At 41.7% G+C, this 72089-nt stretch overlaps 1 pseudogene; it reads left to right on the forward strand.

Annotated features, from left to right (window-relative positions):
* The first annotated feature begins 2447 nt into the window (after positions 1–2447).
* On the forward strand, positions 2448–39300 carry LOC147464241 (uncharacterized; annotated as a pseudogene).
* The last annotated feature ends 32789 nt before the right edge of the window (positions 39301–72089 follow it).

Below are 72089 nucleotides of genomic sequence, written 5' to 3' on the forward strand. Positions count from 1 at the left end.
ATACAATAGATGTAGAGAAGTGATGTACTATCCTACACCTAACTGCTTGCGAAAATGCGCAAAGCTCTATGAGGGAAGTCCTTTTGTAAGTAGATCAGCAGGATTTTGTGTGGTGTGAACTTTGACAAGCTGAAGTTGCTTATTGTTAACCATCACGGATCACGGACACCCCATCACCTACGACGGACGTGTATTATGTATTTGGTAGAGTCAGGTATTGGGCTTGTCGGACCAATAGGAAAAGGGTAAGAGTGATCGCCGATGAGAGGCGCACTCTAACTGGGACATTCAAGGGATTAGTTGGCTAAGCATGGACGCCCAAGTGTGAATGGGGTGAGCTCATATAAAAGCCAACTAAACCTAAAATTCACTCATTCTCTCATTTGTGCAATAGAAGAGTGCTCTTGCTCCATCTCCATCTCCATCTCCATCTCCATCTTCTTCTTCTTCACCTCCTTGTGTGTGTGTGTATGTATGTGTGAGAGAGAGGGAGAGTGTGTGTGCGATCGAGCATTACGAAGGCACGACGACGGCGAAACGGTTGAGCGCGGCAAGACTGCAGCTTCTTTTTCATCGCGGCGAGGAATCCACCATGAAGGCGAGCGTAGAGCGTTGAGTGACACACCCTTTGCTCTCTTGAGCTTGCTAGATTAGTCTTGTTGTGTGCTTGGAGCCATTTGTGGCTCGCACACGGTGTATCGGCAAGTCCCTTGCTTCGACAGTGCGGCAAGGAGCGCACATTTTTGGCGCCGCTGCCGGGGGATCGCCCTGCACTAAGCCCAAGAGGCACTTTGTGCTTCTCCTATGAGTTGTTTGTAGTAGGAAAGAAGAGGAAGAGGAAGAGGAATGAGTTGTTTTTCTGCAAGTTGTTAATTTCTATGTTTTCTGCAAGTTCTGTGATTTCTGCATAATGTTGTGTTTTCTGTTTGCACACAATCTTTGCACAATTAGTAGTCGTTAGCTTGTTTGCAGTGAATGAATAAATAGGAAGGCAGTTAGCAATTTCTGCTTGCACACAGTCTGCACACAGTTTTCTGTCAAGGTTTGCCTACACACAGTCTTTGCACAGTAAGGTAGTGAGAGAGGAAGTAGGTGGACAGTTAGCTCACTGTCAGTAAGCAGTTAACAGATTAGTCAGTGGTTAGCATCACTGTTAGTAAGTAGATAAGGTAGTGAGCTATTGACTGGGAGTTAGGTAGGTAACAGTGTGTGTGGCCAAGAAAGGGTCACCTAAACCAAAAATATTTAAGCGTGAGTGATTGGGGGGCTACACTAAAACTTTGATCGGGATTGTTTCCCCAAGCCCAAGCCCAAGCCCAAGCCTCAGTCCTCAGTCTTATGATATATACTAGACTCACTCTTATATATATACCCTATCCCCTCAAGAGGGAATGAGAGCATGTGGGGCAAGTCCCCCACTCTCCTCCCTTCTCTTCCTACTTGCACCCTTAGACTTTCTAATTTGGGCCTAGTTCCCTACTAGAAATTGACGCTTTTAGGGATTCCGAGGGCATAAAGTGACCAAACGGAGGGCTGTAAAGCACGGCATGTCCCTCTGACCGAGACGCTTGTTTTGAGCTATCATACGTTGTATTCTATAGCTGGGTCAGAAAAAAAGGACCAAAAAATCAATAAATAAATAAATAAGAAAAGACTTGGGTTGCAAAACACCCAAAATTACTAGGTGAGCAACCTTCACGGGCCCTCACTGACACTTCTAGGGGATCCAAGTCATATGAACCTACGCTTTGGACGAGTGTTAGAGCACGAGCATATTGGTAGTGCCTCCATTTACGCGGGCACCCATTATTCCTCCACCTTAGGTTCTGGACCTTCAGTCGGGACTCAAGGTAGCGCGACCCAAGATCCTCATATCGCGTCTAGTGATTCTTCCTCTGACTAGGAAGTCATGGAGGGGTATCCTACACCAAACCCTGATAGTTCAAGTCAAGACATGCATGCCATGGGCCCACGGCCCGGGTCCAGCGTGTTTAGCCGCTTAAAAGAGACCCTTAGTAGAGCTACTCGCTCCGAACATGCGATTAATGAAATAAATGAAGGGAGTGGGGAAGTAAATTCGTCATTCATGCCTAAAATGGACCCTATGCTTCTTGAGAGTGTGCATGTGAATGTTCCATCCAGTGCACCTCCTGATCCTTTAGGACTATCTCCCTTTGAGGTTTTACTACCCGATGGTAGGAGTCTTGCCGAAGTAAAAGAGATCGAACGCTATATGCAAGCAACAAAGGAGAGGGAAATTGAGAACCTACGAAGGCTAAAACAAAGTCGAGCCCTGAAAGCAAAGGCTCCTATGACAACAATCATGCCAGCCGAGCAACCGAGTGCTCCCAAGGTAGCAGTCACGGAGGGGCAAGCTATGGGGAGCAATAATGCTTCCACTTCAAGGGAAACCTCCAGCACGCCAGGCCTAGATGGGATATGCCTAAATGGAAATTGGGAGTATGACCTACAAGCAGAAGCTTTAACTGATCGATACACAGGACACACCTATCATGTGGGTTGGTTAGATGTTCTACAATCCACATCGGGTGCTACTAGCATAGATGAGCAACAACAGAAAGTCTGTGATGTCCTCCATAGGATTGTCGAGTTAGAAAGACAGAACACAGGGATCAACATGCCTTCAACATGCCTAATAAGATTCTTGGATACGGGAAAGGCCAACCAACCAACCCTGTCACAAATGGAGACTCCCTCAGTGAGCCCCATTGATCCTCCATATGTTGTTTCGCCAGGAGCCTCAGTACAATCGGAGCCCACAAGTGGCAGCTTTACCTTCCCAGATCTAGCTCATCTTTCTCTTAATGTTACTACGGCTACCATGCATATCCCAATGGTGAGCATGACAAGAAGTACACCATGGAGTTCATTTGTTAACACTGCGCCGATGCCTAGTAGCACAGTTCCCCCAACTATACCTACATGTATGTATCAATCATGTGCACCTGTCGCACCTCAGCCTCATGTAGCTCCTACACCTCCAATTATTCCAAGAGCTTACAATCCACAATGGAATTATCCAAGCTCGTATACAAGTGGAGCCATGCCATTTAATAATAACATGCCATATCAGGCACCCCCTATGCCTAGGGCCACGCCTGTAAACTTTGGACCATCGTCTGGTGCGCCACCATACGAAATTTGGGACCCAAGAGCCGCGCGTATGCCAAGGCCAAGGCCAAGGCCAACTCCCATCTCACATGTGGTTCCAGGAGCACATACACCCATTATACCTGCTCAAATAGGAGATTTGGCAGCATTTGCTCAAACTATCGGTCGCTCTATTGCGGAAAACATGCGTAGTGCACCTGATAGAGAGCCTAGGAGCAAGGCAGTTCAAGTAGCTAAGCTCACACAGAAATTCAGTGGAGACGGAGATGCTAGAAAGCATATGGAAGTCTTTGAACATGTGTGCGATTCCTTGGAAGAGCACAATGAGCTACATAAGTGTAAGGCTTTGAGTTTGACCCTAAGCGGAAAGGCTGGAGATTGGTATAGAACCTTAAGAGTAGAAGAGAAAACGATCTACTCTACTCTTAGGAGACTGTTCTTAAAAGAATACATACGAGAGGGAGTACTTTGGGGTGTAGCCTCTCAGCTCCAGAAAGCCCAACGAGAAGAAGGTGAATCCGTGAGAGACTTCATTAGTCGCCTAAAGAATTTGAATTCTTGATGCAATCCAAACGAGCGATTCAACAACAACCAATTGCTCGATAGATTCATTAGGGGACGACGACATGAAAGTATCTATAATGGCCTAGTCATTAGAGGTATCACTACTTGGGAAGCAGTCACCATGAATGCAATCCAATTGGAGGATAATTTAATGATTGCAGGAGAAAGAGTGTCTGCGGAGCTGAAGTCAAGTAGCTCGCAAGCATCAGGGCATGAGCAAATGAAGATAAAGCCAATCGTGAAAGAGCAAACGATATCTGAGATGACTTTGGCAGATCTCACCAAGGCCATCCAAGAAAGCCTTAGGGGTAATCATGCTCCACAAAACACTCATATGTATCCAAGAAGGGAGCAACAATGGCGCTCAATTTGCTTGGACCCACATACTACGAGTGAATGCCCTACTTTCAGAGTAAAGTTTAACGGGACTTGTAACGCGTGTGGTAGGTATGGCCATCAAGCGAAGGATTGCCTAATGCTTAAACGCATCATGGAAAATAGACTGCCTATACCTTGGGCAGACTCACCTCGAGTTCCTGCATTGATGCCTACCCCACCCATGGAGCAACAGTTGCCATTACAGCACATGGTCCCTAGAACCCAAAATGTGGTCCAAACCACACCATTGCCACCTCCGGTGCTAGGACCACAGCCCCCTCATGCAAGAGTTACACCTATGAACCAAATAGGTTGCGAGTCATCTAGTACTTATGTAGATTGCGAAGAGGACATAGACTCTAGTATCACCTATGGAGTCGACATGCTTGAGGAGTGTCCCATGTACTATATGGAAGACCATTGGGGACAAATCAAACTGGTATATCAAGCTAGTGCGCTAGCAGCAAGAGGCCAAAACATTAATAGTGTTGCCAGGAGACCACTTCTTCAGTGCTACGAATGTGGTGGACCACATCGAGTAGCTGAGTGCCCCATTAGAATGCAAAAGAATGCTGCACTAATGCAAACAAGTCAAGGGAGTGCATTGGCAATGCCAATACTCATTTGTAATCGTTGTGGCATAGATCATTTGATCGCACAGTGTCCTAACAATCCAAACGCACCGAAAATCACACCATTGAACTTAATAGAGATTGTTGATGGGACACCACCAACTATAAACATAGCACCAGTGAATGCACTCACACGGTCGATGCTCCAAAAGCAAAATTACATCCTCGAAGAGAGAGATGCTGCATCCATTGGCCGAGCGAGAAAGAAGAAAACACGAAGAAAGAAATCCCTTAATGCTTCTAGCTCAAAACCTAGTTCAAAGACTAACATAGGGACAGGAGAGGATCCCGTGTATATGAATGACCCTGAGGATGACTCAGATTTGATAGAGACCACGGAGACCAAAACTATTACTACAAAGGAAAAAGCCAGTGAGGAGGATCACGAGAGGGAATTACGACGAACACCAAAAGAGTATTCAAAGTTAAACCACCCAGTTGCGAACCCCCAAGATAAGCCACGAGAGACGAAAAATGAGGATTGCAAGAGAAAGATTGGAACCTATCCAAACCCAACAGTGGAATTTGAACGAGTCCAACAACTGAGGGGTTTGGTGGAAGAAACTCAACGAACATTAGAACCTGAACCCAAACATATCCAGATGTCGGACACAGTGTTTCCCAACATGTTCAACCTCACAAGAACTACAGGCCGTTAGCTATACCTAGTATCATTCGGGAAGAGAGTGAGGGTAGGACATCTGAAAGTGGACACACACCTTTCCTACTAGGGAGAATGTTTGGTGAGGGAATGCCCGACCCCCTTGAGGAAGTGGAGATTCCATCTTCACCATTCTCTAGTCAGGGCCCTACGTCCCACAAGATGCCATTAAATGTTGCCAAATTGATGGATTTCATGTCTTCAGAAGTTAGAACCACCATCATGTCCAAACTATATAAAGACCCTGAGGTAGGCTCAGCTCTTCGAGCCTTCCTCAATGGAGAATTACAGGCCGGATTACCATAGTTTGCACATATGAACAAACCTGATTCGGTAATGAATGATGAGGAACATTTAGCACCACCATCTGACCTAGCGGGACATGAATCTGTAATTGAAGTACCCGTTAACAAGTTGGGGCAATACTTTGAAGGTGATGAATCTAATGCTACTCTGCCAATCACTACTAAAGGATTAACTGTAAAGGGAGTCCTTGACGGTGGTGCGGGAGTCAGCATGGTGACAAAGAGTTGTTGGGAGTCTATGGGGAGACCTCGCCTTGAAGCCACAAGCGTAGTCATAAAAATGGCTAATGGATCTATTGTTACACCTACTGGAATGCTTGAGGATCTCAGGATCAAGGTCTTGGGACACAAGGTAAGGCAAACTTTCATTGTTATGGATTTTTCCAAGCATCCTATGTCATTTGAGATGATCTTAGGGCGTCCATTCATGAGGGAAGCAAAAATGGTGCATGACTCGTCCAAACACCACGTCTACTTACAGTTCCAAGACTCTGTCATTCGAGTTGATCTTTTAAGTGGTCGAACGCATCCTCTAGGAAATAAATTCATCATTGATAATCGATCAGACACAACAATTCACTCAGCTCCATTACAATATTGTTACACGTGTAACGAAGACACGGATATTGGGGAGAACTCTCCTTATATGGATATCCTACCCGGAATGGCTGAGTCAGACAATGTCGATTGGGTACACCTAGCGGCAACTATAGATACATGGGGAGCTAGAGGAACAACCTGGGTAACACCAGATGGGGAAGAGATACCACACATTGCACCAGTAAACATGTTAGGTGTAGCGCATGTAACATCCGATGATAAGAAAGACGCACGCCTACCTGAGAGTGAAATCGATGATTCCTCAAAGGCTTCAGGCCAATACACATTAGAAACAGAATCTCAGGGAGAAATGGATTCAGAACCTGAGGAAACATCGAGTGAGCCAAGTATAGAAACTGAACACTCAAGGTCTAGTACGACCATCTATGGTAATTTATATGAGAGTGAAGAAGATACAAGCGAAGACCTATCAAGCGAGTCGAGTTCAAACATTTACCAAAATCAAAACCTTAACAAGAAACAAGGTCATATAAGAGACGACGATATCGAGCAAATGTAAGAGCTAGGATAAACAAGGAAGGATCTACTGCAGAATGGCTTAGCTATCTAGGGGCATGTGATGCTTATCGAAAGCTAGTAGACAATTAGGGTGAACATCTCCAGAGTGTCATGTGGTGCAGCCCGCGACCCATTGACCTCGCTCAATTGGAGGTTACAGAGCCGAAATTGAGTCGAACTATAAGAAGACGTCAAAACCGAGAGTTAGCACAACAACAAAAGGAGGCAGAACTAAAAGAAAGGTCTCCGTCAGGACAAGAGCCTGCTGACTTACATACGGCTCCTGAACATTTTAAATCTTATACCACGGGGGAGCGAAAGGTTGTGTATGCCAAAGCCCAACGAATACCTACCAATGGAAGCAGTGGAGTCTATGATGGTCCAGCGGTAGTTAAAGAGATAGAATTAGCAGAACCAGGTGAGGAGTCTAAACCAGTCTTTATTGCTCAAGACCTTACCGAAACTGAAGAGGCTGTACTTAAGGAGCTCCTCAAGGAATACAAGGATATCTTTGCTTGGACATATCATGACATGAAGGGAGTTCCACCTTCTGTGGTGCAACATACAATTCCCATGATCAACAATGCTAAACCCGTCCAGCAACGACCCTATCCAATGAATCCTAAGTACGCCAAAATTGTACAAGAGGAGATTGAAAAACTTATCCAATGTGGATTCATATACCCTATTGAGCACTCAGAATGGGTTTCTCCAATAGTCATTGTGCCAAAAAAGAATGGGAAACTAAGAGTGTGCGTGGACCTCAAGAAAGTTAATGCAGTCACTAGGAGAGATCATTATCCCTTGCCATATTCAGAACATGTGCTTGAAAGAGTTGCGGGCAAGGAAGCTTATAGATTTTTAGATGGTTACTCTGGTTACAATCAAATCACAATTGCATTAGAGGACCAAGCTAAAACTGCTTTTATCACAAAGTTTGGAGTGTTTGCATTTCGTGTTATGGCTTTTGGCTTAACGAATGCCCCTGCTACATTCCAACGATTAATAAACACTGCGTTTAAAGAATTTATAAGGGAGTTTTGTGAAGCTTTCCTAGAAGACCTTTGTGTTTATTCTTCTTGGGAGAAGCATTTGTTATATCTATGAAAAATATTTGAAAGGTGCAGATTTTATCGCATCTCATTGAACCCTTTCAAATGCCAATTTTGGGTTAAGCATGGAGTCATTCTAGGGCATATAGTGTCCAAGAACGGGATATCCACAGATGAGAGTAAGATTAAAGTCATTGCCGATTTGCCACCACCTACGAACTATAAAGGAGTTCAAAGATTTATGGGCCATGTTGGTTATTATCGAAGATTTATTTTAAACTTTGCCGAGATAGCGCGTCCATTGTACAAGCTTCTTACCGAGATTCACTGGACGGAAGAATGTCATCAATCATATGAGTTATTAAAGAAGGCCCTAACAAGTGCTCCAATCCTGCGAACACCTGATTGGAATGTACCTTTTCATGTGCATATTGATGCATCAAATTTTGATATTGGGTGAGTTCTAACTCAACCAGGAGAACATAAATTGGACTACCCTATTAGCTTTGCAAGTCGCCAATTAAATGATGCCGAGATGAACTACACTACTACAGAGTGCGAAGGTCTAGCTATGATTTACGCAGTAAAGAAATTTCGCTATTACCTTCTTGCTACCAAGTTTGTGTTTTATGTTGATCATCAAGCATTGCTATATATGGTAAACAAGCCGTGTTCCACAGGTCGAATTACGCAATGGTTGTTAATTCTTCTTGAGTTTGACTTCACCGTTGTTGTGAGGCCTGGGAGGAAACATGTCATGGCGGATCATTTATCTCGTATCCCTAATGGCGAAGCTCCTACGGGGGTTGATGATGAATTGCCTGATACTCCTTTGTTCATTGTTGAGAGAATGCCTGAATGGAGTGAAAAGATTGTTAACTTCTTAGTTAATGGTTTTCCACCCAAAGAACTGCGAAAAGATATAACTCGAAAATTAATCAAGGAATGCGAACCCTATTGCTTACTGGCTGGAACTCTCTATAAGAGAGGAAAAGATGATGTTCTTAGACGCTGTGCCCGCGAGGATGAGTATTTATATATTCTACAAGAGGCACACATGGACGTAGCTGGTGGTCACTTTTCAGGAAAGTTGACTGCCCGAAAGATCTTACAGTCAGGCTATTGGTGGCCCACTCTGTTTAAGGATGCATCACTTTTTGCAAAGGGATGTGATGAATGCCAACGCTTCAACAAGCCACAAAGAAGGGATAGGATGCCTCTACATCCCATCAAGGTAACCCAACCATTTGAAAAGTGGGGCTTAGACATTGTAGGACTGATTAGTCCGGCTGCACGTAACACGCAATCACGATATATCATTGTCGCTACCGACTATGTAAGCAAATGGGCTGAAGCAAAAGCAACACGAAAGGCAGATACAAAAACAACAGCTAAGTTCCTCTTTGAGAACATTATCACACGTTTTGGATGCCCCTTTGAACTTGTGAGTGACAATGGAACTCATTTTATAAATGAAGTAATAAAAGAACTCACATCAAACTTCATGATATCTCACCACAAGTCTACACCCTATTATCCCCAAGCAAATGGCCAAGCTGAGAGTACCAACAAAACTCTCATCTCCATTTTGACAAAGACAGTCAAGGCTCATCGCACTGATTGGGACCTAAAGCTTACATCAGCTTTATGGGCTTATCGTACTGCGTATAAAGTTGCTATTAATTGCACACCGTTTAAGATGGTGTATGGCCAAGAAGCAGTTATGCCATGGGAGTTTGTCATTCCTAGTCTTCGAGTAGCTTCTCAAGAAGGTTGGGATGGTAACCCCTTAGTGGAGCGATTATATATCCTGGAAAGGCTAGATGAAGAAAGGCAATTTGTTGTGGGAGACTCTAGATGGAGTTGAAACCATTGGATTCCTTAATGGGAGTAAATTCAAAAGATATTATGATCCTCTAAGCCAGGAAGAGTTGCAAGTCATCCATCAAAAGAAGGCTGCCAAGGAACAAGCAGAGCTTAAAAAAATCCAAGCAAGAGTTGAGGCTTGAGAACGACAACAACATCTTAGACGCCAACGAGAGGCTAATCTGGGAATCACGCAAGCATTTTTCAAGGACACAGATGACAACTCAGTAGAATCTGAGCCACCCCTACGATACCCAATTGAGCTAAATAGCCCCTATGGGAAAGTACTATACAATGCCTTATTAGATACGGGAGCTAAACACAATTTGTTATCCTATGGAGTTTGGTGTCAATTAGGGAAACCGACAATATCCCCGAGTACGATGCAAGTCAAGGGCATTAATAAAAAGAAAACTGCTATTCTTGGACTCCTTCAGACCCCTGTTGTCTATGACAATGGAAGCATAGTACAGAGGTTTCTAGTCATGCCCGCACGAGCTATGGAAGGCAACGTAAACCTCGGACGCACGTGGATGTTGGAAACCAAATGCACTATTGATTGGGATACTGGTAGTGTCACGATGCGACCACCGACTCTTACCCCTATCATTCAAGCAAAGTCACCTACGTTGCAAACTCTAGCAAAGTTGAAGGATAGCCAACATTCACAAGCCAAGGTGGTTAACTCGTCTTTGCCGGCTACCCATGAATCTAGCACCTCAACACTTGTAGTTGCAGCAAGCAGTAATATTGCAAGTACTCAACCTGCACGACCTAAGAGTACATATCAATGGGTCCCCAAGGCCTTACTTCCAACTACCTCAACCCTCCCATCCATTCCAAGAAAACATTTCCTGGGAAAACCAAGAGCGCGCCCTAGGAGAGTCAAGACCAAATCACGATGGTTCCAAAACAACTATTAGAAGCGCAAGGCTACTATGATGGAAATGAGCAAATTTGGGTACCTAAACGTAAAATGTTTCCTTCCCTATCGACAACAAACCCATATGAGTCAAACAGTGTAACGCTAAAGCCAATGGCAGACCGTGGGAAGGGAAAGATCACAGAATGCTACACACCTAGTCTAGAGCTAGTTTGGGCTCCAAAGCAAAACCAATTTATTCCACCTAGCTCAAGAAGGGGGGAGTTCCATGAAGCTTCTAGCTCCTCATGTAATACATCCATAGAGGTAAACGCTTCTACACACCCTCCATCTATAGTAGTGGACCTCCATGTAGCTACAAAAGAATCCACACCTCCCAGTGTTCAAGAATCACTTGATGAACCACTTCAAGTTCTATCCTGGGAGAGTACCTTACTACCCTTGCAACTTGACGAGGCACCTAGGGTAATAGAAAACTACTTGCAAAAATCCTCACCTATTACCAACTGGAACAATTGGTTTCAAAGGGTGACGACATCATTTCAAACGGTATGATCTACCCAAGGAAGGGGGGAGTGTTTGTGGACATCCATCATTCACTTGCTTCCCTCTCAACCTTTCTCCCTGACCTCCTAATCTCCGATCTTAGGGAATGTATATATAAAGACTTATACTCACAAAAACAAGATAAAAAGTAAAAGAGCAAGATCCATAACACAAATCATAAAAACAAATTATGCACAAGAACACGACCCTTGTAATATTTGCACTCTAACCATCATCTATTTGCGTGTACAGATATGGCTAGTACGCTAGAGTCATCCACTCCTGCCTTGGGTGAGAGGTACCCTCGTTACTTTTCACAAATATTTCACATGGTCTTTCCAGTGCTTGCATGTGAATGGGATTTGATAGGTACGCTAGCATGTGAGAGGAATTTTGAGGAGTTAGAATGGCTGATACGTCTTTTGACCACATCTGATCCATACTTAGTAGAGAGCATTTCTCCCATTGCACAAGCCTACCCTTTTGACCAAGATGACTATAGGGATCTAGTGACCTTCTTAGTAAACATGGGCACCTATGATGAAGAAGAAAATTTACACGACTACACGGATGGCACATATGGTCTGATGGATGATGACTTTGTTTATCTCGACGACGAAGATAGGGGTTTAGCCTTAGGGTTTCCCCCCAACCTCTACAATATCCTATTCCCTTGACTCTGTAGGGGGAGTGCAAATAATTAGGTTAGGGTTCCTTATGTTTTTTGTTGTGTTCAATAAGTGTTGGTACCTTTTTCCACTAATGTGCCTCCTGGAGGTATTCCTTTTGTTTCCTAGTGTGTACAGGAGCGGGTTGCTATTGGTAGGATTTGGACCTTCATGGAATCTTTATCTCGACTCACTCTTCAAATCAAGGGCGACCATCGACACAAACAGGTGTTTCTTGTCCATTAGCATTGCCCCTTATATAGAAAGCTCTTCGAGACCTTTGGAACTAGCTCCATCAGGGAGATTTGACTAGTTGCACAGAGTCCTGCTTGAAATCCTTTTACAACTTCCAAAACTACTAGATTGCAAAGGAATGTGTGTGTGCGATCTAGCATTACGAAGGCAGGACGGCTGCGAAGCGGTTGAGCGGGGCACGACTGCAGCTTCTTCTTCATCGCGGCGAGGAATCCACCACGAAGGCGAGCGTAGAGCGGTGAGTGACACACCCTTTGCTCTCTTGAGCTTGCTAGATTAGTCTTGTTGTGTGCTTGGAGCCATTTGTGGCTCGCACACGGTGTATCGGCAAGTCCCTTGCTTCGACAGTGCGGCAAGGAGCGCACACTTATCCTCGAGCATTTCCTTGATGAAATGATACTTCACATCCACATGCTTTGTCTTTGAGTGATAAATTGGATTGCGAGCCAATTGTATAGCACTTTGACTATCACAATATAACACAGGCATCTCTTCTTTGATTCCCAAATATGTTACTAGTCAATTAAGCCAAATTGATTCTTTGCATGCCTCTGATGCTGCAACATATTCAGCCTCTGCAGTAGACTGAGTAACACAATCTTGAAATCTAGAACGCCATGATACTGCTCCACCAGCCAATGTAAAGACATACCCTGGTGTAGACCTTCGGTTGTCTAAGTCACCTGCATAATCCGAGTCATTAAAACCCTTTACACCTAGCTCCTGATTCCCATAGCATATACGCATACTCTTTGTAGCTTGTAGGTATCTCAATATTCCTTTCACTGCCTCCCAATGTTTCTTGCTTGGGTTTGACATGTATCGACTTACTACTCCCACTGCAAATGCAATGTCTGGGTGAGTGGCAATCATTGCATACATCAAACTACCCACTGCAGGCGCATATGGAATCTTATCCATTTCAGCTTGTTCTTCCTCAGACACAAGACAATCTTGTTTGCTAAGTTTTACATATGGTGGCAATGGAACACTCAATGCCTTTCCCATCTCCATATTGAAATGTTGCATAACCTTGTCAATACACTCTGTTTGAGATAACCAAATCAACTTCTTTGATCTGTCTCTCTCAATGCGCATGCCAAGTATATGACTTGCCTCATCCATGTCTTTCATGTCAAACGATTTTTCCATCTTTGACTTCAAAGCTGAAATTTCTTCCAAGTGCTTGCCAGCAATTAACATGTCATCCACATACAAAATAAGGATCAGACAACTGCCATCCTTAGCCTTCTTTGTATATAGACAATGATCGAACTCACTACGTTTGTAGCCTTGAGAAAGCATAAACTTGTGGAACTTATGGTACCATGCCCTCGGTGATTGTTTTAAGCCATAAAGACTCTTTAACAACTGGCATACCAAATCTTCCTTGCCTTTCTCAACAAACCCTTTTGGCTGCTGCATGTAAATTTCCACATCTAAGTCACTATGCAAGAACGCTGTCTTGACATCCATTTGGTGCAACACCAAATCTAATATGGCAACCAATGCAAGAAAGCATCTCAATGTAGTCATCTTGACCACCGGAGAGAAGACTTCATCAATGTCAATGCCTTGTTCTTGCTTAAAGCCCTTGGCAACAAGCCTTGCTTTGTACTTTGGCTGACTATCATGAGCGGTGATCTTATACCTGTAAACCCATTTACAAGGTAGAGCCTTTTTGCCCAGTGGTAATTTAACAAGCTTCCATGTCTGGTTTTTATGCAGAGCTGTCATCTCTGTCTGCATGGCCAGTTGCCAATTCCCGGAGTCCTCCATTTGCAATGCTTCCTTGTAACATGAAGACTCATTGCAATCAGTCAGCATGACATAGTTCATAGATGGAACAAACCGATCAGGAGGTCACGTGATACATCCAGATCTTCACAAAATAGGTGGCTCAGGCTCAGCCACAACTTGTGGTTCCAATCTATCCTATCCTTGCTTCTCTTGAGCCCTGACATTTTGTCTTGCACGTGCAGGTCCATCTTCTTGGAAGACAACTCTTCTAATCTCCTCAACCCTCTCTGGTTTAGAATGATATTTGGATTCATTAAAGTGAACATCATTGCTGCGGATAACCTTTCTAGATTCGGGATCCCAAAGTATGTACCCCATCTCACCAGAATTACCATAGCCTAGAAAGATGCACTTTCTACTCTTTGGCTCAAGTTTGTTCCTAAATTCCTTTGGAACGTGAGTATATGCCTCACAGCCAAAGACTCTGAGATGCTTGTATGAGGACATTTTGCCTGACCATACCATCTCTGGCACTGAATCCTTCTGCAAAACCTTGCTAGGAGATCTATTTATAAGATGAACAGCTGTTGATACAGCTTCAGCCCAAAACCCATTTGGTAGCTGTGCATTAGACAACATACTTCTGACCTTCTCTTGTATGGTCTTATTCATACTCTCAGCAACACCATTTTGAGGAGGATTGTAAGGAGCAGTAAGTTCACATTTTATACCTTTTGACTCACAAAAGTCCTGAAAGGCCTTTGAAACATACTCTCCACCATTGTCAGTGCGTAAGGATTTAAGCGTCTTGCCACTCTGATTCTCCACAAGTGTCACAAACATTTTGAAAACACTAAACGCTTCATCCTTGTGCTTGAGAAAGTAAACCCATACTTTCCTCGAGTAATCATCTATAAATGTCATAAAGTAAGAAGCTCGCCCTAGAGATAGGTTAGGCATAGGTCCACACAAATCACTATGAACAAGTGCCAACTGTGTATCTCTTCTACTGCTTCTATGCTTATGTGGCTGTTGTGTTTGCTTACCATACAGACAATGTTCACAAAATTCAAAATCATTAAATGAAAAGCCATGCAAATAACCAGAACGAGACAAGATTTCCATTCCCTTCTTGGACATATGTCCTAACCGGCTATGCCACAAAGAAACGTTCGGCTGCTCGGTTACATTGATTACATTTTTAGAGACATTTGATACATAAATCATGTAAAGTCCTCCAGACTTTACTCCATGTGCTACTGTCATAGAACCCTTGGATATCTTCCACATGTTCAGTCCAAAAGTGGTGACGTAGCCAGCATCATCAAGTAAACCTGTGCTGATCAAGCTCTTTGTAATTGTGGGAACATGTCTCACATTTTTCAGCGTGAAAGAAGAGCCATTCTGAAACTTCAATTGAACATCTCCAACACCTAAGATCTCACATGTTTGCCCATTGCCTAGCCGAACATGATCTTTAGGGGTCACATAAGAGGTAAACCACTCCTTGTTTGGAGACACATGAAGTGATGCCCTGAGTATATAATCCAGTCACTCAGTGCATTTCCATCAGATGCTGTAAGAAGAGCTGAGTCCGTTGTATTCTTCAAGAAGTAGATGTCTCCTGACACTAGACTGTCATCCTCTGCAACAGTGTTTGTCACATTTATTTCTTGAATCTTCACTGAGGACTTGTTCTTCTCATCATGGTCTTCAACTTTCTCTTTGCCTTTTTCTGCTTTCCATTCTCTGCAGTCTCTTTTCATGTGACCCTTCTTGCCACAATGGTAGCATTCTATGTCACTTTTGCCTTTAGCACTGCAGGACTTGCTATGAGACTGATTCCTCTTTCCACCTTTGTACTTTTCTTTGGTCGTTCCCCTAACAACTAAGGCTGTTCCTTTGCCTTTGTCCATTGTCTTTCTGTTGGTTTCTTCAGTAAGCAGACTGCCTTCTACACCTGCTATGGTCAAACCATCTGGAGGTGCAGAATTACTCAAAGCTGTGCGAAAAGAGTCCCAACTTTCCGGCAATGTGATCAACAGGAACATAGCTCTAACAGGTTCATCAAACTTGACACCTTGAGCTAACAAATGATTGTAGATGGTGTTGAATTCATTCAGATGATTGGACATAGGTGTCCCTTCTTTCATCTTCAAGTCAACAAGCTTCTTAAGCCAGTATACCTGTGAAGCTGCACTCTGCTTCTCATAAAGATCACTCAACTTTGTCCATGCTTCATAAGCCGACATCTCGTCTGCTACATTGAAGTAAACGCTTTTTGCCAAAGTCAGCACAATGGTAGAAAGTGCCAATTCATCCATTTCGCTCCATTTATCTTCGTCCATATCTTCTGGTTTTATCCCTTTGAGATTTATAGGTTTTATCTACTTCTTTTGTACCAACACGTGCCAAATCTGCTTCTTCCACAATGGGAAATTGGTTCCATCCAGCTTTTTGATATTGTAAAGAGCAGTGTCCTGTGATCCAGCCATAGCTACGCTTCACAGTAGTTTACTTTCCTGGGAAAAATTCGGCATAGTTTCCCCTGTAAACTGATCTCTGAACCAATATCAACCTGTCAAATGAACCAAGAAAGCTTCAGATTCTGCATAAATTTCGGCAGAGTCTCCTTTGTAAAATGGCTATGGTGTACTCAAAAAACAGACCAAAAACAGCTCAAAAAACCAATGTCTCTCTAACACTGTAAGCTGTGGGTAAACCTGTCCTCCACCTGTACTGTCTCTCACTGTCCTGTCACTGTCCTGTAAGTATAGACTGTGACAATACCTCAATGGCAGTAAAGCAAAGATGCAATCCCAACTGTCTAACTCACAGTCAATACATCCTAGCTGCCTATCTAAGGGTGCTCGAGGGATCACTCCAAGACCTGTATCACCGAAAGGATCTCAACATTCGAGAATCCCCCAGCTCAATAAAACCTCACTCGACCCTCAACAAAGGCTGCAGTAAATCTGACAATACATAGACTTCCCACAAAGTCATACATCCATAAATTTCCCATTATATGCTGTAACCGCTGCGACGGTTGTTTGCTGCGTGACTCACAGCCAGCAAACCCTCAACAGACATACATCATCTCTGACAATACATCCCATGTGGAAGTACCTACAATGTCAGTATGTAATTTGGAATATCAAGCAGCAAACACAAGCTACCTGATGAACTAGTAGATGTCGCCTACAGTCTGTGAGTAGATGCGCCCGTGTCGTATGTGACACACCTCCAAGAACTGTGAGCCGTTCTTCGATGTGTAGACAGCCACAAATGAGCACTCTGGGAGTGTCGATATCCTCAGCACGTGCAGTCGTAGGCCAAGACCCCAAATTTGCAGAGTCGGATCTGCACTCGCCGAGACCACGTAGTCAAAAATGGCATGCGCAGACTTTGTCGAAGCCGAACGGTGGCCGAGATGACCTCAGAATGAAATTCTGAGAACACCAAGGCCTTTGGGCTGTCCCACTTGATTTGGGGACGTGTCTTCGCCTGTCGAATCTCACTCCAATCTGAGCAGGTGACTTTGGTTACCTGCAAATGCTGCCCCGAGCCTCGATTTGAGCTCTGATACCAGTTGAAGGAGTACGAGCGGAAGTGCGACGCGAGAGAGAGTGCAAGAAGAAGAGCATGACGATATGGTGAACTCGCTCTACTGTAATGTGTAGAGCATAGTGAGTTCTTATTAGGTGTTTACAAAAGAATATGTGTACATACCTAGCGGCCCGCCCACTTACCTGGGTGACCACATTGGGCTTTATACCACAACAGCGTCATCTCCTCCCATAGCTTCGCGGGTACCCTCTGTGAGAGTATTCAGCCACGAGCCATCATTGGGAGGATTGGGCGCATCGCGCTCAAAGTCAAAAGTCATGTTGATATCCGAATCCATGGCGATTGTGCAATGGTAGGAAAAAGAAGGAGAATACCTTGATTCCAAAGAGAGCTCGTAACCGTAGAATGCACCTCCAATGTCAATGATTAGCCGTGCTAATTAGACCCTGCAATCACAATATATGGTCGTCAAACGTCGCAAATCGGGAGATCAAGCTTGTCGTAAAATCAACGTGTTCAATTTGCAATATGAACTCGCTCCGTCGATCTTTCCTTTAAATAAAATTAATGTTCAAGCCTTAAAATTCATCGCCCAACCGACTGCGCAGGTGGAAGTGTGTGGGAAATTGCATGACCAGTATTCGCCAAAGTTCTGCAATTTCAGTGGGGCTGGTGGTGTTAACCCTCACGGCTCACGGACACCCCATCACCTACGACGGACGTGTATTATGTATTTGGTAGAGTCAGGTACCGGGCTTGTCGGACCAATAGGAAAAGGGTAAGAGTGATCGCCGATGAGAGGCGCACTCTAACCGGGACATTCAAGGGATTAGTTGGCTAAGCATGGGCGCCCAAGTGTGAATGGGGTGAGCTCATATAAAAGCCAACTAAACCTAAAATTCACTTATTCTCTCATTTGTGCAATAGAAGAGTGCTCTTGCTCCATCTCCATCTCCATCTTCTTCTTCTTCACCTCCTCGTGTGTGTGTGTGTGTGTATGTGTGAGAGAGAGAGAGGGAGAGTGTGTGTGCGATCGAGCATTACGAAGGCACAACGGCGGCGAAGCGGTTGAGCGCGGCACGACTGCAGCTTCTTCTTCATCGCGGCGAGGAATCCACCACGAAGGCGAGCGTAGAGTGGTGAGTGACACACCCTTTGCTCTCTTGAACTTGCTAGATTAGTCTTGTTGTGTGCTTGGAGCCATTTGTGGCTCGCACACGGTGTATCGGCAAGTCCCTTGCTTCGACAGTGCGGCAAGGAGCGCACATTTTTCTATGAGTTGTTTGTAGTAGGAAAGAAGAGGAAGAGGAAGAGGAATGAGTTATTTTTCTGCAAGTTGTTAATTTCTGTATTGTCTGCAAGTTCTGTGATTTCTGCTTAATGTTGTGTTTTCTGTTTGCACACAGTCTTTGCACGGTTAGTAGTCGTTAGCTTGTTCGCAGTGAATGAATAAGTAGGTAGACAGTTAGCAATTTCTGTTCGCACACAGTTTGTACACAGTTTTCTGTCAAGGTTTGCCTGCACACAGTCTTTGCACAGTAAGGTAGTGAGAGAGGAAGTAGGTGGACAGTTAGCCCACTGTCAGTAAGCAGTTAGTAGAGTGGTTAACAGATTAGTTACTGGTTAGCAGCACTGTTAGTAAGTAGATAAGGTAGTGAGTTGTCTATGAGCTGTTGACAAAGAGGTTAGGTAGGTGAGAGTGTGTGTGGCCAGGAAAGGGTCACCTAAACCGCGCGCGGTCATCGCCAAAAAATAAATAAATAATTTTTTTTAAAAAAACCGAAAATATTTAAGCGTGAGTGACTGGGGGGCTACACTAAAATTGTGATCGGGATCGGGATCATTTTCCCAAGCCCAAGCCCAAGCCTCAGTCCTCAGTCTTATGATATATACTAAACTCACTCTTATATATATACCCTACCCCCTCAAGAGGGAATGAGAGCATGTGGGGCAAGTCCTCCACTCTCCTCCCTTCTCTTCCCACTTGCACCCTTAGACTTTCTAATTTGGGCCTAGTTCCCTACTAGAAATTGACGGTTTTAGGGATTCCGAGGGCATAAAGTGACCAAACGGAGGGCTGTAAAGCATGGCATGTCCCTCTGACCGAGACGGTCATTTTGAGCTATCATACGTTCTATTCTATAGCTGGGTCAGAGAAAAAGGACCAAAAAATCAAAAAATAAATAAATAAGAAAAGACTTGGGTTGCAAAACACCCAAAATTACTAGGTGAGCAACCTTCACGGGCCCTCACTGACACTTCTAGGGGATCCAAGTCATATGAACCTACGCTTTGGACGAGTGTTAGAGCACGAGCCTATTGGTAGTGCCTCCATTTACGCGGGCACCCATTATTCCTCCACCCTAGGTTCTGGACCTTCGGTCGGGACTCAAGGTAGCGCGACCCAAGATCCTCATATCGCGTCTAATGATTCTTCCTCTGACTACGAAGTCATGGAGGGGTATCCTACACCAAACCCTGATAGTTCAAGTCAAGACATGCATGCCATGGGCCCACGGCCCGGGTCCAGCGTGTTTAGCCGCTTAAAAGAGACCCTTAGTAGAGCTACTCGCTCCGAACATGCGGTTAATGAAATAAATGAAGGGAGTGGGGAGGTAAATTCGTCATTCATGCCTAAAATGGACCCTATGCTTCTTGAGAGTGTGCATGTGAATGTTCCATCCAGTGCAGCTCCTGATCCTTTAGGACTATCTCCCTCTGAGGTTTTACTACCCGATGGTAGGTGTCTTGCCGAAGTAAAAGAGATCGAACGCTATATGCAAGCAACAAAGGAGAGGGAAATTGAGAACCTACGAAGGCTAGAACAAAGTCGAGCCCTGAAAGCAAAGGCTCCTATGACAACAATCATGCCAGCCGAGCAACCGAGTGCTCCCAAGGTAGCAGTCACGGAGGGGCAAGCTATGGGGAGCAATAATGCTTCCACTTCAAGGGAAACCTCCAGCACGCCAGGCCTAGATGGGATATTCCTAAACGAAAATTGGGAGTATGACCTACAAGCAGAAGCTTTAACTGATCGGTACACAGGACACACCTATCATGTGGGTTGGTTAGATGTTCTACAATCCACATCGGGTGCTACTAGCATAGATGAGCAACAACAGAAAGTCTGTGATGTCCTCCATAGGATTGTCGAGTTAGAAAGACAGAACACAGGGATCAACATGCCTTCAACAGGCCTAATGAGATTCTTGGATACGGGAAAGGCCAACCAACGAACCCTGTCACAAATGGAGACTCCCTCAGTGAGCCCCATTGATCCTCCATTTGTTGTTTCGCCAGAAGCCTCAGTACAATCGGAGCCCACAAGTGGCAGCTTTACCTTCACAGATCTAGCTCGTCTTTCTCTTAATGACACTACGGCTACCATGCATATCCCAATGGTGAGCATGACAAGAAGTACACCATGGAGTTTATTTGTTAACACTGCGCCGATGCCTAGTAGCACAGTGCCCCCAACTATACCTACATGTATGTATCAATCATGTGCACCTGTCGTACCTCAGCCTCATGTAGCTCCTTCACCTCCGATTATTCCAAGAGCTTACAATCCACGATGGAATTATCCAAGCTCTGATACAAGTGGAGCCATGCCATTTAATAATAACATCCCATATCAAGCACCCCCTATGCCTAGGGCCACGCCTGTAAACTTTGGACCACCATCTCGTACACCACCATACAAAATTTGGGACCCAAGAGCCGCGCGTATGCCAAGGCCAAGGCCAAGGCCAACTCCCATCTCACATGTGGTTCCAGGAGCACATACACCCATTATACCTGCTCAAATAGGAGATTTGGCAGCATTTGCTCAAACTATCGGTCGCTCTATTGCGAAAAACATGCGTAGTGCACCTGATAGAGAGCCTAGGAGCAAGGCAGTTCAAGTAGCTAAGCTCATACAGAAATTCAGTGGAGACAGAGATGCTAGAAAGCATATGGAAGTCTTTGAACATGTGTGCGATTCCTTGGAAGAGCACAATGAGCTACATAAGTGTAAGGCTTTGAGTTTGACCCTAAGCGAAAAGGCTAGAGATTGGTATAGAACCTTAAGAGTAGAAGAGAAAACGATCTACTCTACTCTTAGGAGACTGTTCTTAAAAGAATACATACGAGAGGGAGTACTTTGGGGTGTAGCCTCTCAGCTCCAGAAAGCCCAACGAGAAGAAGGTGAATCCGTGAGAGACTTCATTAGTCGCCTGAAGAATTTGAATTCTCTATGCAATCCAAACGAGCGATTCAACAACAACCAATTGCTCGATAGATTCATTAGGGGACTACGCCATGAAAGTATCTATAATGGCCTAGTCATTAGAGGTATCACTACTTGGGAAGCAGTCACCATGAATGCAATCCAATTGGAGGATAATTTAATGATTGCAGGAGAAAGAGTGTCTGCCGAGCCGAAGTCAAGTAGCTCGCAAGCATCAGGGCATGAGCCAATGAAGATAAAGCCAATCGTGAAAGAGCAAACGATATCTGAGATGACTTTGGCAGATCTCACAAAGGCCATCCAAGAAAGCCTTAGGGGTAATCGTGCTCCACAAAACACTCATATGTATCCAAGAAGGGAGCAACGATTTTCTTGGGCCCACATACTACGAGTGAATGCCCTACTTTCAGAGTAAAGTTTAACGGGACTTGTAACGCGTGTGGTAGGTATGGCCATCAAGCGAAGGATTGCCTAATGCTTAAACGCATCATGGAAAATAGACTGCCTATACCTTGGGCAGACTCACCTCGAGTGCCTGCATTGATGCCTACCCCACCCATGGAGCAACAGTTGCCATTACAGTACATGGTCCCTAGAACCCAAAATGTGGTCCAAACCACACCATTGCCACCTCCGGTGCTAGGACCGCAACCCCCTCATGCAAGAGTTACACCTATGATCCAAATAGGGTGCGAGTCATCTAGTACTTATGTAGATTGCGAAGAGGACATAGACTCTAGTATCACCTATGGAGTCGACATGCTTGAGGAGTGTCTCATGTACTATATGGAAGACCATATAGTCATCTAGTACTTATGTAGATTGCGAAGAGGACATAGACTCTAGTATCACCTATGGAGTCGACATGCTTGAGGAGTGTACCATGTACTATATGGAAGACCATTTGGGACAAATCAAACCGGTATATCAAGCTACTGCGCTAGCAGCAAGAGGCCAGAACATTAATAGTGTTGCCAGGAGACCACCTCTTCAATGCTACGAATGTGGTGGACCACATCGAGTAGCTGAGTGCCCCATTAGAATGCAAAAGAATGCTGCACTAATGCAAACAAGTCAAGGGAGTGCATTGGCAATGCCAATACTCATTTGTAATCGTTGTGGCATAGATCATTTGATCGCACAGTGTCCTAACAATCCAAACGCACCGAAAATCACACCATTGAACTTAATAGAGATTGTTGATGGGACACCACCAACTATAAACATAGCACCAGTGAATGCACTCACACGGTCGATGCTCCAAAAGCAAAATTACATCCTCGAACAGAGAGATGCTGCATCCATTGGCCAAGCGAGAAAGAAGAAAACACGAAGAAAGAAATCCCTTAATGCTTCTAGCTCAAAACCTAGTTCAAAGACTAACATAGGGACAGGAGAGGATCCCGTGTATATGAATGACCCTGAGGATGACTCAGATTCGATAGAGACCACGGAGACCAAAACTATTACTACAAAGGAAAAAGCCAGTGAGGAGGATCACGAGTGGGAATTACGACAAACACCAAAAGAGTATTCAAAGTTAAACCACCCAGTTGCGAACCCCCAAGATAAGCCACGAGAGACGAAAAATGAGGATTGCAAGAGAAAGATTGGAACCTATCCAAACCCAACAGTGGAAATTGAACGAGTCCAACAACTGAGGGGTTTGGTGGAAGAAACTCAACGAACATTAGAACCTGAACCCAAACATATCCAGATGTCGGACATAGTGTTTCCCACACAAGTTCAACCTCACAAGAACTACAGGCCGTTAGCTATACCCAGTATCATTCGGGAAGAGAGTGAGGGTAGGACATCTGAAAGTGGACACACACCTTTCCTACTAGAGAGAATGTTTGGTGAGGGAATGCCCGACCCCTTTGAGGAAGTGGAGATTCCATCTTCACCATTCTCTTGTCAGGGTCCTACGTCCCACAAGATGCCATTAAATGTTGCCAAATTGATGGATTTCATGTCTTCAGAAGTTAGAACCACCATCATGTCCAAACTATATAAAGACCCTAGCTAGTATCAGCTCTTCGAGCCTTCCTCAATGGAGAATTATAGGCCGGATTACCATAGTTTGCACATATGAACAAACCTGACTCGGTAATGAATGATGAGGAACATTTAACACCACCATCTGACCTAGAGGGACATGAATCTGTAATTGAGGTACTCGTTAACAAGTTGGGGCAATACTTTGAAGGTGATGAATCTAATGCTACTCTGCCAATCACTACTAAAGGATTAACTTTAAAGGGAGTCCTTGACGGTGGTGCGGGAGTCAGCATGGTGACAAAGAGTTGTTGGGAGTCTATGGGGCGACCTTACCTTGAAGCCACAAGCGTAGTGGTAAGAATGGCTAATGGATCTATTGTTACGCCTATTGGAATGCTAAAGGATCTTAGGATCAAAGTCTTGGGACACAAGGTAAGGCAGACTTTCATTGTTATGGATTTTTCCAAGCATCCTATGTCATCTGAGATGATCTTAGGGCGTCCATTCATGAGGGAAGCAAAAATGGTGCATGACTGGTCCAAAAACCACCTCTTCTTACAGTTCCAAGACTCTGTCATTCGAGTTGGTCTTTTAAGTGGTCGAACGCATCCTCTAGGAAATAAATTCATCATTGATAATCGATCAGACACAACAATTCACTCAGCTCCATTACAGTATTGTTACACGTGAACGAAGACACCGATATTGGGGAGAACTCTCCTTATATGGATATCCTACCCGGAATGGCTGAGTCAGACAATGTCGATTGGGTACACCTAGTGGCAACTATAGATACATGGGGAGCTAGAGAAACAAAGTGGGTAACACCAAATGGGGAAGAGATACCACACATTGCACCAGTAAACATGTTAGGTGTAGCGCATGTAACATCCGATGATAAGAAAGAGGCACACCTACCTGAGAGTGAAACCGATGATTCCTCAAAGGCTTCAGGCCAATACACATTAGAAACGGAATCTCAGGGAGAAATGGATTCAGAACCTGAGGAAACATCGAGTGAGCCAAGTATAGAAACTGAACACTCAAGGTCTAGTACGACCATCTATGGTAATTTATATGAGAGTGAAGAAGATACAAGCGAAGACCTATCAAGCGAGTCCAGTTCAAACATTTACCAAAATCAAAACCTTAACAAGAAACAAAGGTCATATAAGAGACGACGATATCGAGCAAATGTGAGAGCTAGGATAAACAAGGAAAGATCTACTGCAGAATGGCTTAGCTATCTAGGGGCATGTGATGCTCATCGAAAGCTAGTAGACAATTGGGGTGAACATCTCCAGAGTGTCATGTGGTGCAGCCCGCGACCCATTGACCTCGCTCAATTGGAGGTTACAGAGCCGAAATTGAGTCAAACTATAAGAAGACGTCAAAACCGAGAGTTAGCACAACAACAAAAGGAGGCAGAACTAAAAGAAAGGTCTCCGTCAGGACAAGAGCCTGCTGACTTACATACGGCTCCTGAACATTTTAAATCTTATACCACGGGGGAGCGAAAGGTTGTGTATGCCAAAGCCCAACGAATACCTACCAATGGAAGCAGTGGAGTCTATGATGGTCCAGCGGTAGTTAAAAAGATAGAATAAGCAGAACCAGGTGAGGAGTCTAAACCAGTCTTTATTGCTTTCCTAGAAGACCTTTGTGTTTATTCTTCTTGGCAGAAGCATTTGGTATATCTATGAAAAATATTTGAAAGGTGCAGATTTTATCGCATCTCATCGAACCCTTTCAAATGCCAAATTTGGGTTAAGCATGGAGTCATTCTAGGGCATATAGTGTCCAAGAACGGGATATCCATAGATGAGAGTAAGATTAAAGCCATTGCCGATTTGCCACCACCTACGAACTATAAAGGAGTTCAAAGATTTATGGGCCATGTTGGTTATTATCGAAGATTTATTTTAAACTTTGCCGAGATAACGCGTCCATTGTACAAGCTTCTTATCGAGTTTCACTGGACAGAAGAATGTCATCAATCCTATGAGTTATTAAAGAAGGCCCTAACAAGTGCTCCAATCCTGTGAACACCTGATTGGAATGTACCTTTCCATGTGCATATTGATGCATCAAATTTTGCTATTGGGTGTGTTCTAACTCAACCAGGAGAACATAAATTGGACTACCCTATTAGGTTTGCAAGTCGCCAATTAAATGATGCTGAGATGAACTACACTACTACAGAGCGCGAAGGTCTAGCTATGATTTACACAGTAAAGAAGTTTCGCTATTACCTTCTTGCTACCATGTTTGTGTTTTATGTTGATCATCAAGCATTGCTATATTTGGTTAACAAGCCGTGTTCCACAGGTCGAATTACACGATGGTTGTTAATTCTTCTTGAGTTTGACTTCACCGTTGTTGTGAGGCCTGGGAGGAAACATGTCATGGCGGATCATTTATCTCGTATCCCTAATAGCGAAGCTCCTACGGGGGTTGATGATGAATTGCCTGATACTCCTTTGTTCATTGTTGAGACAATGCCTGAATGGAGTGAAAAGATTGTTAACTTCTTAGTTAATGGTTTTCCACCCAAAGAACTGCGAAAAGATATAGCTCGAAAATTAATCAAGGAATGCGAACCCTATTGCTTACTGGCTGGAACTCTCTATAAGAGAGGAAAAGATGATGTTCTTAGACGCTGTGCCCGCGAGGATGAGTATTTATATATTCTACAAGAGGCACACATGGGCGTAGTTGGTGGTCACTTTTCAGGAAAGCTGACTGCCTGAAAGATCTTACAGTCAGGCTATTGGTGGCCCACTCTGTTTAAGGATGCATCACTTTTTGCAAAGGGATGTGATGAATGCCAACGCTTCAACAAGCCACAAAGAAGGGATAGGATGCCTCTACATCCCATCAAGGTAACCCAACCATTTGAAAAGTGGGGCTTAGACTTTGTAGGACCGATTAGTCTGGCTGCACGAAACACGCAATCACGATATATCATTGTCGCTACCGACTATGTAACCAAATGGGCTGAAGCAAAAACAACAGCTAAGTTCCTCTTTGAGAACATTATCACACGTTTTGGATGCCCCTTTGAACTTGTGAGTGACAATGGAACTCATTCTATAAATGAAGTAATAAAAGAACTCACATCAATGGAACTTGTGAGTGACAATGGAACTCATTCTATAAATGAAGTAATAAAAGAACTCACATCAAACTTCATGATATCACACCACAAGTCTACACCCTATTATCCCCAAGAAAATGGCCAAGCTGAGAGTACCAACAAAACTCTCATCTCCATTTTGACAAAGACAGTCGAGGCTCATCGCACTGATTGGGACCTAAAGCTTACATCAACTTTATGGGCTTATCGTACTGCGTATAAAGTTTCTATTAATTGCACACCGTTTAAGATGGTGTATGGCCAAGAATCAGTTATGCCATGGGAGTTTGTCATTCCTAGTCTTCGAGTAGCTTCTCAAGAAGGTTGGGATGGTAACCCCTTAGTGGAGCGATTATATATCCTAGAAAGGCTAGATGAAGAGAGGCAATTAGCTGTGCGAAATGCTCTAGTGGAGAAGGATAGGAGAAAGAAGTGGTTTGATAGCCATTTAAAGGATAAAGACATCAAGGTTGGTGATAAAGTTCTTATGTACGGGGTACGTAATGAAAAGAAGAAATTGAAATACGTTGGTAAGGGACCATATCGAGTGTGTGAAATTACCCCGCAAGGTACCATTCGTGTGGAGACTCTAGATGGAGTTGAAACCATTGGATTCCTTAATGGGAGTAAATTCAAAAGATATTATGATCCTCTAAGCCAGGAAGAGTTGCAAGCCATCCATCAAAAGAAGGCTGCCAAGGAACAAGCAGAGCTTAAAAAAATCCAAGCAAGAGTTGAGGCTCGCGAATGACAACAACGTCTTAGACGCCAACGAGAGGCTAATCTGGGAATCACGCAAGCATTTTTCGAGGACACAGATGATGACTCAGTAGAATCTGAGCCACCCCTACGATACCCAATTGAGCTAAATAGCCCCTATGGGAAAGTACTATACAATGCCTTATTAGATACAGGAGCTAAACACAATTTGTTATCCTATGGAGTTTGGTGTCAATTAGGGAAACCGACCCTATCCCCGAGTACGATGCAAGTCAAGGGCATTAATAAAAAGAAAACTGCTATTCTTGGACTCCTTCAGACCCCTGTTGTCTATGACAATGGAAGCATAGTGCAGAGGTTTCTAGTCATGCCTGCAGGATCTATGGAAGGCAACGTAAACCTGGGACGCACGTGGATGTTGGCAACCAAATGCACTATTGATTGGGATACTGGTGGTGTCACGACGCGACCACCGACTCTTACCCCTATCATTCAAGCAAAGTCACCTACGTTGCAAAATCTAGCAAAGTTGAAGGATAGCCAACATTCACAAGGCAAGGTGGTTAACTCGTCTTTGCCGGCTACCCATGAACCTAGCACTTCAACACTTGTAGTTGCAGCAAGCAGTAATATTGCAAGTACTCAACCTGCACGACCTAAGAGTACATATCAATGGGTCCCCAAGGCCTTACTTCCAACTACCTCAACCCGTCCATCCATTCCAAGAAAAAATTTCCCCGGAAAACCAAGAGCGCGCTCTAGGAGATTCAAGACCAAATCACGCTGGATTCCAAAACGACTATTAGAAGCCCAAGGCTACTATGATGGAAATGAGCAAATTTGGGTACGTAAAATGTGTCCTTCCCTATCGAAAACAAACCCATATGAGTCAAACAGTGTAACGCTAAAGCCAATGGCAGATCGTGGAAAGGGAAAGATCACAGAATGCTACACACCTAGTCCAGAGCTAGTTTGGGCTCCAAGGCAAAACCAATTTAATCCACCTAGCTCAGGAAGGGGGGAGTTCCATAAAGCTTCTAGCTCCTCATGTAATACATCCATAGAGGTAAAAGCTTCTACACAGCCTCCATCTATAGTAGTGGACCTCCATGAAGCTACAAAAGAATCCACACCTCCCAGTGTTCAAGAATCACCTGATGAACCACTTCAAGTTCGATCCTGGGAGAGTACCTTACCACCCTTGCAACTTGACGAGACACCTAGGGTAATAGAAAACTACTCGAAAAAATCCTCACCTATTACCAACTGGAACAATTGGTTTCAAAGGGTGACGACATCATTTCAAATGGTATGATCTACCCAAGGAAGGGGGGAGTGTTTGTGGACATCCATTATTCACTTGTTTCCCTCTCAACCTTTCTCCCTGACCTCTTAATCTCCAATCTTAGGGAATATATATATAAAGCCTTATACTCACAAAAACAAGATAAAAGGTAAAAGAGCAAGAGCCATAACACAAATCATAAAAACAAATTATGCACAAGAACACGACCCTTGTAATATTTGCACTCTAACCATCATCTATTTGCGTGTACTGATATGGCTAGTATGCTAGAGTCATCCACTCCTGCCTTGGGTGAGAGGTACCCTCGTTACTTTTCACAAATATTTCACATGGTCTTTCCAGTGCTTGCATGTGAATGGGATTTGATAGGTACGCTAACATGTGAGAGGAATTTTGAGGAGTTAGAATGGCTGATACGTCTCTTGACCACGTCTGATCCATACTTAGTAGAGAGCATTTCTCCCATTGCACAAGCCTACCCTTTTGACCAAGATGACTATAGGCGTCTAGTGACCTTCTTAGTAAACATGGGCACCTATGATGAAGAAGAAAATTTACACGACTACACGGATGGCACATATGGTCTCATGGATGATGACTTTGTTTATCTCGACGACGGGGATAGGGGTTTAGCCTTAGGGTTTCCCCCCAACCTCTACAATATCCTATTCCCTTGACTCTCTAGGGGGAGTGCAAATAATTAGGTTAGAATTCCTTATGTTTTTGTTGTGTTCAATAAGTGTTGGTACCTTTTTCCACTAATGTGCCTCCTGGAGGTATTCCCTTTGTTTCCTAGTGTGTACAGGAGCGGGTTGCTATTGGTAGGATTTGGACCTTCATGGAATCTTTATCTCGACTCACTCTTCAAATCAAGCGCGACCATCGACACAAACAGGTGTTTCTTGTCCATTAGCATTGCCCCTTATCTTTTTTGCATCTGTGATTGTTAGCTTTAATTGTGATTGGTAGCCTAATATTCACCGCATTTGCTTAGTATCAAACATTTAATTCAATGTAATTTTTTGTCATAATCACTTGTCTAGGTTTAAAAATCAAGCAGTCCGACTAAGCTAGTTTGACCAAGTTAGGTGTTAAAAATCTTCTCTTAATACCATGGGGAATGACTTCCTAATAATCAATGGTTACTTAGGTTCTTAATCCGATTTAGGCAGCATTGTGTGAAATGTACTAGGACTTTCTAGTGGGCTTGACCCGATTGACCTTTAGCTTAAGTATTATAAAGGGAGTTAACTAGTGTGATGAGCCTGGGGAGGTGTATCAGTGTTATATGACCCCCCAAAGTTACAAAATTAAAATGCTGAAAATGAACAAACAAAAAATCAAAGTGCCACACTGTAAAATCTTAAGCTGGAAGAGAAATCTCAGCTTGATTTGGTACTTCACTCACATGTATTGCCTATGGTACTAGAGCCCTAGAGGTTCCCAGTGTGGGCGCTTTTCCTTGAAAAGCAAAAAACCCAAGGCATACAAAATAAGCACACACATCAAATTGAATCACTGTGAAAAGACTTTGGGGGGTCAAAGAAAAAGTAATCAGTCAGGCGATGATTTCATGAGAAATTCCTTTTATAGTAGATTAACTACAAGGTCTTCTAGATATAGCCTCTAGTCAGCCCTCGAACATGAATACTTCGCTCTCGCGATTAAACAACTTAATTAACCACAGAAAATTAAGAAGCTTACCCATGGTATTAATATTCGATCTCTAGTGCCTTTCGACCATCAAATTAGCAACCCCAGACTTGTTTAATTGTTTACCTTTACATGTGTTTATGCATTTGATTACATTGCAATTTAATGTTCATTGCTGACAAATTGTTTGAAATTCTTTTACCAATCAATTTGTCTACCTAAAACTACATATGCTTTTTACTCACTTATGAGAATGCAATTATTGTGCCAATGTTGTTTGATTTTGCAGTGACTGAAGAAGGCTACAGACATTCATCTCAAATGCTCTTCCACCTCGACGAACGAGCTTCAACTCAATAGCTTCCGAGGACGGAATCTACATCAGGAAGGGGGGCATGTTAACCCTCATGGCTCACGGACACCCCATCGCCTACGACGGACGTGTATTATGTATTTGGTAGAGTCAGGTATCGGGCTTGTCGGACCAATAGGAAAAGGGTAAGAGTGATCGCGGATGAGAGGCGCACTCTAACCGGGACATTCAAGGGATTAGTTGGCTAAGCATGGGTGCCCAAGTGTGAATGGGGTGAGCTCATATAAAAGCCAACTAAACCTAAAATTCACTTATTCTCTCATTTGTGCAATAGAAGAGTGCTCTTGCTCCATCTCCATCTCCATCTTCTTCTTCTTCACCTCCTTTTGTGTGTGTGTGTATGTGAGAGAGAGAGAGAGAGAGAGAGAGAGAGAGAGAGAGCGAGAGAGAGAGAGAGAGAGAGAGAGAGAGAGAGAGAGAGAGAGAGAGAGAGAGAGGAGAGTGTGTGTGCGATCGAGCATTATGAAGGAACGACGGCGGCGAAGTGGTTGAGCACGGCACGACTGCAGCTTCTTCTTCATCGCAGCGAGGAATCCACCACGAAGGTGAGCGTAGAGCGGTCAGTGACACACCCTTTGCTCTCTTGAGCTTGCTAGATTAGTCTTGTTGTGTGCTTGGAGCCATTTGTGGCTCGCACACGGTGTATCGGCAAGTCCCTTGCTTCGACAGTGTGGCAAGGAGCGCACAGGTGGCTTGTCAAACGATGTGCCTTGATGCGGCACCTTGCCGAGGTCGGGTTCCAAGCTCGCTTTGAAAAATACCGAATAAATTTGATAGGCCGGGGGTGGGCACATACCCTTGATAAGGTCAAGGGTAAAAAAAATTGAAGCTTTAGGAGACCATAGTGTGTATAGGCTTGCACTTCAGCGAGAGGTCGCGCTGTGATGCTGTCTGGGTTGCGGCCCTATGATGTGAACGTCATGGCACAGCCTTGCCCTCCGTTCAAGACTGCCCTTGCGGCATTTGGTGGTCATCGAGAACTTGCCTCCCCTTGCCTCAAGAGGCTCTGCACATGGAATGGTTCTGTGCTTCGTCTTCCTCCCGCCTAGCAAGAGGTGAATTCCACGGCTCCTTTGCATGTACATGCAAAAAGTAGAAGACCACACCCTTGCCTGGCTAATTTTAGCTCTGATACCAATGTGATGCCCCAGGGAACTACCCTATAGGATTCACCGGCCAACCTCTCATATATATAGCCCTTGTCCTGAATCCCCAATCCACACTGGTAGCTGGCCGCTTGGCCCGGGTTCGTGACCCCCCTGGATGCCCTTGGATTGACATTTTTTACCGTTTGCTTCAAGTCCAAAGTGCTGTAGTGCGACTGAGAGAAGGTCCTTTACATCCTCAACAGTCATGTCAGCTATGACAAATTCTAGTCCTCCTAGTCGTCCCAGAGCTGCATCCTTTGTAAGCTTTTTGCAGATGATAGTAGAGATATGTGGTGCTTTGTCCAACCCAAGAGTGAACCATCCTATTTTAGGTTAAAAAAATTTCTCAAATAGAAGGTGAGATCCATGAGGTCTCAATGCTCAACCAAGATGGTGGCATTGTTCCAATGCAAGTCTAAAAGTGTGAAGCTAGACCATCATATAATTCAAAAAAAGTTAGACTGTCCAAAGTTGCTATGTCAGCCAAGCAATTGAGTAGTGGGGAAAAAGCCAAGTGTTGATTCAGTGGTTGTAAGGGGATATGATTCATCCCACAGTTGAGCAAGTATCTTATCTTCTTGACAGGGACAATACACAAGTCATTACTACATAGATGTAAACCAAGTTGTCCAAAATATTTACAATAATGTGTGAATTCAGAGCACTTATACTTAGGGGTGGATGCAAAAATGAGGAACCAAGTAGAGTAGACAAAATCCTTCAAAGGTGGATCAAACCTCCATCATATACTGATGTCATGTAATAAACTGTCATCTCCCAGAATTTTTGAAGTACATGTTTGAAAATAGATTTGGGGAAAAAAAGGTCCAAAACTTTGTTCACAAAAAAGCAGTGGACTATCCAGGTCTTCTTCTTTGCCTTGTTGAGCAAAATGCACTTTCCAACAGGTGTAGCGCTCATCTGAAATTACAAAGAGTTCAGTAGTTAAACATTTGAAAAACCGGAAAGTTTTTTCCTCTTCCTCTAACAAAACTTATAGATTTCCCTTTCCCATCAAAGGTAGATCAAGAAGGGGTGAGGGGGTCAAAAAGGAAGTAATGGACTAAAATCTTGAGCTAGTTAGAAGTGGCCTTTTCAGAGAGGGAGTATCTTCAAGTTCTAGGGGAGGCTTGATAAGAGACAAGATGTGTTTAATCCCTTTAGTAGATCTAAGATTTGAGAGAAGGACTCTAGGCTCATCATTCTTAAGTTCAATCAGAGAGTCATACATACAAGTCCTAAACTATAAGTATGCAATCTGTGCTCAGACAACTTCTTGAGCTTGTCCACCAAGCTAGGAGCAGATCAGGGGGAGGTAGTGTTCTTCTACCTAGGTAGGAAAGAGATAAAAAAGGTGGTTTAAGATAAACCAAACTGCATGATCAAACCAGAGTATGTTGCTATCACAATTGGCTTTTGGATCAATAATCTTGCATCCGCATTTGATGTAAGGTATGTAGATGTTCCAGATAGCTCTTGAGTAGAATTCACTGTTTGGTGATCAAAGGCCATTGTTCCTTTTGTGCGGGCATAGAGACGTGCCATAATGCTGCACCTCCTGGAATCTAAAAAACTCGTACTGAAAGGGGCCTTGATCAATTCTCCTTTGTCCAAGGATTGTATTCCTTTGAGGATGTCCAGTTTACAATCTTCATTCGTGGAGGCGGGGAGTCCTTCAAGGAAGATCCAGGTCCCAATGGAGATTGGAGCCACAAAGGCCTTGTTTTGAAGTTCCCAAAGCATGTGCTACTTTTCCCTTCCTTCTATCTCAATTTGCTTGGATGGCAAGAAGGGAAAGCTCTTGGAGACCTTTGGAACTAGCTCCATCAGGGAGATTTGACTAGTTGCACAGAGTCCTGCTTGAAATCCTTTTACAACTTCCAAAACTACTAGATTGCAAAAGAATAAACCTTTAGGGGTTTTATCTGGAGCAGGGGCTTGAGATGCTACTAAAGTAGTTGACAACCCAAGTAGTTTTCTGAGATGGTTGGATAACTCAACACCTTGAGAGGAAAATTTCATCAGATCTTCTTTGTGACCTTGTTTTTTGCAGCCAAGTTTGCAATTCTTCCTTGTAGGTATTTGATCCCATCTTTCTCATTGGCATCTAAATTGGTCAGAACTAGCACCTAGTCATTGAAGGAGAGCAAATGCATGATAGAGTCATGCGTGGAAGTCTCCACATATTTTGAGCTTCCATTCAGTAGAGTAATTTCTTCTGGGTTAGTGATCATTTTGATCACTAAGAGAGAAGATGGGGAGAGAGGTTGAGTAGAGAGGAAGAGATCAGCAGGCACAATGGCCATTTGAAAAAAATAAAGATAAGGTAAGTAAAACTGGTAGGGAGACCAACCTAAAACCAACCAAGAGAGACTCGATGGGGAGAGAGGTTGAGTAGAGAGGAAGAGATCAGCAGGCACAATGGCCATCTAAAAAAAAATAAAGATAAGGTAAATAAAACTGGTAGGGAGACCAACCTAAAACCAACCAAGATAGATTCATAACTGTTGTGTGGCATCCCTCCATCCAAGGATATCTAGTCAATTCAGATATCAATTGGACAAAGTATTGTAGTCCAGGTTGTGGTGTTCAAGTGCACAGTGTGCCATTGTTCACCCATGTACATATGAGAGAGAGATTTACATACATAGGCTAAAATAGCACATGAGACTTCAACTAAAATTCTAGAACCATAGACCACAACTATCAATTTTCAATAGACATATCCTTTTAGTCATTAACACCAAAGAGATGCATCTTTTAAGTGTACATGCTAGATCATAGTCTTTGGGCTCCTGCTAGTATAAAGAGAAAAATTAGAACAACCCATCCATCCTTCAGCAAAGCCAGAGAGAGAGCACTCTTACGTGCACCCACCATAAGAAAACATTCAATAGATTAGTTTCCAAACAGTATTACAGGTAACTAGGGTGACTCTAGTTGTCATCCATGTCACCCTAACTTATACTAAAAGAGGATATTTCTCTAAGAGATAGAAGAGGTTCCTCTCCAAAGACCATCTCCTAAAATAGGAGTTTTATTTCAAAAAAATATAACCATAAGATTCCAGCTAAGCAACTACCGTCATAGGTTTATATAACCAGTTTATACTCCTTTTTAGAGGTTCAAAAATGTTGCTAATCAATCTGTGCCTATCTTAAGATTGCAGGTCACCAGCTTCACAGTCAAACCAACCTATTTATGTCTTTTCAAATTCAAAACCATCAAAATTTGTACTCATGTATTTCAGCAAAACCAAAAAGTTTTTCCATAATTACCATATCACCTCAAGCTATTTTATCGAGGATAATAATACTGTGAGCTTTTCATTTAGAGTTTTTCCAAAAAAATTATAGCTTTTGTAATTTTGTGCTTGAAAGTGAAAAATGTTACTTATAAAAGTCAAATTTGGTTTGTGCTTGAAAGTGAAATATATATTGGTGAGACTTATAAAAGTCAGATTTTGTGTAAATATTTTGAAGTTGTATAACACATGTGTGCATGTGCTATCTACTATGTAATTCATGCACTAAAGTAAACGACACCTATGATTTACAAGCTATAAAAGGAAATATTAGGCATCTCATAATTTAACAAAAACATTGGAAAGATTCCAGCTAAGCAACTACCGTCATAGGTTTATATAACCAGTTTATACTCCTTTTTAGAGGTTCAAAAATGTTGCTAATCAATCTGTGCCTATCTTAAGATTGCAGGTCACCAGCTTCACAGTCAAACCAACCTATTTATGTCTTTTTAAATTCAAAACCATCAAAATTTGTACTCAGGTATTTCAGCAAAACCAAAAAGTTTTTCCATAATTACCATATCACCTCAAGCTATTTTATCGAGGATAATAATACTGTGAGCTTTTCATTTAGAGTTTTTCCAAAAAAATTATAGCTTTTGTAATTTTGTGCTTGAAAGTGAAAAATGCATTGATGTTACTTATAAAAGTCAAATTTGGTTTGTGCTTGAAAGTGAAATATATATTGGTGCGACTTATAAATAAAAGTCAGATTTTGTGTAAATATTTTGAAGTTGTATAACACATGTGTGCATGTGCTATCTACTATGTAATTCATGCACTAAAGTAAATGACACCTATGATTTACAAGCTATAAAAGGAAATATTAGGCATCTCATAATTTAACAAAAACATTGGAAACCATGTTTTCACTACTTGTTTGAATGATACACAAGCAATGTAAACTTCAGATATAAGGAACGGAACTATTTATTAAAAACAATGATTGGATGATATACAACTTGTTGAGACCTTTGAGGTGAGAAATACTTATAATCTGGCATGTATAATCCTCTTGTGTAGATTTATGGTCCCACAAAGAAAAAAGAATTAAACATTTCTACTTGCAGCAACTCATGGGGACAAGGACTTCAGACAATGGCATCACCTTGACTGCTCCTAAAGATTTCTCAAAATCTTGGCACATTCTAAATAATGAACCATGTAACAACAATTTTCCTTTTCTGGTGCAAATATGCTATATGTTTCTCTAACTAAGCAAAATATTTTTGACACTCACACACCAAACCTGGGTGACTACATCTTTAAACAAACTTAACAGGAGTAATGGCATTTGGGGATATGCCCTATTATTGCACATGTTCATAACACTCTAAAGTTGCCTTGGCAAAGCTAACAAGAGTAGTGGCACTTGGCAATATGCCGTATTATTACATGCATGCAAAACTCTTGGGGGAGTTACGTGGGTTCAACATTGGGGATTATTTTATTCTTTAATTTTTTACATTTTTACATAAAGAAGGGTGTTGAAAAAATGATCTTAAAAAAAACACTTAAATAGAAAAAGGGTTCCTTTTATTGGTGAGAAATTCATAGTTAAGGGGTTCTATAAATACTGCTTGAACACATGCGATATATAGGTTTTATATATAGTAAACCCCCTCCCCGCGGAGAAAAAGCTTTAAAGCTGCCTTGGCAAACCCTTGTGGGTGTTTCCTCCTACAAGATTGGTCTAGGAGAGTCCTTAATTTGGAGACTAGCCCTTTGCCTCAAATTCCTTCAAAACAACCTAGAATCTTGCTCCCTATTGCCATATCTTACTCGGGCATATCTTTGTGTTGATTATAGCTTCTTGGGAATAATACTTGTATTGATCGTATCTTCTTGGGCATAATCTTTCAATTATTTCCTAGCTTTGACATATCCTAACGGGATCTTGCTTTTGCTCAACATATCCTACTTGACCATGCATTCCAAGAGGTGGCATCCCAAAGAAGGATCTTGTTGTGCTTGCAAAACCAAGCCATATTTGACACACATACATCATTATTAAAACAACAAAACTATAACTATTCCCATTGGCATCCAGTGAGCAATATCAAGTACATTTTTCTGGATGCTTCTAAGAAGTGACATTTATTATTTTCAAAAGTTTTCAAAAATTAATTATAAAGCTAGCCCTTCCAATGTATATTTTTGTTTAAGTGCAATATAAAAGAACACATTTGGAGAGAATTATATTCTCATTTTGCATTCTCACTAGCTTATAGATTTTGACTCTTACTCCTTTTGACTGTTACTCCTTGTGGACATCTCCTACCCAGAAAACTCTATGTCTACTATATCAACATATTTTCTTCGTGGTGAGAAAAAGCTAAGTGCCAAAAATACCCTCTAGAACTTTCTGCCCTGTAAGTGATAAATCAACTTTTGGGCTTGACAAGTGCACTACACTTTGGCATATATGCTTTGTAAGTATGTGTTCTTTTCAACTAACACACTAACATCAATAATACTATGTGTCTACTACATTAATATAGATCCTTCTTCTCAACATGGGATTTTGCTAAGGTCATAAAAAGACATCATTACTCTTGCACTAGCTAGCACTACTCTAGCGTGATGGAGGGGCCTCATAGCCAGCATGGCATATTCCATTCACCATGGCACTTATCTAGCCCCCTTCGAAAGTTGCAACCATCACTAGCCCTCATGACATTCACGTGTGTGCTCAAAACTCACGCTAGCAGTGCCACAAAATTAAACAACAAATCCTCAAACTTTAAATGTTGCAACCTTGAAGTTCCATTTTTTTTTCTAAAAACTTAGAAAACCTCCGCGTTGGAATTTTTACCCTTAAATAGGCTAGATTTTACAATAAATTTTGTATTTTTTTTGCCTTCAACTTTAAATTAAGAGGTTATTGTAGGTGGTATTGTGCTAAACCTAGGTTTTTTTTTTGAGCACTAACTTAAACTTACACGAGCTTTTAGTCTTAGAAAAAACTCTAGGACTGGTCAACAATTTTTTTTCCTAACTTAAAATTATAAGGGTACACTTAAAATTCTTTCGGTCAAAATTTGACTCATTTGCTAGTTGTTATACTAAAACTTGTAGGATCTTACCGGTTTTCTTCAAGGACTTTGCAATGTTAGTCGGTTAAGAAAACACCATAAACTTGTTTTTTTGCAAACACTAGTGCCTCTCATGACCAAAGCAAAATACGAAGGGTTTTATTGGCCTCAATTTTTATAATCAGTGCCAATTTCTAACCTCCAAAAATATTGAGGTCCAACACAACAAAGTGCCAATTTCTAGCCTCCAAAAATATTGAGGTTCAACACAACAATTACAGTAATTTTCATTTTCAATTGAGAGACTTACATTACCAACACAAGTATCTAAGTAATAATTGAATAAAAGTTGGAAGTAACCATTATAAGCTCATACATTAAAAGGGCCTCTTGCTGAAATTCCAAAGTTCCATAACTAAACAATTATTCACTTGCTGAAAAAAAATTGTGGAACTTCTCGAAATACCATTGAATTTCAAAAATTTACAATATACATATTTGTGTATGTTTAGCTAAAACTTTGTTTGATTTGAAAAGTGGTTTTTCTACTCTGAATCTATGAAAGTAGGCTGCATCACCTGCGGGTCAAATATTTCTTGAGACTCACGGGAGACGGTGTTGCAGGAATGGTGTCTAGCTGCATGGCAACGTTCTCCCTTAGCTAGCTGCATGGATGCGTACGGAGCACTTGAAATTTATCACTGGTCTCCTAATAAGCTTCTCTACATATATAGTGGCTAGCAAAGTGCACAAGATTCATTGTGTAATATGCTTCTTACTTGTTCTCTTGTTACTGCAGCGCACAAGATTGGATGCTTGATAAGCTTGTAGTTAGTAGGGAAATCAACAAGCTAGCAACACTAGTGATGTTGGTCAAAGGTCTGGGAGAAGGTCTGACTGCAGCAATCACCGCCAATGATGAAATGAATGGGGAGTCAAGCATGTCATCCTCACCTCGCCCTGCGGATGTTTATCCAATATACCCCAACAAGGCAGCGGATGGAGGCTATTCATCATAGGCCCACCAGCTTCAGGAGCTCACAAGCTGTCCACGTGCGCGTAGACAGTCTTTGAGCTTTTCCACTTCATCCTACAATTTTGGGTAGGCCATGAACCTTATTGAGCTCTTGCAGTCCTAGAGCCTCATCTTGCAATATGTCAGCATCGTGGCCGACGAGACTGATTACCGTAGCTTACTGAGATTGGCACAACCCACCTTGGAGAGCTCAAAACGTACCCGTCTGTGCACGTGAGCTCAGTTTGTCTTATAATTTTGGAGAAATACGTCACCAGCTAATTGGCACAACCCACTTAAGAGAGCTCACAGTCTGTCCGCCCGTGCGCGGACGGGTTGTGAGCTCTTGCAGTTTGTCTTGCAATTTTGACGAAATACATCATTTGATTATTTGTGTAAGCTCTTCCATCAATTTTGAGTTTGATACCTTCATTATTTCTTTGACCAAGCTAAGCTCGTCCATAAATTTTTAGTTCGATACCTAGTGATATCGTCTTGTAGCCAATGTCTTTCGTGCTACTTTTTTAATTGGTTTTTTGTTAGAAGAATCTTTGAGGTCTCTTGAAAGTGCTTCAAAATTTAAAAACAGTCCTCTTTTATCAGCTCACAGGCCGTCCATGGGCACGCAAATGATTTGTGAGCTCATGTTGTATAAAAATTTGAAAGACAATTTGTTTTGAATAAAGTCTTGAATACCATTTTTGGAGTTCAACATGTGTGGGATACATCTTTGTGGTCTCTTGACATAGCTCCTATCACATAAAAAATGCTCATCTTCTACAAGCTTGTCGACCATTTCTGTGCACGCAAATGGTCTATGAGATCTTCTTGTACAAAAATATGAAAGAAAAATGGTTTTGACCCAAGTCTTGCTGTAAATTTTTTTAGTTCAACATATGTGGGATACATCTATCTAGTCTTTGACACTGCTTCTATGACATTAAACATGATATCCTTCTACCACTCATAGATTGTTTGTGTGAAAGCAGACAATTTGTGAGATCTAGTCATATGAAGATTTTAAAACCAAGGGTTTATGGTGTACAAAAAATTTGGACCCAAGTCTTGGATACCGACGTTTCTTAACACTAGAATGGTAACATGACACTTTTATGTCCTTGGACACTTTTGTGTCCTATTAAGTGACCATTTTGCTTGAATTATTTGAAGAGTATGAAAATGAATTTCTAGGTGCTATATATCCACAAAGTTGCCTTATGAGCTGAAAAAAACTTAGCATTTTTTTTTGAGTATCGATCTCACCATTAACCTTACTCTTGCACAACATTTTTGAACCTAAACTGTGTGAAAAAACGGGTCCTGCTTTTGTTTTTTTTTCAATTTTTGGCAACTATACCACTCTAAACTTCATGTTTGTGAGGTTTAGATGGCTAGAGGTTAGGCCTTCATAGTTCTCAACATGTTTTGATGCTTGTAGGGAGAGCTAAGTGTTAAAATTGAAAGTTATGACCAATTTACAAGAATTGCATAATCATGTTTTTTTTGGCCAAAATTAGCACTTTTGTGATTTTTTTGGTGGCTTTCTTGATATCCAAATTCAATTTTGATGGTGTAAGTGTAATGTATAACATAAAGCTAATCTTCCTTGAGTTTGGGGGACCTAATATGCTATATAGCATAGTATATGATGATGGTTGAGTTTTTTGATTGTTGAAGAATACGATACATTTTAGAGTAGCAAGTATAACTTTCTCAATATTGCTAGTTTCTTAGGCCAATTGTGTGTATTTTGTAGGTAGTGACCATATCTAATCATAAACTACAAACTTGGCCAGATATTGAGTAATTTCTATGGGTTTCTAGAGGTCATAATGCTAAACCCAAGTTTTTCATGTTTGCTGTATTTAGCACTTTATAATTGCCCCCAAGGTTCCAATTGTAAGAGATCCATTATCCTTTTGACATGCTCCATGGCTCCTTTTGAATCTAGAGGCCCAAAGGGAACTAAGAAAACATGTATATAGTATCTGTATTGAGCGTGACTATAGAAACTTTGATGATAGGTCCGCAGAATGGCAAAAATGCAACTTTTTTGTACCTATTTTTTTTCCCAAAAAAAAATGGTGAGGTAAAAGCAACCATATGTTTTGGTCACCAACCCATTGAAGTTAACGGGGCATTTTATCTCATGTCCTACAAAAATCTCCACTCTTATTTATATGCAATCAACTGTAAGAAATTGCTGTTTTGGGCAAAATGCACTGGTCCATCAACTTTGGAGGCTTGTAGTGACCAAGGGATGAGAAAAATTACAAGTTTCTCATTTTTTCCATATGTAGTAGTTATTGAACTATAAGCTCATGAAGGATTTTTCAAAATGAGTGGATCTACTATGGTTTTGGAAAATTTTCCCAAAACCCTGAAAGGACACTTTTATGTCCTGTTAGGTTACCATTCTAGTGTTAAGCTCAACGCTCATGCAATGATCTCTTGAGAGTGCTCCTACGCAGTAAAAAATGCTCTTTTTCTAAAAGAACACTTGTACTATGAATATTCAAAGCCAAATGGTTCCTACTTTGGAAATAGTGGTAAGCAAGTCTTGTTCACCATGTCATGAGCTCATCAAACAATATGCACACACTAAAAATCCATGATTTTTACATGCTTAAAAAATTCTAAAGATATTTTGACCAATTTCTCTCATGTTGCTTATGAAAAGGCTATTCTTGTATGAGCCCAAGATGTAGATTCCAAGTAGCCTCGTTACCTTTTTGTTAAAAAGTGTTTCGAGCAGTACGAGATCAACAATGCTCCTGTGAATAGTTGTGTCTTTTCTATGCACGTTCTATGGCAAATGCAAAGGAAGCCCTGAATATAAACTCTTGGGGATAATCTCTCTTGAAAGTGTAGTTGAACTAGGATGCAAATTTTGCTAACTAATGTAGCATATAGATGTTCTTTTTGCTAACTAATGTAGCATATAGATGTTCTTATTTAGAACGTATTAATATCCTCTAGAGTTTTCAAGATACATGCTTGATCTTTGATATACATTCCATCTGTAGTAGAACTGTTATGTACAGCTTTTGCTTTTTTTTGAAATCTAACTCAATCCCCAAGTGCACACTTGCCATTATTAGTCAAAATCCTGCACATAACCCCCAAGCATGTGCTTAGCTATAATATGTTTGTGTTGCACCTTCATGCATCATAGCTTAACAATTGGCATCTTTGTAAGTGTTGGGAGTTGTCATAGAGAGACAAATACAAAGCCTGTCAATATCACATGTAAGAAGCATTGATAGACTATATATCGATGCTATAACAATAGTGAAAATTAATTGTAGTGGAAGTATTTCTAATAAATAAAATGGTTTTTAAAGCAAAATGATCAAAAAAGAAAGGCGAAGATTTTTTCTTGGTCTTGAAGTAGGGTAAAGGCATACAAGTCAATTTTGTGCTCTTTAGGATAATGGTGTCAAATGTGCATGCTCTCTTTGTTGAACATGAACTGTATATGTGAGAGGGTAAACATTGGGTACAAGGAGAAGCAATAAATAATAAAGAGTTCATATTTCTTGTATGGGTTGTGAATTTTTTAAATTATGTTTACCACTCTCTAGGATATTTGATTAATTAGATAGTTTCAGTAACGGTATGTCACATGAGACAAAATTCCACATGCCATCTGGGTGTAGACTTATCATTGTGTGTGTGTGTGTGTGTGTGTGTGAGAGAGAGAGAGAGAGAGAGAGAGAGAGAGAGAGAGAGAGAGAGAGAGAGAGCTCACTTTTGTGCATCTTGCTAGAGGAGAGTAATGAGAAACAAAGAGTGTAGATAGAAACCCAAAAAAAAAAATCCATACCCTTTATCTTATAGCTAACAATAACCACCCCCCTCCTTGATTTTTGGGTACTTATCTCCATAGTCAATAATGCCTAGTGTGTGACCCGAAGAACATAAATCAAACCCACACTATAGAAGAAGAGCTTGGTTGTGAATTTGACACAACAAAGGAATCATTAAGTTACTGCAGGTTGTGGAGTCAAATTATTTCTCCTTCAAAGTCGGTAGATGCACAGGAAGTTATAATCTTTGAATCTTGTTATTTTTCCCTTGCTTAGTGTGAAGGAGGTAGCATGTTGTCTTGTAGATCTTAATCCAACAAAGCCTCTTAAGAAACTCTTACAATAATGTTTTGTGGAATTTGATTACTAATCACAGTCAGTATTATCTTGGTGCTAATTCCTTGTATGTGTCAATATCTACTTTTTGTATAGGAGTCATCATAGAGGGTACATTCGGGGTGTTGGCTTAAATCCAAATGTGTCATGTTTAACAATTGTTGCTCCATTTAGCTCAATGTTTAGTTTATCACAAGGATTTCTTCAATGGATAATTATTTTTGAAATGCATTTCTTATAAATGCACACACGTCTCCATACATATTTTGATTCAAACGATCTAAAATGGATTCTACCAAGGTGTGCTATAATTGAAAACTAGCACCATGTCAAAAAAGCTCTAAACTGTCTTTAAAAGCTCTAAATTATAAGCTCACAAAAAAAACACACTCTATTTTATCCAATGAGGTTTAAACAACTTAATGAGGTAACCAATTAAGTAGTGATAGGATCATATACCCTGTTACACTTGCTGGTTTCATTTTTTATCTTTTCATTAGCCTTGCAAATTATCTTATAATATTACTTACCAAATCTGCAATTACAATCAAATAGGTGAGATATTAAATCAGATCATCTCATTTATACAAGTCTCTCGTCATCAATAGTTTGATTGTCAATCCAAAAACCTATGAGGTTTTCAATTGAAACCATATCATAATCAATAGTTCCCATTCTGGCATATAAAACATAGAGTAAAAAAGGATTATTGCTAATTGGTTTAGTTACCAAATTCTTGCATCTCCTACTACAGCTGAAGTTAAACTTCTATGAGTTGTATATAAAAGATGATTTTAGAGGACTCAATAAGATCCATTAGTCACAAGATCTGCCTATCCAAAGCATTTCCAGCAAAATTTCTGGTTAGGTACTTTAGCAAACCAGATAGATTTCCTATTACCAAAACCCTTCATGCTGTTTTTATCCAATGAGATCAGATACCATAAACAGGTTACCAATGAGGTATTGATTAGCTCATATACCTTGTTATACTATATGGGTTCTCTTTTTTATAAATATAAAAAAACCTGCACATTACCTTACATAGATCACTTTCCAATTTTGCATTCAAAAATCAAAAGGGTGAGATATATCAAATTATGCTAGTCTTTCTCCTCAGTTTGCTAACATAAGTGAGGTTTTCAATTAAAACCACCTCAAAATCAGAAGTGCCCATTTTGGCATAAGAAGGATAGAGTGAAGAGGGTCATCAATAATTAGATTAGTTTACAATTTAATGCATCTCTTACTTAAACATGAAGCGGCTCTTTTGTGAGCTATATGTAAGAGAAGGGAAATAAAAGGCTGATTATAGAGAACTTAGAACATTCATCTGTCATACGAGCTACCTGTTCAAGTCATAATGTTCCAGTAAAGGTTCAGATTAGGCGTGGGTTTTTCATTCATAAGCTCATACCAGACCAGCTAATTCAAGCCAGCCATAGCTAGTGTTAAGGCAAAAGCCATATAAAGAAACCTTCATAAGTTGAGTAGAGTTTCAAGTCCATTCAACCAAGGTGGAGAATATGGGTCGCACTCTTTTTGAAACAAGTCAAAGGGACATAGATGCCTTTTCCTCTAATAATACAAATATTCAATTCAATGTAATACCACTACAAATGTCACAGATTTTTAGTATCAAACTGTATTCATATTTTCTCCAATTTTCAACCAAGAACATAGCTGGTCTCCAAATAGTCAAAGCCCTAAGAGGTGTAAGACAAAGTCAAGCTATACAAGTTCAATCCTTTCAAGATATATCAATCCATCAATTTTCCTCAGAAGACGTTCCTCAGATTAATCCTACCAAAATTTTGATAGTTATAATGATATTTGAATAAATCATGCAATAATTTTGGTATCTGAGTACCATATCATGCAACCGACACAACTAATTTCAAAGATTAGTACCTCCTCAACATCTTAGAGAAGAGAGATAGACATAAGTGCTTTTTCAGCCAAATATCTTGCTTTTATTAATATGAAAGCTTATGTAAGCTCCTGAACTGAGTCAGACCAACATATCTGAACACTTTTTAGTTTAATAGAAAGAAAATTGAGTTTTATTCTTAATAGTTTTAAGATGTTTCACAACAGGTTCATTTAATTCAAGTATTTCACCTATGCTTCCAAAATCAAAGACGGAAAAACAATCATGCTGATACCTCAAAAGTTTCGACAACATTGTTCACACCCATTTCAAAAATTTGATCTCGCAGGCCACGCGGGTTAAGAGAGGAGCCTACCTTTTCACTCAGTCTCTTACATATTTAAAAAAAAACATAGCCTAGTCAAGCTATACTCAGATGCCCTCAATCTAATCTTAACAATGTTTAAAACCTGTTGCTCAGAAGCTAAGTGAGCTACTCAGAAAAGTGCTCACCCTTAAGTAGTAGTGCATCTTCCTCCTCTTTTCTGTTGCTGTGGATTTAAGCCTTCTAAGTCGCAGCCGGTGATTTCTGCCTTGCATAACTAAAGCCGCCTCCTCTGTTGTGTGAGTTTTCTTTTTCCTTCAGTACATCTGCATCATTAGAGCGATTCAAGTTGGGTCATCTCAAGTGGATAATCACCACCAATATTCACAACTGGGCCTTTTCCCAAGAATAGTTATTATGCTCAGCACCCAAGTTTCAAGTCATAGCTTAGCTTAGGTTTTGTACCTAGTGCTTTTAAGATCCCATAACACATCTGGTTGAGTTTTGATAGAGCACTTTAGTTAATCTTAAGATATTAGGTCAATTTCAAAAGCAATTTGTGTTTATTTATTACAAAGAAAAAAATTGTGTGTGTGTGTGTGTGTGTGTGTGTGTGTGTGAGAGAGAGAGAGAGAGAGAGAGAGAGAGAGACAGTTTGGGTCAATCAAGAATGCCATTTTCCAAAACATATATATATATATATATATATATATATATATATATAGAGAGAGAGAGAGAGAGAGAGAGAGAGAGAGAGAGAGAGAGAGGATAGACATCTTGCCACACTAGTTGTTACTACATTAAGGAGAGACTAAGTGGTGATTTGCACACACCAAACGCGTTTCCGACATTGAAAAAAAGTAGGCCATAAAATCTCAAATAGAGCCATGAGAAAGCAAGATCACTACAACACTCTATGCACTTTTCAATGCGTAGTATTTCGATGCGGAATACCTTTCAATGCGCATTTTTACGCGCATAGCGTGCGTCGATATATGCGTCGATATGTACGTGGCAACACACGTGTCAATGTCGGTTGAAATGTGCGTAGCAGCCACGTAACTCAACGAGTTATGTGGCAAAATGGTTTCCACGCGTATTTCCACACACGTATCGACACATATATCGATTCTGTTGAGTTACGTGGCAAAATGCTTTCCATGCGTATTTCCACACACGTATCGACGCATATATCGACGCTCAAAAAATTGGGGGAAAAAACCCCACCCGCGTGTAGGCGGTCATTTTCGCCTGAGCGCACAGATCTAGCCCTTGCTGCTTGGAAACCTGCAGCGTAGGTATTGTTCCCCCTCCCACCCCCACCTCTCTCTCTCTCTCTCTCTCTCTCCCTCAAGCTACATTGTTGTGTGTGTATGTGTAGGAAAGAGAGAGAGAGAGAGAGAGAGAGAGAGAGAGAGAGAGAGAGAGAGAGAGAGAGAGAGAGAGAGAGAGAGAGAGAGAGAAAGAGAGAGGGAAATAGAGAAAGATATATATATATATATATAATAGAGAGAGAGAGAGAGAGAGAGAGAGAGAGAGAGAGAGAGAGAGAGAGAGAGAGAGAGAGAGAGAGAGAGAGAGAGACTAAATAGAGATAGCTATGGAGATGGATAGAGAGAGAGATCTAGAGATCTAGAGATGGATAGAGAGAGAGAGAGAGAGAGAGAGAGAGAGAGAGAGAGAGAGAGAGAGAGAGAGAGAGAGAGAGAGAGAGATTAGTAGATAGAGAAAGTAGTGGTGAAAGAGTTAGCTTGGATGCCGACCAATTGTGTGAAAAGGACAGAAACTATCTCTCTCTCCCTCTAGAAGAAACTATGGAACTAAAAGAGGCAAAGGGGTTTGCATGCTACATGCATTGTCATGTACACCTGGGTGTGCACGTATGTGTGTACATGCATTGTCATGTACACTTGGGTGTGCACGTATGTGTCACCCATATAGGATTTGACCAATAAAAACGAGATTTTAACCTGGTGGTCCTGATCTCCGTACACCTCTGGACCGAGGTGTGCGGAGATCGGGCAAGGCTAGCGAATGTGAGGTAGTTTACATTGTGAGGAGTATATATATTGAGACAACATTCATAATCATTGTAGATGGCAACGTCATCAACTAACATGGAGGAAAAGATTGCATGCTCATGCACGCTCTGCAAGTATCAAATCCAACGCAAGCGTAGGATATGTAACGAGCAGTTGCACAAGTATGGAGAGTTTGCTAGAGAAACCGTATAGAATCTACGATACGACTCCTAAGGAACGGGCATTGATTTTTGCGACATAACACCTACATCTGAGAGAGAGAGAGAGAGAAACGATTATGCGTGAAGGTCCGACCAATCCAGAGCCAAGTATGGAAGCAGAGAAGGGCTTACAGACACAAGACAACGGCATGGAGGAGATGCTAGATGCCTTCTTCCAGCCAAGCGAGGAGAACACTAACGAAGCAGCACCAGAAGACGTGCGCCTATCTCCTGAAGACATGTTGAGAAAGTTGGCAGGTCAACCAATCTATGAAGGTGCTAGAATATCTGTGCTTCGTACTTGTCTGTCGTTTTTGAATTTGCAGTCAGTGTACGTGTGGTCAGATGCAAGCATCACTGCTTTGTTTAGGTAAGTAACTTACAAAAGAGATTTTTCGATTGCAACGGTGATGTGCTTGGGGAAATTTTAATTTAATGTGGCTTAAACAAGTTGTTGCGGGAGAAACTACTCCTGGCTGGCAATGAAATGCCCCCCTCCAGGCCAGACGCAAAGCGACTATTGACCTCAGTTGGCTTGTACTACAACAAGATTCATGCATGTCCAAATGATTGCATTCCTTTTTGCAATGAATTCGCAGATTGTCTGTCGTGTCCTAAGTGCGGAGCAATGCGCTACAAACAAGATGTGGTTGGCGAGTCAGTGCCAGTTAAAGTGTTGCGGAATTTCCCTATTATTCCGAGGATAAAAAGCATGTTTCGTTGTGGTTCCATTGCAAAGTTGATGCGGTGGCATGCTATGAATAGATCCAGTGACGCAACATTTAGGGTGATCACTGATTCAAAGGCTTGGAGGCACATTGAAGATACCTGGCCTCATTTTAAGAGTGAACCACGCAATTTGCATTTGGGCATGGCAATGGATGGAGTCAATCCATTTGGATCGAGAAGCTCGTCATGGAGCACTTGGCCTGTGTGCCTTGTCAATTACAACCTCCCACAGTGGCTTGCCATCAAGAAGGGTCATTTGATATTAGGCTTGATTGTGCCTGGTAAGTTCAAGGCAAAAAACATGGATGTCTATCTTGCCCCACTAGTGGACGAGCTCTAGGAGTTATGGCATGGGATCGACATAGAAGATGTGGTTGAACCAACAGGACAACAACATGCAAGGATCCATGGACTTCTTATGTGGACTATGCATGATTGGCCAAGATATGGTGAAGCTTCTGGTAATGGTGGAAAGATGATTTGTGAGATGATTTTGCAGTCAGTTGGAAAGATGCCAGAGCTGTGGACTTTCACCAATGCAACGGTTCAAACAAAGCTTTCAAGAGCGCCATGGGTATTGCTAAAAAGCGAGGGACGACAATTCAAAAGGGTGATTTCAGAGTTGAGGACACCAACAGGATGCATGTGGTGTCTCAAGACAGCATTCACCCGTGACAATCAACTGTCATTTCTGAAATCGCACGACTGGCATAAGTTCTTGCAATTTATTCTTCCAATTGCGATCAAGGGGTGTTTAACGGATGAAGTGCGGTCCTGCATATACAAGATTTCAGAGCTAGTGCGGTGGATCTCTTCTAAGGAGATATGAGAGGAATCCATAGCAGTCGCAAGGGCTAACTCCATTGAGGCAGTTTGCATGATTGAGAAGTATCTACCCACAAGCTGCCTAACTATCCAAATGCACTTGCTCGTCCATGTAGTAGATGAGGTTGCAGTCGTAGGTACAATCCACAGCCGTTGGATATTCTTTCTATAGTGGTTCATGAAAACACTTAAGGGTTTTGTTCGCCAAAAAACGCATTGTGAGGGGAGCATGGCAGAAGGATGGCTGGTGCAAGAGTCTCTTGTCTTGACGACCGAATTTCTATCCATTTCTGACCCAGAAATGCCTCGTCTATGGAGCGATGAGGAGGATGCAAGATTGGTGGGAGAGGAGCCGCAGGAGCAAGGGGTGCCGAAGAAAATGGACGACGCCATGCGAGAAAAGATCATGAAGTTTTGTATACTAAATTCAGAGCCAATCCAAAAATGGCTTGAAAGGTATGAAGAAGAGAAAGAGAGACGCAATAAGGAGCGACACGATTTCTAGCAAAGCCGAACGACTAGAGGCTTACCCTTGCCAGACCATCTCACTCCTCTACCTGAATTCCCTACAATGGCATGGTTGGACAAGACAGTGAGAGCAGCTCGACAGATCGGAGAACCCATATCTCTAGAAGAGGAAGAGCTGGCTATTGGATGTGACTGGAGGTATCATAGATACATGGAATTGTGGTTGCATGGAAAGCATTCAGGACACAACAAATTGACAGCAGAAGAAACACGTTTGACAGTGGGTAATGGTTAGTTTCATGCAAAAGAGCAGGGCCAATGCTAGAGACACGAACGAGAGCAGTAGCAACCTGGATTACTGTGGTCTGGTGTCAGATATCTTGAAAGTCAGCTTCAGACGGTTTGAGATGTTTTTGTTGGATGTGAAGTGGTTCAAGGTGATTACTTCTGGTCGCAATGCAGTGGTACGCAGAGATGGAAACAAGCTTGTGCAGATAGATTCTACAAAGGTTTGGACAGATGCGAGCGATACGTTTGCGCTCTCCAAACATTGCGAGCAAGTGGTCTTTGTACCGGATCCTCGAGAGCCACAATGGTGGTTTGTAGTTCAGGTTACTCCAAGAAATAAACAAGTATTTGAAGGGCAAGAGCTCCTCGAGGAAAGTCGGCCAGACGACGCAGATACTACTATGACATTAGATGAGATGGACAAAGGTATGGCAGAGGAAGTTGACAGATATACAAGGGATGATGCAAACGACGCAGATAAGACACTTGTAGATGAAGATGTAATGGATGAAGACAATCCGCCAAAACGAGTTGGGACAGAGTTATTTTTGCAGTTAGAGATAGACGATGATACGATGCAAGATCTTATCGATGATGCCTCACTAGTTGAGGCCTGTAAGTAAGTGTTTGTGTGAAGACATTGATTTACAATTAAGCTCTTTCTTAATTTAAACAAAGGTGTTCTGACGCTTTCTTTTACTTTCTTTGTGCAGCAATCTAGTATGGCAGACCAGTTTCCAGATCCCGGCTCTATGAGTGCGGATGCATTTATGGGCTTCATTGCACGGATGACACCCACTCAGATGACACAGGCGTCTCAGTATTGGATAGCCACAGGTATGGGTACCACGCCTCCGGGTTTGACACCCAAGGGTCCAACGCCTATGGGAGGGGGGATGCCTATGGGTATGACGCCTACGAGGTCTCCCATCACGGCCGCTTTGACACCTAGGGGTACGGCAGAGACGGGTACGTCAGCATCTCCGCTTCACAGGGGCACTTGCCGATCTCGACGATCGTCAGGTGGAGGTGGTGGTTGCTATGGAGGAGGGTCCATGGATGCTTCGACCCCTCCTCGTTCACGACCCCCGTCCACGCAGGCACACCTCTTGACACCCCTCTTAGCACACCTCAGACACCTTGGGGGGCACACGATCCTAGTGCCTCCAGGGTCTATGTTGTATGGCCAGATGGACAGGTTGACATGGATAGTGTCGAGACTGAGATGTTCACCAACTCGCGGAGGTGCAGTTTTCTAGCACCATCATGACGCGTTGGTGAGTGCCCGTGAAGGCCGCTCACTTGGTTTTTTTTTTCTTTTTTTGTTTGGTGTTTATAACCCAAGTTTTTTGTTATTCTTGGTTATTTTTTGTAACCAAGCCACAAAATATGGCGTGTAATAGCTCAAGAAGAGAGTTTTGGCTAAAGGAACGTGCTGTGCTTTACAACTCCCTATTCGGCTACGTGAAGCCCTCGAAATCCTAAAAATAGTCTTTATAGTCCTCGAAATCCTAAAAATAGTTTTTAAATATAAAAAGGTGTATAAACTATATTTTAAAACTGAGGACTGAGGTTTGGGTTTGAGCTTGGGCTTGGGAAATGATCCCCATCCTGATCCTTCTTTTTAATTTTTTTTTAAAAGTTTTTTTTCTTTTTTGAAAAAGTCGTTGCGGCCGCACCGCGCACGCGCGCACACACACACTTAGCCTACACCTAACTTATCTACTTACAACTAATAGAGATACTGCCACACACACTCTAACACTGTTTACACAGTAACATTAGCTAACATATCTACAAAACTAACCTTACAGAACTAACATTGAACCTTACAGAACTAACATTCCATAGCTAATACCTTAATTCTAACAATACATTGCAAAAAAATTGTAACTCCTTCTTAACAGAAAACAAAAAAGACAGTACACTGTAACAAAAATCTTCTCCACACAACCACACACCTTCCTTCTTCACAAATCCTTCAATTGAAATTGCATCACAAGAAAGCGTAAGGTGTTTAACCGAGCTTAGTGTAGGGCATTTCCCCAGCAGCGGTGCCAAAAATGTGCACTCCTTGCCGCGCTGTCGAAGCAAGGGACTTGCCTAACACTGTGTGCGAGCCACAGACGGCTCCAAGCACACAACTAGCTTAACTAGTAAGCTCAAAGAAAGCGATGGTGTGTCACTCACCGCTCTACGCTTGCTTCGTGGAGGATTCCTCGCCGCGAAGAAGAAGGAGCCGCCGCCGTGCCGTCGTCGCAATGCTCGATCGCACACACACTCTCTCTCTCTCTCTCTCACATACACACACACACAAGAAGGTGAAGAAGAAGAAGATGGAGATGGAGATGGAGCAAGGGCACTCTTCTATTGCACAAATGAGAGAATAATTGAATTTTAGGTTTAGTTGGCTTTTATATGATTTCACCCCATTCACACTTGGGCGCCCATGCTTAGCCAACTAATCCCTTGAATGTCCCAGTTAGAGTGCGCCTCTCATCGGCGATCACTCTTACCCTTTTCCTATTGGTCCGACAAGCCCGGTACCTGACTCTACCAAATACATAATACACATCCGTCGTAGGTGATGGGGTGTTCGTGAGCCGTGAGGGTTAACAGATACCAGTATCAGTCTTACCAGGCCAGTACTACGAGTACTTGTGTTATGAGTACTAGTGGTACCAATACCAATGTTACGAGTACCGATGTTATTAGTACCGGTGTTACCAGTACCTGTGGTACCCGTACCGGTGGTACCCGTACCAGTGTTACAAGTACCAGTGTTACTAGTACCCGTATTACCAATACTAGTATTGCCAAACCAATGTTAGCAACTGTCATGTCAGCAAGAGGACCGGAGATGTATGCTTTATGTGGATTTCTAGACCAAGATGGGCTCCAAATAGGGCCAGACAGGTTGAAAGATCGATAATCGGAGCTTTGGATGCCAAGTTATCAGCAATTGAAGTTTTTTGGGGTCAGGACAGTCATACCAGTGATAGCTGCGCGAGTACCAGTGAGACCAGTGGGCGCGACTGAGCCTACAAGGTTTGTTCCCGAGTACCAGCGAGACAGGTAACAGTTGCATCAGTACCATTGACACTAGTAATTGTTGCACTAGTACCATAGAGACTAGTGGGCGCAATTGAGTTGGCGAGGTTTGGTTTTGAGTACCAGTGAGACCAGTAACAGCTGTGCCAGTACCAGTGAGACCAAAACCAATGAGACTAGTACCGGATGCCAAGTTATCAAGTTATTAGCAGTTGAAGTTTTTCCGGGCCAGTTTTGTGTTGGGTTAGCCGCTAGTATAGCAATATAGTTGCACCAGTGTCCAACACTAGTGTAAGTGTCTCGAGAGCCAGTGTCTAGCGCCAGTGTCAGTATCTCGAGCGCCAATGTTGAGTAACAGTGTCTCGAGAGCCAGTGTCAAGTAACAATGTCTCGAGAGCTCGTGTCAAGTACGAGTGTCTAGAGAGCCAGTGAGGCGCTAGTGTCTCAAGTACCAGTGTCTCGAGAACCAATGTCCAGTACCAGTGTCTCGAGAGCTACTGTCCAGAACGAGTAAAACCAACACAAGTGAGACTAGTACCAGTATTCAAATACTGACCCGAGGAGCTTAAGAAAAACTAAGACCAGCATCTAGGGGGCAAAAAATAGGGAAAAGCAAGGATTACACATGCCATGCAGAAGCTAAATAAAGATTGGGGGGGGGGGGGGGGGAGGGGGGCTAAATATAGGAGGTTGGATGCGCCCTAAAGGGAAGTTTTTAGGGGACAATTGAGGAAGGGAATTTTCTGGCGAGAACAGGGAAAAAAATAAGGGTACGAGCAGGGCTTAAGAGATCGAAGTTTATCTGGCAGATTCTGGATTATTTTCCATCGGGTTTGGGATATCTGAATAAGGGATTTCAAATAAACAAGCATACTGACGTTGGCGTATGCAACCGATTTGTATCAAGGGTTCCATATATCTGCTTAATGGAAACATCTTTTGATTGCCAGCCTTAGTTAAGTGTTGATATCTATTCTAAGTTGGATTTTATCCATTAACTATGTTTCGATCTGTGATATTCTCTTGCAATTATCTCTAAGCATCTCTATATCGTCTTATTAACACTAATGTGGCCTTAATTGCATTGGTTTCGGTTTGTTTTGCATCTCCACTGCTTCTCTTTCCACAGTAAGAAGCCCGGTGCTTTCCCGATCGACCCTAGAGAGACGTGCACTTTGACAGCGTGAAAAGTTAGGATATTCATTAAGGCGACATTTTATGCATAATAGTATATGGGTGGGTACCCATGTGAGGATATACGGGAGAGGTATGTCCCCCCAAAGAATAAACCATTCCAAATTTCCTAGTAAATTAGACTAAGGTACATAGTAACCTTTGCTGCAAGGAAACAACAAAAAGATATCTTTTTATTTTAAACTGCTATATAAGTATACATGTGTGTGTGTATGTGTTCCAGTAACCAATATAACATAAAAACTAAATAATTCTTTCAAATTACAAAAGACACTAGATACTATGTCAATGAAAAGGTGGTATAACTGCTTTCATAGTACATAACAGACTTTATACATAAGTCTAAAAGATTTAAGAGCCAAAAGAATGTTAAGTTGGCCATCTTCAAGCCAAGGAACTTTGAAAAACATAGTTGAAAAGGTAGCCCTCACATACACCCATGGAAATCACACAACTTTCAGTTAGCATTGGCACCGTATGCAGGTGATGCATGGGTATCCTACATGTTATAGATGTCACCCAACTAAAATGCTTTCAAAGAAAATAATACAAAATATAAAGTTACTCTAATCATTTAAAGATGATATCATTTACAAGGCTAAAACCCAACTGGAGCTCCTTTTACTTTGCAAGCTCTCATAAGATAAGGACGTAGACGAGTTTTATGAGACAATTTAGCCCCAAAGTGAGCCACATATCCCTGTTTTTTGACTTTACAGAGTTTGGCATTAATTATCACTATTTTTTAGGGTCGATGATAGTACTCATGCGTGCAGTCAATCTATACTTTGGAGTCACCTGTTACAAAACAAGATATTAGTAATTTCTACACATTGCAATACAATGTTGTAGCACCTATATGGTAGTAGGTATAAGAGATACAATCTAAATCCAAGCAATATATAATAGGAACATTCGGTGGTATCAAATATCATCCCCAACTATGAGACTAGTCACAAGGCCCAAACCCTCAATGTAGTGACCAATTACTTATAGTACCATGGGCAACTGATTGCATTTATCAACTATAATCCATGCCTTTACACAACAACAATATTAATAATAATAATACCCTCCACCATATTTATCCATGGTTAAAGCCCAGCCCCCAACCAAATATTTAACCATGTCCGCCCAAGTAGACCAGTAATACACGTGATTACTAATCTAAGCCAGCTACGACCTAATTTGAGCAAGAAGGGACAACTCAAGGCCAAATTTTTAAATATATACGGCCAACATGAGTAGCTATGAAAGGGAGCTCAGTCCTCATAAATCAAGGTTCTAATAGAACAAGACTAGTAACCTCATAATCAACCACAAAGCCCCAACTAAGAGAGGCCAAATTTGAGCAGTTTTTTCAAGCGACCCCCATACTCAGACATCGCCGACTATATTAGACAAGCATAGCAAGTGCAACATCCAACCCAAAAACATATCCATAGTAGAATCCCAGCTGCATCATCTATTCAAAGCATGAGAACTAAAAGGTAGCAGTATTCAACTCTCCAGAGGATTAATAACATCAAGTATTTTGCTTCCCTATGTGTTAATGATAACACTCATCATATCTTAGCTTACACAAAGGCCCAAGGTAGCAACTTCTAGTATTGCAAGAGGAAACCTTATTAAAAAATCAAGCCCTTTGTTGGTGCCAAACTATGCCAGGCCAAAGTTACACACCAAACAAGTAGGTCCACATTCCCAAATGGTTTCCATCACCAAGTGTTATGAAGAACATCACCCTTATTATTAAGCTTTATAAGGCGCCAAACTCCCAGCATAACATGCTACAATCCCCCTATTATGTTAAAACTACCCAAGCCAAGGATAGGACCGATCATGTGTAACAACAAAAAACCTTGTATTTATGAAAGGGACACACAACCAAGGCTGCAGACATGGCACTGAACCTCAATGTTTTAACAAACAATTGAAAGCCTTCTTAGAGGAGCATAAACCGACCAAGCCTTTTACATAAAAAGCTCAGGATAAGTGACATTACAAACTAAGTAAGAGGAATAGCACCATAGCTTCAATTTAATCAAACCTTACCATTCGGACAACAGTGAATATTGGAAAGAATTAGCATGAGTTTCCATACATGTTCTCTATGTGCATGAGAAACCAATCAAAGGAAAACACCATCATACTGCCAGACATGACCATTTTAATGACAATCATTCATCTGAGATTGAGTCAGAATGGCCAACTCCACGATGGCTTGCTTCTCCTTGCCCTTTGCCATAGATCCAATACTTAACAGTGCCAACTAGTGGGCCACGTCATAAAAAGTGCTACTATGCAGATAAATACACCAAGAACACACGCATATACTATGAATGCTAAGTGAACTAGAAAAGCTCACCTTTTTTATAGGGTTTAGGAGCAGGTAACATCTTCTTCATGGTAGTAAATCGGGCCATCCATAGTAGGTTACTGGAGAAGTAGTGCACCACTAGGTACAGAGGCAGACGAGGGGAGAGAGAAACCACACTGCCTGTACATAGAAGGGAGAGAGAGTGCAAGAGAGAAAGGAGAATGAGGAGGGATCCACAATGGTTTTGCAAAAAAGGCCAGGTAATGCAGAGCCATGAAAACCCACTACACCCACATACCCTCAATTAATTACAAGGTTAGGTACTGGTACGGTCTGATATAGAACATCTTTCAGTCCTAATTCACCTTCCAAAGGTATATTTTCATAGCACTGAGTAATATTAGCTGTGAAGAGATGAAAGATTTGTTTGGGTAGGTTAAGAGAAATCTCAGTGGCATTTTTTACCATCCAGAATGGGTTATAGTGAATTCGAAGAAAGTTAGAGCATATTTTTTTGTTTAGAGGCCATATATTATCAAATTTTGAAAGAATAAGATCAAGACAAAGGGTAATATCTTCAGTAATGTTAGAAAAAATAATACTCGATACATCACATATCCATCTAAATTTATGCTTGTTTAACTTATAGGTAGGAAATAGTACAGGAAGTTTGGTATTTTGAATAGAATATCCTATATTTTTTAGGTGTTTTGAAATAATATAGGTGACTTCATAGGGGGAAGTATTAAGTGGTGTCAATTCCTTGCCAAAAGTCCAAGAGTGAGCTGCATTCCAAGCTAAGTTTTTGCATGTAAGAGTGGGACAATTGGAGCTTTTATCAAGTCCAACAATAAACCACTTATGTGATTTTTTTTGAAAATCGTGAGCTAGTTGTGGTGTGATCCAAGAGCATTTTTCAACCAATTTTATTAATTTTGATAGGACTGTCTTCTCTACTTGGAGTTTCTCTAGCTCGAGTGTATTGACAAGATCAATTAAACAACTAAACAAATTTGTTAAAGCAAGTCTCTTGAAGTATCTCTTGAGCCGTAATGCCACTTTGTGTACTGATTCACCCTCTTTTTGTTTAAATCTGTGAATTTGTGAGACCGTATTGTGAGTTATGCCTTTTTGCGAGAACTCTTTGATGAATTCTTCAAACAACTCGTTTAGAGTCTCAAAATCACATCTTTCCATTGACTCAAACCATGTAGCTGCGTCATCTTCTAGAGTCATTTCAAATTCTGCAAACTGTATTGCAAAATCTAAAACTTCCTGTGCTCTAATTACTCTTTCGAAAGACGCTGTGTGATCTCTTGAATCTTTATGTCCGAAGTATTTCTTGTTTACCCATTTCTGGATCTGGGATGGTCTTACTCGCCAAATGTCTACAAGTCTAACCATAGACTCTCCCAATCCTTCTCTTGCTTCAGATCTTCTACTATGCCTAGGTTCTTCTTTGAAGGGATTAGTCATTCTATTGGAGATTGTTTCATTAGGAAAATTCACTTGAGGAGGCATGTATGCCATCTTTGTGATCACTTCATCTCTCGTTATTGCTCTAGAAGGGAATCCAGGCGGCTCCCTTTTTGGAATTCTCGTAGGAATTCTTGTGTTTGGTGTACGTATCTATGGCCCTTCATTGATGAAATATCCACCCATTTCTAATGAAGTCTATGGATTTGTGCTTTGTATAGCTCTGCATTCTCGTCCATACTTATCAACAGCTATAGACTTCCATTGATAGTTGACTCCGTATGCATAAGCATATAAGAGCTTGTAATTTGTCATCTCTTCTAGGTATGGCTATGTGCACCTGTAAAGATTGACCTCTCTTGCATTAATGTATCTATGTAGTCCTTCACTCTTGTGATCTGTTATCCAAACTCTTTCAACAAGATTGGTCTTTATCAATTTGCAAGTTTGGAAGATCCATTGAGGGCGGATGTTCCTCTATCATTGGGATCTTGAAGCTTGTGTAAGCTAAGTTTGAATCTAAAGTGTACATGATTTCTGGGCTTAAGAGCTCTACCTTGATGTAAGAAGGCTTATTCCAATGTGTTCAAGTGCTTTGGTTAGGGAAAAGTCAAAACTATGTCCAAAACCACAACCATTTCCTCACAATTCTCTCAAATTGTCAGTTTTAGACACCCTTAACTTCTACATGAATTTTGAGGCCTTAAACGACATTTTTTTGGGCACGGACCAACAATAAATGACCTTGTAGAGGTCTTTCATTGTTGTTTAGGGTTTACACAGAAGGTCGTAGAGATACTCTGGAGCTTCGTTTTGATAAAAAAAGTTTTTGATTCCGATACCGGAAGCTCAAGTTATGGCCAACATAGTTTTTTTTAAACTCAACCTATGCCTGGAGACTTTATACGCGTATAATGTCTTCTGACTCAGATTTGCTCCAAACTTAAACTCTAGACTCCCCTTGATGTTTTCTGCCCACTGCAAGTCTCAATTTGTGATTGTGACCTTTATTTGGACCCCCTTATCAGTCAAGCAACTTTCAAAATCCAATTTGGATATTTTTTGGGTAAGTTATGATCAATACAAGCATGAATCTATCCAGATTTGTCTTCTGGCCTTTACAACCTCAAATGAGCTCCAAATGCAATGAATTTTGGCTAGGGACTTCTTTTATGCTCTAGGACACTGAGGTATGCTCAAATGTTTGTTCTGACCCAGATCTTGCCTATGAGACATCATACGTGTAAGATGTCTACTGTCTCAGAATTCACTTATATTTCTACCCAAGGTACTCCTTGATGCATATAACAAAAATATGTGATTACATCAAATTTTGGATGGAAAATTGCTCAAAATCACCACTTTTTCACCTTTGCTTTCTTGTATCTGCAAAATATCTTTAAATGCAAAATTAAGTGTCCAAATGAGTTGAAATTTTGCAAGCAAGCTTAACGCACATTTTCAAACCCCATATGTGGTCAAAAGTGAAATTTGACTTTCAGATCTTGGCATGAGACATTATACGCGTATAAAGTCTATATGTGCTCAAATTTTGACAAAATTTGGTATGTGAGCTTGTCTTGTGGTGCTTAACACCCTGGTAAGCTCAGATTTCATTTTTGGTCTCTAAAAGTGCCCTTTAGACATTATACACGTATAATGTTTAACTAGTTAGAATGAAGTGAATTTCACTCCAGAGGTTCTTCACTACACTAGCAACTCACAACAAGTTTCACAATTGAATTTTGACACTTTTTGAGCAAGTTATGGCCAATACAAGCATTCACTTTCCGAGATGTGTCTTATGGTTTTTGCAAGCCCAAAAACGCTTCAAATTTGATGAAATTTGGTCTATATGCTTCCTACATGTTGTAGATCACAAGGGTGCGTCACTTGTAACTTTTGACTTAAGATCTGGCCTCTTAGACATTATATGCGTATGATGTCCAGGCGGTCAGAACTAACTTCTGTTTCTACCCAAGGTGCCCATTGGTGTGTAGAACAAGAATATGTGCTCACAACACATTTTGGATGTCAAAATTGCACAAAATCATGAATTTTAGAAAGAAATCCCCTGTAAGAGTAAAATCCTCCCAATTTTCAATCATAAGCCCAAACGATATGAAATTTGGTGTATGTGATCAACACAACATGCAGAAGATGTATATAATGTCAAACGTTCAAAATGCTGTCAATATCACTCCTCAGACATCATACGCGTTGGACATAATTCATTCACAAGCATCCCCAAGTATTTAGCACTAGTTTTCAAGCACTTCTACCAATTTTCATACAAAATTGTGCTCAGAATCACAAGATTTTCTTTTTACGTTTCAAACACTCTGCCTTTTGTCTTTTGGGTGTCAAGAGTTGGTAAAAAAACTCTAGTCTCAATGTGTACTTAGGGTAAAATCCCCCTTCTGAACACATTGGTGCAGTCACATTTTCCAAATTTGGTCTCTAGATGCCCCTTGAGACATTATATGTGTATAATGTCCATGTTTACAAAATTGTAATTTTTGTTCACAGAACCCTTGCACATGCCCTCTTATATACTCAACATTAATCATCCATGCAAAAATGTCAACAAAACTCTTTTTATTGCTTTTTTCCTCAAAAGAAGGCTTTTCAAAGATCATGAATGCAAACAAAAACTTCAACAAATAATTCAATGATGAATAGCTCTAGATCAAAATCAGATCACTTACCTAAAGCTACTCCTACAAATCATATGGAGTTTTGCATCTATGAGTAGAAAAATGCTTCAATGCCACACACGGACTAGAAAATGCTTTTATCACCTCACAAACCACTCAACCACCAACAAGAAGACACACACTCAACAAGACACACACTTCCTGCTGATCTCGGAATAACCTCTTCCGGATCTACTTGAAAAAAATGCTTTCTTCAGGTGAGACTAAAGTAAGTAACCATCACACGAATGTTAGTAGGAGTACCTACCTAAGTCCTTGTACCCCGGCAATTGCGAAAGCGAATCACACCACCCATAAATTGCATGCAACACAACCTAGATCACATAATGTCAATCGAGGACACAGATGACACGATAGGCACACAGAGGAAATCTCTTTATCTTGTCAGGCTGAAACCATCCTACACATAGAACACTCTGGAAGGCTAACTAAACCACAATCTAGAATCTCACTACTCTCAACTACACCACCAAACCCACATACACACAAACGGAATGAAACTCACCAAATCATGCCAGAATAGTACAAAACTCAAGGAACACCATCTCCTCACTAGGATGCACCTGTCCCAAAGCCTCTACACTCAAAACCCTAGCTCTGAACCCATCTACAAAAAACACATATAAAGATAGAGTCAAATTCTGAAGTGCCCAAAACTGAAATCTATGAGTACCTATGCGTAACTTATGTCTCCATGATTCTAATGACTACTTGCAGGCAGAAAACAAACATCATTTAAGATACTTGAGATCGCAATAGCTCATAGATACGTGAGCGTGTCTGCTCTATTTCACAAGGAATGCTTCGCATTGTCGCGTAGCTCTTGCTGAGGCTAGCGTGATGGTATTGTCCATTCTCCAATGTGATGAGTGAGCGGGGAGTAGTGTGGGATGCGTGTCTAACCTCACTATCCTATCTTATTTAGCTAGAACCATGATTAAATTGTCAATCCATGGGACGGAGCTGACTCAACTAGGGCATAGAGGCTACAAGAGGTTGTCAACCTCTTGGAAAACAACAGACAACTCGCATCTAACTCAAGCTACACTCAAGTGACTAAAATCGCCAAAAGCCAATCACTCATCCGACAAACAAATCATCTCCGTTATAGCATCAAATGACATCCAAACGTAACGAAACTTCTAGGACAAGTTTATAAGACCTAAGCACACATACTTATGGTCTCAAACCCCACTTTAGGTTAGGTTCTAGAATCGCAATTATTAACAACAGTGGATTTTTGACCTAGTCATTTTCGACCCAGAATGCATCTAAATGCTTAGCAATGATGCCCCAATACCCCGCCTATGCTTAGTTTTTTATTGTGAAGTGTAAATTCTTAGTTATGATGAAATTAGGCCGCGGTTTGGTGACGCCAAAAGCTATGAAATACTGTGATGTGTTTACGTCAATGTGTAGAGCTCTTACCTGCGGTTGCAATGTAACAAACACGACTGCAATGTGACAACCGTGGAGGGAGTAGGAAGTGCGAGATGGAGAGAGGTGAGCATCGTTAGCTCACGCTGTGTATTTCACTATTCAAAAGTTTATGATAACTTACAAAAATTGGCTTTTATACCTTAGCCAAGGTTTTTGGTGGTCAAAACTAATAATCTGGGAGTTCTACCAAAGATGGGTAATGACAGGTTGATACAATCTGGAAGCTTGTAGCCCTAGCTCATCAATTACAAGGTTTATCCAAAAGTTAAGAGTTACAGTATTCTCGATTTATCAAAATAATAAGTGTTTTTACACTGAGAACTCTGAAAAATGGTATCCTGGTATCTGTGTTAGCTTGCTGCTAACATTCCCCCCCTCCTCGCCTGTGTCGTCCCTTGACATAGTTTTATAGGTTGCAGTAGTCTTCATGTTGACGGTTGGCGAGGTGGTCTTTAAGCGTGTTCAGTGCCAGGCCCTTTTGGTATCTGATCTTCCTCTATTTATTTGGCACTTGCAGGACCTACATGGTAACTTTGTTCTTCAGCTCCATAGCCTATAAACCTTGATGTCAGGTTGCTAATCATTGGCCCAAATATTTTCGTTCGCCAAGTGAAGAACCATGTGTAGAACACTTCCTCAAATGCTAGCATATTGTGAGAAGATAGAACCATACACCTGGCATAGAAGCCATAGAGGACTTCTTCAGAAGGTTGGCCCCTGAGATCATAGCACAACTCTTTGTTACCCTTGAGGAATGACATCCAGGGGCGCCTGCTTGCTCTGGCTCATTGAACACTTCGATGCAAGTGAGCAGCATTTGGAAGATTTTGTATAGCATAGCACATGACAAATCTGGTAGACTTTTAAAGAATGACATGGCACCCTTTAGGGTTTTCACCATGTATTCTTCAGTTGGCTGTCCCTTTTTTGGGGCAGGCAATCTGGGGTAATTTAGCCAAGTTGGCTGATTCTTCATTAGTGCCCCATGTGCTATCCAGGTCCTTACTCTTGGTACATGACAGAAGGTTGGATCCTTTTGTAGGGCCGCAGGTGCTCTTGTGAACAGAATCAAGTACCTTGGTTTCTTGTTCAGCCACCTCAACCTCCACTTTGGGTGGTCTGGGTTTTCACCCTTGATTAGCATGGTTGTGTAAAGCCTTTCTTTTACTTGTAGCAGCTCCACTTTAATTAGAGGGTAGGGAAGGGATTGTTGGTGCCATTGCACATTGATTTGATTGGGAGTGAGTTGTGTGACATTGACGGAATGAATTACTCTCAGCTCCCAATCCATCTACCTCTGTAACTTTTTCCTTTAGTGCATCTTCTTCAGCTTTTGAGAGCTGGACCATGGGCACTGTGTCTGCTTTTGTAATGGGGATTTGAAACTCCTCCTTGCCACTCAACTCTACTGTTGACTGTGTCTCCATCTCGGCGAATGAAATTGAGGGGATTTCTATATGAGGTCGCTCAAAATTTCCTGCCTCTTCTTGCATTTCTGGACATCCCTCTCTCAGTATCTGGTTGGCTCTTTTGAGTTCAGCTATCTCCTTCAGCAGTTTGTCTTCTCTTTGGACCCTCATCAAGGCCAGGTCTCTGCGGTGAGATTGCTCTAATTTCAACTCCAGCTCGAGGTCTTTATTTTTCTTTTCTGATGCCTTGTAGACCTTGTCTGTTCCCTTGATCGAGGTGATGGCTGTATTTTCTTGTATTTGCTGCAAGAATATCACCCGATCATTGATTCTTTATTCTAAGTATTGTAGGGAAGCATTGGCTACATCTAACTGTACCTGGATTTTTTGAGCTAATAGGGTTGTAGTTAGAAGTTTATTTGTAACTTCCGTTAGCTGATCATCCTTTGCTTTGCATGCATCTGATAGTTTTGTGAGCAACTCACTCAGTTCCTCCATTTCTTTCTGTTGCTTATCTCTTGCGAGTTGATGTTGTTCAGCTTCCACTCTCAACTCCTGCACTTGCCTCTGTAGATTGGTGATGAAATTGAGTCTATCATCCAACTCCCCTTGGAGTGCGTCAATCACCATCTCTAACTCTTTGGCCCTTGTGCTACGGCCAAGTGCTACTGAGCAAAGTCGTTCTGTCATCTCCTGCATTTGCTTAGCATATTCATTAACTTGCAGGATGACTTCGTCATTTGACTGCGAGTCTTCATTTTGTGCTAATTGTCTAAATGATTTTGCAGATTCTTGGGTGTCCTTTGGCTGCGTCATGGTGGCTGGTTGTTGTTATTGCCCTTGTGACTGCTGATCTTTTTCCGCTGAGGTAGAGGGTGGTGCCTCGGCCTTCTCTTGATGTGTGGAGATAGAGGGTGTTTCCTGAGCCTGTGTGCTCAAACTTTGCAGTGTCCCCTTCCGGTGCATGACTGGCTGCCTTTTTTGTCTCTAGCTCTCGCTCTTTTGTCTGTTTTTGTGTAGACTCGGCTGCCTTTTCTGTTGATTCAGCTACTTCTTGCTGTTCAAGCTCTTATGTAGATTCAGTTGCTTTTTCCTGTTCAGGTTCTGCTTTGGCACACGTGAGAATGCCTCACACCCAAATACATGTAATTTGTCATAATTGTGATGTTTGCCTGTCCACATCTCTAGAGGAACCTTGTACTACAGTGGTGTACTAGGTGATCGATTGATCAAATAAGCAGTCATCGTCCCCAATTCTTGAGGTAAGTTGGCCATAGACAACATACAAATGACCCATTCCTGAATGTTCTATTCATCCTCTTAGCCACACCGTTTTGGGTGGGTGTGTAAGGCATGCTAACCTGTCTTCTAATCCCTCATTTACTACAAAAGTCCTTGAAGTCGGAGGAGATGTACTAGCCTCCATTGTTACTTTGCAAAGCTTTAAGTTTTCTACCCGATTGGTTCTCGACCACCAACGCTAAGAACTTGTGAAAGACACTAAAGACATCTCTCTTCTTCTTCAATGGATAAACCCACACCTTTCTAGTAGATTCATCTATGAATGCCAGGAAGTATAATGCTCCCCCCTAGAGACTTGACTGGCATAGATGCTCACAAGTTGTTATGAACAAGATCTAGAGGACTCCCTAATTCCTTGTTGAAAGGCACTGATGTCATACATACAATGCTCACATAAAGAGACGTTAGATTAATCTAGCATAGGGATATAACCAGAACCCTTCAAGAAGTTCATTCCCTTCTGACTCATATGTCCTAGCCGGCTATGTCCCAACTCTGTAGATGGCATCTCGGATACACAAATAGACTTCTCTTTCATGGAAGAGACATAAAGTGAGTACATGACCAGATTTTTCTTCTTGATAATCCAAGAACCCGTCTAGATATCCAATTCCTTGTCAATTTGGGTATATGTCTCACATTGTGCATCATAAACTCAGTGCCATTATGCAAAGAAAACTTAATGCTGCCCACACCACATATATCAAGCTTATAAGAATTGCCTAGCTTCACTATGCCATGTGCGATGGTGTATGTAGAAACCACTCCTTGTGAGGAGTCAAGTGAAAGCTAGCACATGCATCCACAATCCAATTCTGTGCATAACACTCGATCGTCAAGAGCTAACAATGCATTAGGACTCAAGTTTGATGTGAAAATCAACACATCATTTGGTAAGCCATAAATTGTCTCAATGACTGGAGACTGAACCACATTAATTTCTTAAATTTTTACACTAATTTTATGTTTGTCAGAATTTTCTTTCTCTTTTCCCTTGTCACGCTGCATTGTGCAAAAATCGTTCTTCAAGTGTCCCTTTTTATGGCAGTAGTAACACTCAACATTTTTCATGTCTTTGTAGAGCAACTCTTGCTACGACCTTGCCTGTGATCTTGAGAATGACCATGGCTACAACCACATTGTCTTTGCTTGTCACGATTTCCACTAGCCACATACGCATCACCATGCTCACTTGCATCAAGAGATTGACGTCGAATCTCCTCAATGGAAAATGCACTAACAAAATCACTAAAAACTAGCTTGCCATTAAGTGCAAAATTGCTTATGGCTGTCTTGAAGGTATCCCATTACAATGGTAGCAAACATAACAAGAAAATAACCTTTATTTCATCATCAAAATTGAGGCCTTTTGAAGTAATCTGTTAAAATATGTTGCTGAACTCATTCCAGTAAGAAGGAACATTAGTGCCCTCTTTCATATATATGTGCATAAGCTTCTTCATCAAGAAAACCTTGTTCAAGGCATTGTTGCCATCCCATGCTACACATAGAGCATCCCATAAATCTTTTGCATTGGTCTTATCCATTATGGTAAAGTAAATGGATTCACAAAGGTGCATAAAAATGGTTGCCATGGCACGCTCATTCAAGTCTTCCCACTGTTTATCAATGTACACATTCTCTCTTCTTTCACGCAAGGGTGCTATCAAGCCTTTGTAGATCAGAACATCTTGCATACACGCTGCCGCCAAAATAACAAAGTTTTTGCCATTAAAATTTTTGATGTAGTACTCTTCTCTTTTGTAAGCACTCCTCACAGTTATGACTCAGAGGACGTGGCCAAAAATTTTATGGCAAATGTCTTGGGATAATTTTGGTAGAATTTACCCTATAAGAAGAGCAGAAACTCAACCATAAGTAGTAAAATCAGTTGAAGGGTAAAATACACACTCAACCGTAGCTGTGAAGACTGCCTTGTACTCAGCCTCACAACTCGAAGTGGCCACAATAGGTTGCTTCTTGCTCAACCATGATATACATGAACTACCAAGCATGAAACAAAAACCACTTGTGGACACTCGCGTGTCAAAACAACCAGCCCAATCTGAGTCCGAAAAAGCATGTAAGTCTGGCGGCAATGATCCCCCCTTGCGATAAAACAAGCCAAAATGTAAAGTGCCACTAAGGTAGCGAAAAATCCTCTTGACAGCCTGCTAATGCTTAGACCCTGGGCTATGCATAAATCTGCTGACCTGTGAGACTGCAAACTGAATATCTGGCTTCGTGTTGCATACATAAATAATGCAGCCCAACATCAGTTTGGTAAAGAGTGACATCAGTAGGATCGCCAGCATCATATAGACTCAAATTCAAACGTGTTTCCATGGGAGTGGCAATAGGTTTGCAATCCTCAAGTCCAAACTTACATAGCAATGTTTCTATGTAACTTTTCTGACACAAAGCAATACCACCATCACACTGCTTAAGCTGTATACCCAAGTAATGATGCAACAACCCCAAATCTTTGATCTTGAAAGTAGCATTCAAATCAGCCTTAAATTCAGCAATATGTCTCTAATTTGGTCCAGTGATCAACAAATCATCAACATAAAGAACCACAATGAGAAGTACATCACCCTCACGCTTTACATACAATGTGCTTTCTGTTGGACTGTTAAGCCTCGTTTAACCAAATGAGTGTTAGCTTTCTCATACCAAGCATGAGGAGATTGCTTCAACCCATACAAAGCCTTCTTACATTTTCACACTTTGTCCTCTTGTCCTTTTATGACAAAACCGCGAGGCTACGTTACATAAACTTCCTCAAATATGCCACCATTCAAGAAAGCAGTAACAATGTTTGATTGATGTACATTTCAACGAAAATGAGCTGCCAATGCACATAGAAAACATACAGTAGTCATAAAACAAGTGGGAGCAAAAGTCTCTTCATAATCTATGCCTTTTTGTTGTGCATAACCTTTTGCAACAAGTCGAGCCTTATGGCGATCGATCTCACCATCCGGCTTGCTTTTCAACTTGTAAACCCACTTCGTACCAATGGCCTTTTTTCCAGGAGGAAAATCACATAAAGTCCATGTTTCATTTTCTATAAGTGCATCATATTTTGATTGCATGGCAGCCATCCAATTTTCTGAATTTTGTGCTTCATCAAAAGACAGAGGCTCCTCAACATCTTGTAAGCTAGACACAGCCAAAGCATAACAATCTGATGCATAAGATGCATGGCGAGAGCCTAAACGAGTACGACTAGACAAAGGTGCATCCAATTTACTGTCATGCAAAGTGTGCACCAGCCATTTTGGCATACCTCTAGCCTGCTCATTTTCAGCCCTTTCCTCATCAAGTACATCATGTACATCTGCATCAGTAATACGCTGTTCTAGAACATTTTCAGAAACCCCCATAGGCTGTACATTTGCCTCATTGGAACTTACATTTGTATTTCCACCACTGAAAAGAGGCAACAAAGTGTCATAAATGTCTTGTGAGCTTACATTACTGTCTCTAGTACATGACAGCAAGAGCTGAACAGAATCTTCCACAAACACTACATCCCGAGAAACCAAAATACGTTTTGTTTGCGGATGATACAACCTGTAACCTTTGCTTTCAGTACTATAACTAACAAAAATACATTTGACAGCCTTATCATCCAATTTTCTACGTTGCACTTGTGGCACCAAAGCATATGCCAAACAACCAAAAACACGCATGTGCTCAATAGAAGGCTTTCTATCATGTCATGCTTCATATGGAGTAATCTACTGCAAAGCTTTCGTAGGACACCTGTTAAGTACATAAGTGGCACACATGATGGCCTCAAGCCAAAAACAATGCGGCAAAGCTTGACTTTTGACCATACATCGTGCCATTTCTGTCAGTGACCTGTTTTTCCTCTCAGCAACACCATTTTGCTGAGGTGTATAAGGCACTGTACATTGGTGTTTTATCCCACGACTAGCCATAAATACATTAAATTCATGAGACATATACTTCCCCCCTCAATCGGAACGGAGGGTGCCCATAGTACATTTCGAGACATTTTCAGCCATAGCTAGAAATTGTTTGAAGCACATAAAAACTTTGGACTTCGCTTTAAGCGGAAATACCCATGCATGCCTGGAGTAATCATCTATGAAAGTCACGAAGTACAGGTAATTGCCCAAGGACGGAGTTTGCATGGGCCCACAAACATCACTATGCACAAGCTGCAACCTGCATGTGGCCAGAATTGAACCATCCTTTGGAAATTTAGAACCCTGCATCTTACCCAAAATACAGCCTTCACAAACATGTTTGACAGGTGCTTCAAGAGGCGGCAAAGAAGCAACCATATCAGATTTCTGCAAACGCAGCAAACTGGCAAAATTCAGATGACCAAAACATGCATGCCAAAGTTTTGCATCTGAAATAGCCCTTAAATCTGCAACAACATTTGCAAAATTTTGTCCACACTTGTCATACAAAGTGAGCTTATACAGCCCACGGCAAAAAAGCCCAGATGCAACAATTTCATCACCAAAATTGAGATCATTAACTGTACATCTGTCATCCACAAATTTGTCTACAAGTCCAAGTCTAGCAAGTGCAGATACAGACAAGAGATTCTTCTTGATCCGAGGTACATAAAGTGCATCAACAAGTGTGAAGGAACTGCCATTAGCAGCAGCAGTGAGCACAATCTTTTCAACTCCCTGAACTGGATGCGTTGTTGGCACAAGTGACTGAATTCCCATGAGGGACAGACTCGAGAGAGGTAAAAAATTCACGATGTGAGGTAATGTGCTTTGTAGCACCACTGTCAAAATACCACACATGTGAATCTGCAGCAACTAACAAGCATGCATCATCGACAGCAGGATTGTAAGTGCACTCTGCGCTAAAAGCCCATTCTACATCAACATCAGCAACACAGTCTCCTTTCATAGAAGACTCAACAATGGCTGCATTTGTAGTGGAACCAACATTTGCAGTGGAACCACCCTCTTTCTTCTTAGCCTCTTTGGCCTTCAACTTAGGACACAACTTGATCAATTGATCATTGGCTTTACAATAATGGGAACGCATCTTCTTTTTGCCCTTATCACCAGAATTTCCAGATGAATTGCTACCAGCAGAAGCATTAGGAATAGAATTTTGGCCACTCGTAGCAGAACCATAAGAAGTGGCTGCATTGCTGTTACCACCTTTCTTTGAGAAGCAGTAAAAGCCTGTTCAAATGCACGCTATCTAGTCTTGTTTTTTCTGGAAAGTGACTCTTGCAACAGCAATGTGCATAATGCATCAAACTCAACAACTTCTGGATTTCCTTGGGTCGTAAGTCTCCAAGTACTAGAAAAAGTCTGGTAAGAATCTGGTAAGGCATCAAGAACATTTTGCACAAGGGAACTGTCTGAAATAACTTCATCTGTAGAAATAAGTTGCTCATTGATATCCTTGACACTAGCAAGGAAAGTGTCCATATCCTCATGCATAATCTTCGACTCCAGCTCTTTACGCAGCAAAGCAATTTTAGCCTCATTGCGGCTTGCATAAAGACCTGCTAGAATATCCCAAGCCTGTTTTGTAGATTTTGTTGAACGGATGTGAGGAACAATGGTGCGCTTCACAGTCTACGCATCCTTAACATCCCAACGAGCTTGTTCTACCGTACGCAAAACAACTCTAACAGCTCCAATCCTTGTAGCAAGACCTGCAACATCCTCAACATCACCTACATCCTTAGAACCAGGACGTACATCAATGCCCTGCACAATGTTCCAGACACCCTTTGACACAAAAACATGTTGCATCATATAAGCCTACATAGGGTAGTTGTCCCCATCCAACCTGTCCTCAGTAGAAAACATCTTGAACACATCTGTGTTGTTGTTGTCAGCCATGGTAAATGATGCACCTGATGTGAAAATTGCCCGAAAATAGGAGAAACGGAGCGGGAACAACCTGTGCTATATAGCACAAACCATAGAAGACTATAAGGCACCTGTTATGCAGAAAACGGCACTGACAGAAATTCTACACAAAATGACGAAATAGCCTATGTAGTACTGCCTGTAGTGGAAATGGAGGCTGAAATGAGCCCAAATCGAAAATCTGAGCAGACCGAGGTCTACGAGTTGACCCGAAGTATTTGTCGACCTGCGAACGATCGCCAAAGCTCACTGAAATCGAAGAAAGTGAGCAGGCGTGTACTAGAGCAGTTGGCGACTAAGCCCGGGAGGACGCAACCTGCTCTGATACCAATTGTTGGAATTAGGGTTGCAAAGAAACGCACACAACTTGGAGAAGACGAAGGAAGCTCAAGGCACACAATAGAGAGTGTGTTACTTAGTGTGCAATGGAAAGATAGATAGCCCTAGAGTGATGGCGTATATACAATGCACGGGGGAAAAAAACTCCTAAAGAGGGAAAAAATTCCCCGGCGGTCCTAATGTGTTCACACACATCACTACCACATGTATATGGCAACATCGAGTAGCCGGGAAGAGAAGTCAAAGCCAAAAACTGAGCTGTAAAGCATAATCGGTGTGCTTGGCGTCAATGCCAGGTGTCACTCCTCTATGATAGAGGCACCTCACCCATGCAGATCATAACCACAGTCGTTCGCGAGAAATTGATCATTCGTAGGAATGCTCGTGTCGGGGTCTGATGTCAAAAATTTGCCACGTAATGAGAGATGTCGAGTCGCAAAAAACTCGGTGTCAAAACCAAAATCAATGCGATATCAAAGACTAGTGGAGAGCGATCCGCTCTCACCAATGTCAATGGTGACTCGTCAATGTCGACGCTACCTCTCGCTGTCGGACGGGAGTCTCCAATGCCGATGACAAGATCGAATCGTTGATGTCCGATGCGGAGCGGCAAATGAGTCGATGTGTCAAAGACCTGCTCTCTCTCTCTCTCTCTGTCTCTCTCTCTCTCTCTCTCTCTCTCTCTCTCTCTCTCTCTCACTCACTCACTCGCTCACTCACTCTCTATCTCTATTGCTCTCTATGGGAACAGTGCCT

This window comes from Adiantum capillus-veneris, chromosome 1, assembly GCF_014529385.1.
Source record: "Adiantum capillus-veneris isolate H3 chromosome 1, ASM1452938v2, whole genome shotgun sequence".
NCBI lineage: Eukaryota > Viridiplantae > Streptophyta > Polypodiopsida > Polypodiales > Pteridaceae > Adiantum > Adiantum capillus-veneris.